The sequence below is a fragment of the Taurulus bubalis genome (assembly GCF_910589615.1).
Source record: "Taurulus bubalis genome assembly, chromosome: 13".
NCBI classification, from domain to species: Eukaryota; Metazoa; Chordata; class Actinopteri; order Perciformes; family Cottidae; genus Taurulus; species Taurulus bubalis.
In genome coordinates this window covers 9,641,378-9,713,466 of record NC_136601.1, presented here as the reverse complement: position 1 = coordinate 9,713,466, position 72,089 = coordinate 9,641,378, and the positions used below count along the sequence as shown (strand labels likewise).

The 72,089-nt window shown below is 42.9% G+C and overlaps 1 protein-coding gene across 1 annotated transcript; it reads left to right on the top strand.

Annotated features, from left to right (window-relative positions):
- Positions 1 to 14,184: 14,184 nt before the first annotated feature.
- Positions 14,185 to 66,183, top strand: pcdh19 (protocadherin 19; the record flags this gene model as incomplete). The annotated part of the gene is made up of 5 exons (XM_079229159.1): positions 14,185 to 16,331; positions 18,922 to 19,267; positions 42,880 to 42,938; positions 44,749 to 44,921; positions 65,624 to 66,183. The coding sequence occupies 5 exons, from the start codon at positions 14,185 to 14,187 to the stop codon at positions 66,181 to 66,183; spliced, it is 3,285 nt and encodes a 1,094-aa protein (XP_079085285.1).
- Positions 66,184 to 72,089: the final 5,906 nt, after the last annotated feature.

The window sequence follows — 72,089 nt, the reverse complement described above, 5'->3', positions numbered from 1 at the left end:
CTTAGCTAGCCCTGTAGTCACACCATGGGAAATAGCCTCAAGTTTGCGACAGTAATTTAATCACATAGTTCTAGTTGTTAATTAGCAAGTTAAACCAGATGTAAACGAACTGTGTCGGCTATCTCCTTTTAAATGAAGCTAAATCAATTGTATTTGTATTGATATTGGATTATATTTACATCGAACTGCCAACCACGTTGCTTGGCATCACTTTGTTGAAACACAAGAGTTATTTTGAGCAAGTGGGAGATATTGTAGCTGTCAGAAATGTATTTCCCATTTTTGGTAACAGCAACTGGGAGGCTGATGTGACTGTTTTCCCCTATCGGATGCTCAGTTTCACAGCCAGTGCAGCATGATGCGAGTGCAGCAGACAGTGTGTGCTAGAAAAGTCAATAAGTTGTAGCTGTAAGTGGTGGTCACTGATGGTGCAGGATGTTTTTAATGGTTTGTTAATGTTGTCCTGCTTCCCTCCCATTGCTTTGCCGTTTCATTTTTCCATTATTAGTTCTTTATTGTTGCTATTTATGGAATGGTGGTTATAATTTCATTCATTTGGCCACGTTCCTTTTCTGTTATATGTATTTACAAAAGTTTAAAAACAAACTACTGGATGCAAACCTCTGCCATCAAACAAAACAGTGTGACACACTGATATAATGCCAAACAATGCATCTTTACTTACACTCTCTGCCTGCAGTGCTCGTATACTCTGCCTGCAATGCAGTGCACTTTCATATCAGCATAGAGAAGGCACCAGTTAATCCACAGGGTTATGATAGTGGAAGTCCTTCTTTATCCACCTTAAGGTGATCCTGCTTTTGCATCCTGTGCAGCCCAGATATCAGTCAAGAGCAGGGAAGAGAAAAAGTACACAAGCATCCTGAGGTCTGCGAAGGACCATGATGGCTCGCCCACAAACAGTGTGAAGTTGTTCCACCTTTGTAATCAGTCAGGGACACAGCAGAGGAGGACCCAGGTTGCAGCACTGACAGCAGTATAAACGCATATTGATGGAGAAGTTTAACAGTGTAGCTGCAGCAGAGGGTAGAAGAAGCTGTTTCTTGCCTCTCTGTTGTGCGGCTATAAGGGGGGGCAATCGTGAGACAAATGCTCTGTGTGGTATAGTTGCAGAGTGCAGAATTTAAAGGCGCCCTGTGGAGTTTTTGACCATTAGTAGTGCTATGGCGCGTTGTTTTCACGAGTAGGTCCCTATTTTGTTTCCATCGGACACATGCAAATTGCAGCAGTCATCTGATATTCCTCTGATCAACATTTGTCTGCGGTAACACACAATGCATCAAAGCAATGCTTCATGGACAAGGAAGAGGTAAAGTGCAATTTATTAAATAAGGATGTAAACTCTGCATGGTTTTTAATATTGGAAAGAAATGTTTTATGAGTAAGGAGTATGAGGAAATGCAGTCATGTTTGTCAGGCATCAAGTATACACCATGGATTGTATAAAATATGGACATGGTCTCCTTGAAGTTACCCATAGAGTTTTTGAAGAGTTTTTGTGAAGCTCAAAGCGGGGGGCTCTGGCAGTCGCCATCTTGGCAGCAATGACACAGCCTCACTTTAAAAATGGGCGAGAAAGGGGGTCGCTGGTGGCGCTGAGGCGGGCACGGGTGACGCAGAGAGCACACAGCTAGCATCTAACGACATGAGACGACACCCACCTGTCGCTCAAAGCTGCCATGTCCTCAATGATGCCTTAAACCTTAATAATAATATGTTAAATAATGTATTCATGTTCTTAACAATTCACCTCATTTACAGTTGTCTACAGTTGTGATTAACAGGGATGTAAAGTGAATGCACAGACTTAAATGGTTGCGAAAAATCCGCCCGACGCTGAGTTGGGAAAGTCAATCAGCGTTGAGAAGCTCAAACTGCTGCTGGTCCGCCTGAAGTAGCGCTGGAAGCATCTTCATTCAGACACTCGTCCTGGAGGAGTCGAAGCTGTGTGCGACTACGGATAATGTTATGAACCCAGACACGGGGGCGTTTGATGTTCCGACATTTGTGGGACTTCCACAACAAGTATAAAGCAGAACTAGTGGTTATTTCAATGGTGGATGGCGGAAATGGTAACTGTTTCCACGGAGATAAGCCGCGCCCCCATTCCGCAGTGAAAAAGCAAATTAACCACATAAAGTCGAGCGAGTAAAGTCAGGCGAAAAAGCGTTGCGAAAATTCGCAAGCCTTTTGGTGTGAACGCAGCATAAGGTTGCTGCTTGGGATGCACGCAATGTTTTAGACGTGTAACACTGAATGTGCATAGACTCATCTGTTCAAACTGGCATACACACTATAACTGGTCCCTGTGCACCTCACTTGTTTTTATGTTGATGCTCTGTTTTACTGTTGTTTATATCTTTTATGCTTATCTTTTACCCTATGTTATTTCATTGTAATTGTAAGGTGACCTTAGGTGCCTTGAAAGGCGCCTCCAAATTTAATGTATTATTATTATTATTATTATTATCCCTTTTGATCTAGAATTCATTTTAATGTTTTTATAAAAATAAAAAAAAATCTATAATTTGTCCTTTGATTTAGTAAGTTATAGTTTGGTTTCAACACAAAACGCTTCGTTACCTTCGTTTTTAGCTGCATTTCCATTTGGGTGGAGAAGGATACTGTTACTTAATTTGTCCATTGGTCCATCTTTTGCATTGTTGTTTAGTTCTAAACAAACAAATGTAATAACAATCTTTCATTGATGCCGTTTTAAAGGGTGCTTATTATTTAGTTTTAACAACAAATATTTGTTGTCACAGTTTGCATTAACAAAATGAACACTGCTTGTTGTCACTTTGCAGGACATGCTTTTCTTATGTGTGATAAAACCATAGTCAGAAAATAAAAGAGAGAGTATCAAAGAAGAAGCACTGATGCTCTATACAATATGGAATATTACATTTCTGAAATTCAGATTTTCACAGTCTGTGCTCAGGTCTGACTGACTTTTACCTCCAGTGCTGCCATTCAGAGTTCACTTCCACAGTGCATTTATCCTGAACTACGTCTGGGAAAAGAGCCAGTGCCCAGGGAGCAAAAAGAAAACTGTTGAGTAGCGTTTCCAGAGATGTCCCCGCTCCTCTAAGAACTGCTGACATCATCTACATCTCTTGACTTATATGGCTCTCATAAATTCTAAAACATGGTTGGTTAAAACACATGAATGAGTAGGAACAACTCTGGAGGAATACAAATACCGAGGCTTTACAACCAAATCATGAAGCAGTTTTCAGGGAAGCAGAGCACTTGACTGTGGGCATCTCTCTTTCTATCTCTTCCTTTCTCTCTATCTCTGGCTGCAGCGTGAGGCTAGCTATGGGGAAATTACCCATGAATGAAACAACTGTTGACACAAAGGGAATTATATTTTTGCCCTTGCTCCAGTGTACGGGCAGTGGATTATGAAATCCTGTGATCCATCCTCAGACCTCAGGCCTCGGTAAACATTCGCTGACACATGGGGGAAAGGAATTCCCATAGCTTCAGGGCCAGATGCCTCTTGCCAAAAAAATCAGCACCACCCCACGACACAGTAAGAGAGGTAATGAAGCCAGGCGGTGCCAGAAAGAGCCTTTATCTTAGATCTTCAGGTATTAAAGACATTATCATGCCTTGTGGTTGTATGGAATAAAAGAAGAACTTAAGAAGCATGTGGCTTGAAATAGATATGTATTATTATTACCCTGGGACTTCACACCATTACCTAATTTTGGCCTAAAATGACTAATCAAGGATTGGTTGAACCCTAAAGATTGAAGAAGCTCAGTTTTAAACACGGGGTTTGTTTTAACACTCACACCAAAAAAGACAATGTGACCTGTTGTTTACTTGACAGGTATATGAATTATGATGCAAAGGTGGAAATAGTGTGATGAAGTAGTAGCTCCTCAAAATCTCTTTGGTTGGATATTAGCTGTTTGTGTCTCATTTCCTACCAACAGGCAACTTTCAGATTTTCACGAACCTTAATCATGTCTTGAACATATTAACTTAAAATTAAACCAGGTAGGTTTTGTGTAAACAACATGCAGGTTCGACTCTTCATTGCCTACATATTGGCTACAAATCCACAGTATGTATGTTATACCAGAAAATTATTTTTATCTTCAGTTCAAAAGCAAGCAACCTGTATTATACACCGCACGAGTGCACACATTATCTGAACATGAGCATGCTAAGCTACTAGAAGAAAATTGAAACAGTTTACAACTGAGCATTAATCCGCAAAATCATGAAATATAGCACCACAGCAGCATACTGTCCTAATATATAGGCATCATGCTGAGCCACGCTGCAGCTGAGGAGCCAAGTCGGTGTTTATCCTCAGGTCACACATTACAACACTGTATGTAGCACAGGGTTCAGTCCAGTTTGATCACATTTCAAAAGAGCATTGACATCAGTACATCACTGGCAACCTTAATTAACCTGCTGACCAACACTACTGCCAGTAGCTGGAATTGAGATGGATATAATGGTAATTTTGCGTTAAATGAATCAGTATGAGAAAATAATTGTATTATTTATTGTTTATAAATGTATCTAATGTCTGTCAGATGTTTAAAAATAATATATTGCTTCATTGTATTTATGATTATACTGCATTGGATTAGAATACACCTACTGTACCTTTAAGGACTTAAAGGTAGAGTAGAGCTTCAAAGTGTGTCAGTTCGTCACCGTCCAGAGGAAGTGAGGAGAAGCATCAGAAGGCAAAGCAGACTCATCTCTAAGGCCTGGGCTTGCTTCCATTGGGCTCGAGTGAAGATTACAAACTCTTATGTGTTTATTTTAAAATCTTAAGGACCTCCAACTCTTCATGGATCAAAAATCAGCATGTGGTGCTAAAATACAATCTGCTTATCCCAGACCACTCCATATCGCATGCGCAATTAGTGTATACTAAACAGCATGATATGCCTTTCATGTGTCATTTCCTTAATCCCACATTGCACAGAGGGATACGAGTCTCCCAAGGAAATCAATCCCCCTGTATCCCTGTGTTTTTCCCTACTTGGATATCTGCAAAGGGAACTGCCACCTTCCTGTAACACCGTACACCACCTTCAACGCCAAAGGCTTTGAAGACAGCTAATTTCCATACTAATTTCTTTCTTTTCTCCCTCCCCTCACCGTATTTTCCAGACCAGGCGCGAGGCGAGAAGACATGTGTCGCTTGATCTAATGGCAGAGGACTAATTGCATTCTGGGATACATGCCTGGAATTCAGAATGTTTGACAAAAAAAAACATGTTGTGCAAGCAGACCACATACAACATCGGGACAATTAATAACCCTCCTTCAGGGGAGAAAATTTGGACTGTCCAGCCTCCCAGAAGACTGCACTGCTGCCTTTATTGATATCTGTGGCCAGATAGAGACAGACCTGCCATCCCTAGGCAGCATGACTCCACTTGGGCTCCACTGTGACTGGACCGTTATGAAGCCAACTTAGCCAGCCTGCTCCAATCATAGGGAGCACAAACAAGCCCCCAACCATACTGAATGCTAAGCCAGATCAGTCTCGGGGGTGGTTTGTCAGGTTTTGCAGGGATAACATAGCATGAGATTATTTTCTCTCTCTCTCGCTCACTCTCGCTGTCTCTCTTCCTCTATTTCCGTCTCAGTGTCTGTTATTTTGTATTCACATCTCTCTGAGGAGGAGAATGCCTTTTACAACACATGCTGACACGCACGCACACTCACATCCATACATAGTGGCATACACACAAATACGCCTGTGTGCTTACACCCACTCACACTCTCACCTCCTATCTCCTCTCGACACAGGCAGCCAAAGCGTTCAAGGTCTCCATTTATATGGTTCAGATGTGGTTCAGCGCCGAAATTAAGATGAGGTGTTGACAAGCTAATGCTGAAATAACAAGACCTACTAATGTGTGGCGAGCCTTAATGGAGCCTATGCCATCAAATGTTGCTGGAGCCCAGTATTAAGGTGATGAAGTGTACCATTTTAAACTGGCACAATCATAGGGCAAAGTCCTCATTACCATGAGGACACTGGTGGCACATTATGAAAAGCAATAAACATGGGCCCCCCCTCATGCTACTGCATCTATCACGCAGGCAACATATGGGTGCCCGCAGGAGTGGCTGTGCTTAGCCACCTGGGGTTTGCTAACAACACTGTCATGGTCAGTGTAAAAGGAAATGTCATTTTCTTGACAAAACCTAATTTCTCACCAGCAGGAAGTCAATGTTTATTAGAGTAAGGCTATAACATATTTGGTAGTATCGCCAAGGTCTCTGTTTTAAGTGAAAATGTGCTAAATCTTTTTCGCTATGTGTGTTTGGGAGACGCAAAGCGGCGGTGTCGGGCCGAGTGGATGTATGTGTGTGTTGTGTGGAGGGAGGTTATCCTCTGTGAATATAACCTTGTTCTCTCATTTCCCCGCACACAGCCCGGTCAGGCTAGTCAGGATTTAGAGTATTACCACAGCTAAATCAGCCATAGCCGCTCATAAAAAAAAAGTATATTAGATTAGACAGACAGATTAGAGAGGGAATAAACCCCCCAACAATATGTTATCCTCCTCTTGGATCCCCAGGTTATGAATACAAAGCAAACAAACACATTTACTGACAACTGACATATGTCACCAACTTTAAAATGCTGCTTAGTATGGCCAAGCATTCCCCAATCCAAAAGCACAGCGAGAGGTAGTGACCAGGATGTTTCCGTTCACTGCTGCTCTCCGAGGGGGTGAAAGAGGCACACAGTCACACTAATTTGTCTTGACGAGAAAACAGCTGTAAACACCCCCAAGGGGGATGGAGGGGGGGAGCGAGATAAGCACCGTGTTGTGGAGATGATATCAGATGGCAACAATGTCCCACCCAGGCACCATACTACATTTTCAGGTGTTCTATACACCATGTTGTGCCTATTAATCAGAGCTGACATTGAATAAACACAGCAACACAACGCTAATTGACTGTACGCCAGGTGAACAGAAACTTCTGTGTTCAAAGATCCTGACTATTGTCTATTCAGAGCCTTAGATTCGTGTGTTTTTTTGTTGTTGTAACTTTTAATAGACCCGGGCCTCCAAACAAAGACAACTGATTCTGCACAGCAAGATGATTAGATCAAAATGACATTATGTTGTGTTCGTGATTACACCTATTGTGTTTCATGCTATGGAAATGGCGAATAAATGTGTTTCAAACAGTGTTTAGCTCCAAAATCTATAATCAATATCGCTGACTCGGTCCAAGACGCCCTGACTCAAAGAATATGTTTTACCAGCTCGTGTTGCCTAAAGCATTCATAGCTACTGTAAAATGTTTGATTTCCCAATTCAGGTATGTTTGAAAGAATGCTGTTCAGCGGGCAGTCCATTTCGGGAGGGAAATGAAATGTGTTACAGCACTTTGGAGCACTTTGTTTGATTTGGGAGAAATACAATTGTAAATGGCAAATATCAAGAATGATGCGAGGCTCCAACAATCTGTGAAGCCTGTCCTCTCTTTAAAATGGAGCCCCTGCCGGCAGCGAAAAGAAAATCAATGAGGGAACTAACATATTCTTGGTTTGCCCTGTTTTCCTGAACTCATGAGTGTCTCATTAATTATGATAATGGTTTTCTGGATGATATTCTGTAGTCTCTATAAATGGTTTTGCACAAGAATGCATGTTTACATTTATTTCAAAAGAAAATGAAGAAAGATGAGCAAATTGTCTATATATCTGGACTTTTCTAGACCAAATGCTATTGGACAGTAAATGTGAAAATGACATAAGTAGCATTTAAAATAACATACGATAAAAGTGATAATGTTCTCAAACTCCAATTTCAATTTGAAGGGAGTTCTTTAATAAATAGTAAATTAGAATTTAAATTGCTATCCATCATACGGACATTCAGAGAACCGGTGAGAGTACATTTGTCTCCAAACATGAAAGAACTGTATACAAAGTCTGTTAATTGCCATCTAACAGCATAAATAGCTAAACCAATTATGCACAAATACAACAAGCTCCTCTTCAACATGTTTCATTTCAGAAGCAAATGGGTCATTGGGTTAAGAATTATTAATTGTTTAAACAACAAACTGCATATTGAATCAATGCAGCTCTTGATGATCAGGGGCCCCATCACCAACCACGCAACTTCAAACAGCCACATTCAGCCTTGCTTTCATTCACTTGCATCTGTATGCATCACGGTCCACGTTCACTCTAATACAAGAACATTCGCATCCATTGCCTGCACGAGCCCGGTAAAAGAAAGGCGAGCACAGTAATTCTATGAAACCTGGGGGAGGCTATTCAGAAAAACCTTTGACATTTCTACTCAAACACACTGAAGCACATGGGTGAAAATCAAAAGCAGCTCTTGTGCTGGTAAAAGAGGACACATTTGTGCCCAAAAAGTGTGTCAGCAGCAGCCATGAGAAAAGTTTATTTTGTTTTATGGTAACACTCCAGTTGGGAAAGTGCCAGAATGGGTACAAACACAAAACTTCCACTTTTATTTCCACTTACTGATTCACAGAGAAGTGATGGGGAGGAAAATGAATGGTTTTGAGTGGTATTAATACTGATTGAAAGACACAAAGCCGAATTGTACCCACTCCAATCTTTCCTCTTCAACCACGATGGGGGTCGCAGGCCAGTGCTTTGGGGGGAAATTGGGATTAAAAACAGGATTAAATTAAAAGTAGTACCACAACAACCAACAGCGGAATAAAAAAGAAGTAATTGAAGAGCAGAGAAAAGGCCCGCTTTGCTGTTGACTTGTACGTACAGTCGTGCTGGTGAGCCCAGGGGACTCTCAGATGGATGGTGAGAGTTGATACTAATTGATGTATCATGGACAGGCACAGTGTGGAATGGAGTGGAGGGCGTATCGTCATTGACGAGAGGCCCATAGATTAAGCCTGTCAGTTCTCCTTCCTTTTTTATGCCTCTGGCAAGGGGGTGCTCAGCAGAAATCAATTTTTTTGTGAAGCTGTATGGATGAGGACCATAATAATAACGTCATCTTCAGCTGCAGCCAAAATAAGCGTGGCCATCTTGCTCTCTCAAAATCGATGCGCCGCTGTCTGTCTCTGCTGTCTTGCGCTAGCTCCTGTAAGTCCGTGTTTGTGCACGGGCCGAGTTCCAGTGCCGGGCAGGACATGGGGGTGATAATGCCAGCATCTGTCAGAGGAGCTTAGATATTCCTTTCCAAGCAAGCAGCGGGGACAGACTACAGACGTGTGCCGTTCCTTGGCAGCAGAGTAAAAAAAATGATATGAAATAAAATCAGTCATTCTCTGTGTACTTTGAACTGCACTGGTTCAAGCTTTCCACCACAAATCCTTCAAAAAATATGCTCAGAATCCAGTGCAAGGTTGTGAAATTCCTGTGGATTTAAATAGCCAAACTCTGCCTCCTGTCTTCAAGTTAAAGAAGAAACCACTCAGCCGCCTTAAAGCAAACACAGTACAGTGCTTCATTTATATTAGGAAATACGTTTAGATATCCACATATTCTCAATAAACAAATAACTATTATGGCTACATATCATAGCTGTACGATCATAAACCTGTTGATAGACATGAAGCAATCTCACACATCTAGTTTGGACTCATTTATTTATCTATTTGTTTGTCCACAACAAATATCCGATGCACAGTATGATATATAATGTAGTGATATTTCTTCAGTAAATACTCAGTATTCTGCCCCCATCTTCTTTAGTGGCAGCTACATTAATGTACTGTAGGAAGGTGACAAAGAGAAATCAAGCCAGAACATAGCGCGTGGTCAGAAAACAACTCCAGAACCTGAATAACATGACAGTTTAATGAATCAGGAGAAGAGTAAACACAATACCTTCTCACAATCACTTTCCCTCTTTCTTTCACCGATCAGAAACGATAGCAATATAACAAACACTGATGCCAAGCAGTCAATGCACCACAATAGAAGACGTAAGGATTTTTACATAGCAGTAAAATCAATAAAAGACACAAAAGAGAACGTCGACAGCAGGAGGGCCGTGGCGGTAGATTGTAACTCATAAATGAAATATGCCACCACTCTCCGAGAGAAAGAAATACATTGTGGCTAAATTACGGCGCTATAGTTTTTGATCAGCTCTGTAGCTCGAGGCAGTGCACACTGCACTCAACCGCAGTGGGAAGAAAATCTGCGACATTATTAACCCTCGTATCCGTCATCAGCCGCTGTAGCACTCCGAATTCGACAAAAAGGTGAAGGCCGAGGACTTTAAACCTTTACATTGTAGGGTTAATGACAGAAGTCTCAGCTCAACCGTTTAGACATGAACCAACTCACGATGAAGATAACATTAATCACATGATTGCACAAAAAAGTAAAATAACAAACACCCTATTGATTATATTATTGCTCATACAAGCAGTCTAGTCTCCCGATCATTCAAACACAAATCACAATGAAAAATAAACAATAAAAGCACATTTTTATTGTGTTTTTGCATTGTTTCCAGAGAGCACCTGTTTGGCTCAGAATCACGCCGCCAATGCAAGCCTCTGTAACACCATCAGACTGATAGAAATACAAAACGTTCTATGCACTAAGTTGTACATACAGCCATCAGAAAGCCCCGAGGAAAAGAAAGTCCCTTGCCAGCGCCTACGGTTGTTTAACTCTCTGACATTAAGAATTTATGATCTTAAAGATTCTTCTGGCGCTCTCCTTATGCGACTGCAACACGTCTTGAAAATTGTTATGGAAGAGCAAACAAGTTGCTTTGTTGATACTAGCTTGTTTGTCAAGATGGGATTGCGTTAGGCAAGAGAAGAGGAAAATATTTCCTCTAAATGGATATCCCATCTGAGGTGTTTAACAGTTAGGAGAATGCGTGGCCTTTATCTTTTTTTTATTTTTTATTTGACAACAGTAAACGGTGGTGAGTGTTTCTGGACTTTCCTTTACTTAACCTGTAAAAGATAGAAACAGAGATGGCCATACATTTAGAATTTTATAAAAGGGTTTTATGTCCGTCGAGAACCCTGCAATAGGCCCAGTGAAGCTGCTACTATTCCTCCTCCAGTGTTTAATTTACTGAGACTGTTTAAGTGTGTGTCATAAATAAAAACGTAAATAAAGAAGGCAAATGATGTGTCCATATTGCACAACAATGACCTTATTCCCCTTCCCATACACAGTTCAATCACTCTTTATTGATTAACAATGATTGGATATGGCTCAGAACTAATTCACCTCTTGGACAGCATATTAATTGTGGTCAAACTGCCGACTTCTAGTCCAATATAAAGAGGAAATTGATTTGCCCGCGTGCTTCATTGTTATTCTTGTGGCACACGGTTGTTTTGCATTGGGGTGAAACAGTCTGGGGGTAAAATTGGACAAACTGGAATAACGGAATCGAGCGGCGGCTGCGGACGCTAGGTGTCACCCTTGTGACTTTGAAATCGGCCTGAACCTCGACAGGATGTGATGGCGGCGGAGCGCGCTGCTGAGAGGCGGGCAGGCTGGCTGCATGGGAGGAGTGTGTGTGTGTGCGTGTGTGTGTGTGTGTGTGTGTGTGTGTGTGTGTGTGTGTGTGTGTGTGTGTGTGTGTGTGTGCGTGTGTGTGTGTTTGCGTGTGTGCGTGCGTGCGTGCGCGTGTGTGTGTGTGAGAGGAGGACCGGCTGTGACCGAGTGTCGCTTCCATCTGAATGAGACGATTTCAGGGAGTGTGATGAGAGAATATGTGCAGAGCAACAAGAGGAACTTTATATCCCCCCTCCCTTTATTTCTGGGCAGAGTATAGCTTTCCTTTTTATTATCTGTCGGTGGACGACGTTTTTCACGTCGTAAAGAGCTTCGATATGACTGCGACCCGAGTTACATGGAGATAATTGGGAAGAGACGCACTGTAGCTAATAATTGATTTCGTTTTTTCTTCTTCTGATGCTTAGCGCCAGGCCAGAGGTCATTATTAACCTTTCTACATGTGGACTTTGCAGATGACAAACACGAACGATTTAATTAGAGTGAAGACAATGTATTCATTTTCATAGGATGACACTATGTTCTCTATTCGTGAACTATCTCCATTATAGGCATGTGTCTACTGGTGTGCATCCATACATATGTGAAATGTAGCTGTGAAACTATTAAAGAATATGATATATGATATTTAACTATGTGTCCCGGTGGGGTTTGTGTAATTAATAAGGAGGCTCGAGGCTAATATTAAGTCAGAAAATCTTGTTTTATGACTAATGTTGCTGTGTAATGATCTCACCGATGGCAAGATTTCCACCGAGCACGCTTCTACATGGAATCCATATTCCCTAATTAATATTAATGATTGAGTCCACGCACAGTGTGGATTAAGTTCAGACGTATTGCACAAGGAAGCCAGGTTATGGTGTACATGATGTAACATAAAGCGCACCGTTGCGACTTAAAACTTAAAATATGCAGCAGAAGGAAGCAGGAAATGCTATTTGGTCCTTCGGTGATATCTGCTCTGGTATACGGAGTTTACTAGACTTTGACTTGTCACTGAGGGTCAAACAGAGATCCATTTAAGTCCACAATAACCTCCAGGGTCCCCATTGAGAAGATCTGTGTCGTAAAAGATGACTCCCTACAAATAATTGCCCATTGGCTACTGTAAGACAAAACAAGGACACGTCTGTGAAAAGTTATCCTTAGCATCTCTTCTGCCTCCACTGGGAGAAATTAGTCTGTGACTCTTTTTTTTCTTCCTTTTTTTCTGAAGAACCGATGACTCCTTCTCAAAGACCCCCACGGGTCCCCAGACCTCCCTTTTGGAACCCGCTGCTCGAGCGATCATCTAATACAGCGCTCCGTGTTTCAACTCGTACGCTGTAATTGCCCGTTGAGTCGTCCATCTGCAGGAGAACAGGTAGTTGGCCGTGTTTCATCGTTGTACTTTGCCCCACCCACCAGCAGCTCCCAGCCCTCCTGTGTAACCCCTGATTGGCTGAGGGGATTGCAGGTCCTGAGACTGAGCGCTCGGCACGGAGCTGCGCGTCCGCCAGTGTGCACCAGTGAAGCGAGAGGAGCGCTTGTTGGAGTCAACTAGACAGCCCTACTGGCACCGAGTGGCGATTTCTTTCTTTTTTTTCTGCCCCAACCAGGCTGGATATCGGCTACTGTGCTTTCTACTTTGCTGCAGCCCAACATGAAATCCGTGTTGTACATACAGTAGGCTCTTGCATCGTTTCCTCCCCACTGGCTTTTTTTTGGCTCAACGGAATTCTTTTTTTTCTTTCTTTTATGTTGCATGGACTAATTATCGGGATATGTGCAACCTTTTCCCAGTGAGATACGAGGACATTAAGGAAAAGCTTCCAAGACTTGCGGAAGGGATGGAAGACTAAATCTGCTGGAAATATACAACAAAAAAGGTAACCGGGACTTCAGGGATGAGATGAGACATCCCCTCAATCGCACCCATGTTCTTTAGACAAAGATATCCGGACTTGAGTTGTTGAATGCTTTTGTGACTGCTCATTCTTTTAGCTTTTTCTTCATCCGATGTACAATTTGAAAGCATATAGCCGAAGAGGACATTCTATCACTGCTTGTAATATCTCACACAGAGCAATATGTTTATCCGAAATGCGACTTAAGTATTTGCTCTTCAGCAAGGCGGAGGTTTCAACACGGACTTTTTGAACCCCAGTCATTCATCTGCACGGAAGATTTCACATGTTGTGGACTTGCTCACAGGAATTCTCATTTATGCAGTCCGATCGTTTCCCCTCCTTTCAGCCCACTTGGAAATGGACAGTTCATCATATGAGTCATGTGTAAGACCAGTTTGCCGCTTGATGAGAGCTGCACGGATTTACACGGCTAAATCACTGTTGTGAGAAGATTCAGCATGTTTCCACAGATCTGTCGTCCCCAATGTTTCGCCCGCTGCAGTAGACCGGAGGATGTGCTCTGCCTGAGAAGAGTCAAATAGGCTCAAGCACTTGTTACAATTATAGCTTTCACGCCATGATATAATTTGCATACAGAAGAGCTTTTTTTCGTCACTCGAACACTTTTCTGGACATTTGAATGAGATGATTCATTTGGAGCTTTTTTTTTTTCCTCCGGTTTTTCCTCTGACGCGCATTATCGTGCGTAATTAGCGAGCTCTTTATCAGGCTGAGAACAACTCAACAGGTACAATGCTAACCAAGGAGATGGAATTAATACAAATAATTGCCGTGTTCCTCCTTTATTGGGTCGTGGCTGAGGCTGTTATCAACGTAAAGTATGGAATAAACGAGGAGATGAAGCCCGGGTCAGTTATTGGAAACGTGACAAAGGACGCACTAAAGCAAGGATTTCAGATCGCTCTGCAGCCCCCGTACTTGAGGGTTATTTCAAATTCAGAACCACGGTGGGTGGAACTCAGTCCAGCTGGAATCCTTACAACCCAAATGAAAATAGACCGGGATGTAGTTTGTCGACAGAACCCAAAGTGCATTATTTCCCTAGAAGTGATGTCAAACTCTATGGAGATCTGTGTCATCAAGGTTGAAATTGAGGATCTGAACGATAACGCACCCAGATTCCCGACGAGCCACATTGACATTGAAATTTCTGAGAATGCCTCTCCTGGTACCAGGTTTCCCCTAGAGGGGGCAAGCGATCCGGACTCGGGGCTCTTTGGAGTGCAATCATATTCCATCACTCCAAATGAGCTTTTCGGACTAGAAATAAAGACCAGAGGGGATGGGTCGAAAATTGCTGAGCTTGTTGTGCAAAAATCGTTAGACAGGGAGACCCAGTCCCACTATACGTATGAAATTAGCGCAGAAGATGGAGGAGACCCCCCTAAAATAGGCGCGGTCCAGTTAAATATCAAGGTAATTGATTCTAATGACAATAACCCTGTGTTTGACGAGCCAGTGTACACTGTTTATGTGATGGAGAATTCCCCCATCAATACATTAGTCATTGACTTGAATGCAACGGATCCCGACGAGGGCCCTAATGGAGAGGTCGTGTACACGTTCAACAGTTACGTGGCCGAGAGAACGAGGGATGCGTTCAAAATTGACTCCGCAACCGGGATCATCACCGTCAACGGTGTTTTGGATTATGAAACAGCGAAAATATACGAAATCGACGTCCAGGCCAAAGATTTAGGTCCCAACTCAATCCCAGCTCACTGCAAAGTCACAGTGAATGTGATGGACACGAACGATAACCCACCTGTCATCAGTTTGCTCTCACTGAACACAGAGATGGTGGAAGTTAGTGAGAACGCGCAGCGGGGATATGTCATTGCGCTGGTGAGGGTGTCGGATAAGGATTCAGGGGCAAACGGTAAAGTGCAGTGCAGGCTGCAGGGCAATGTTCCGTTTAGACTTCAAGAATATGAGAGCTTCTCCACGATACTTGTTGATGGCAGGCTGGACAGAGAGCAAAAGGACACATATAACCTGACTATCCAAGCGGAGGACAGTGGCACGCCTCCTTTACGCGCCACAAAGTCTTTGGTAGTCAAAGTCTCAGATGAAAATGACAATCCTCCCCACTTCCTCAAACCACACTATCAAGAGATGGTGATGGAAAACAACCTCCCTGGTTCATGTCTGCTAGCGGTGTCAGCAGAAGACCCGGACCTGGGAATGAATGGCACAGTTTCCTACTCCATAGTCCCCGGTGAGATCAAGCACATGGATGTAAACACATATGTCAGCATCAACCCATCAGGCCGCATTTACTCCATGAGATCATTCGACCATGAATACACCAGGACTTTTGATTTTAAAGTGTTAGCCAGAGACAATGGCAATCCCTCTTTATCAAGTAACGCCACGGTGCGTATTGTTGTCCTGGATGTCAACGACAACACACCTGTGATGACAAACCCTCCGCTCGTTAACGGCACGGCGGAGGTGTCCATCCCCAGGAACGCCGGGGTGGGTTACATGGTGACCCAAGTTAAAGCAGATGACTACGATGAGGGGGAGAACGGGCGGCTGACCTACACCCTCTCGGAGGGGGACAGGGCTTTCTTTGAGATCGACCAGGTAAACGGAGAGGTGCGCTCCACCCGGATGTTTGGGGAAAACGCGAAATCCAACTACGAGATCACGGTGGTGGCGAGGGACCACGGCAAGCCCTCCCTCTCCGCCTCGGCCTACATCGTGGTGTACCTCTCACCGGACCTGAACGCACAGGAGCCTATCGGGCCGGTCAACCTGTCCCTCATCTTCATCATCGCTCTGGGCTCCATCGCAGCCATCCTGTTTGTCACCATGATTTTTGTGGCGGTCAAGTGCAAGAGGGATAACAAGGAGATCCGAACGTACAACTGCAGGTACTGACTACATCTCGTGTGTGTGTGTGTACGTGCGTGCGTGCGTGTGCGTGTGTGTGTAACCTGTGTGTAATGTATGTGTGTGTGTGTGTGTGTGTGTGTGTGTGCATGCATATGAGTGAGAGGGAAGCGAGCGCGTGCCCGTGCCTGTGCGTGTGTCCGCGATCGTGCCTGAAACTGCGAGTTGTGAGTGCATTGCTTTTGTCATGCAGCATGTAGGCCCGAATGTGAGGACTGCAGATTTTTTTTTTTCTTCCTCCTCACAGCTGAAACCGAGTTAGACGAATCAGCCGACTGCTTTAAATCAGACACATTCTGCTGAGGCCCAGTGTTCCGCGTTACGGAGACGTGATTGATTGATTTAATCCTCCCATTGTAACCAATTGACTCATAAATACGACGGTTCAACTGTCATGTTCAATTTGCGGGTGTGTTGCCGGACAATTAACGTCCCACTGGTTCAATAGCAGTCCCAGACATTTATTATTTAACGTCCACCGTGGCTGATTGGCTGTTATCAGCTTTAATCCAGTGTGATTATGGACCGTCCTCTAAGATCATTCAGATTTTCCTCTTTCTTTCTTCTGCACCATGGAATAGCTGGTGCAATAAAATAAGGTTTTAAAAAAAAACTAATTTAAAAATATAGATCATAAAAAGTCTCATAAATCACATCATCGTTAACTATTTACCCAGTTTCCCTGTAAAGGAGCAGATTATTATTTTCCGGACCTTGCATATTGAACATTCCTGTTTTGTTCATCAATCTGAACATCAGCTCTGGCTTTGATTTCCCTGTGCCACATTACCACTATAAATTTACATATAGATTGGATTTGTGCGTTTAACCTGAAGCTATAATCATATTTTGCTCCAAACATAATTTCCTTAATTCAAAGTTAACTTTGGGCATTTTTCAAGCATGTAGTCATGACAAAATATTCTGCCCCAGTGTTGCTCTTTTTGTTTGTTCTCAATATAGATTGTGAATTGTGTATTTTTATTCTCATGTACTGTTTGGTTGAAATTGTTACCAGCTTTAAGTGCTTTTCGACATTTTGTGAATTGCAGAGCTTCAATTTTAAAATCAATTATTGTTCTTTATAGTAGCTCTTATAACAAGTAAGGCTCCACTTACATTATATTGTTAAAAGGAAGAATCCACATCTCTTCTCATCACAGGAATACCAACAAAAAAACAACAACTTTATTTGAACCTGATACAGAAGGATAACTGTGTTGTTATCTCGATCACAACAGATACTTTATGCAATATAACATTTTCAGTTATATGTTTGGGTTAGAGAAGAAACAATGACTAGAAAACTACGAATTCCAAATTCAGAAGTGCTTTCAGCACTTCACTCTCCTAGTAGAGCCACTCTCCCTGCTGGGAGCTTTAATCAACACTGATGTGTTCTGCTTCTCAGTCGCCACCTCGAATATGAGGAGCAGTTATCTCCAATTTATTGCTTGTCCTCTGTTAGTCTGTCTGACTCTGAAGATTTCCCCTCCCAGATTTCAATTTGGGCACGGAGTAGAGAGACAACATGTTAGAATGATAAATGAAAAAGAGATGGAGTATTTTCTACTCTTGCAGCTGCTTTTTTCTTTCCTCTGAATCAAAGGGTAGCAAAATGGGGAAGGGAGCTGTTTTGAAGATGCAATCTAAAAGAAAAATGAAAAAGACAAACTACAGTGGTGTGTCTTGGCCAGTGTTATTTAAGAAGCGACAGAGGATTAGAGATGCATTTTAGTGAGGAGCAAAGGCCAGCGGGGCAAGAGACGTTCAAGAAGCAGGAACAGAGACGTTCCAGATATTGCGATTTCATGTGTAACTATAGTTTCGTTTTAGGCTTTAACAGAAAATAAACCATATGCTGCACGCCGAAAGGTTAAAAATGGCTTCCTTCAGAGTTTGAAATGATGCAGATGGTAAAAAACATCACAAATTATATGGAATGTGTTTAGTGAGGTTTGCAGTCATCACTATAGAGAACTTAGCATCTGTTCTCTTGTAGAAAATGTGCGAAGAATGGATAATTCCCCCAAACTGAGGATGCTTTGATAAAACATGTTCGTGTTGCTCATTTGCTCTTATTAAAGTCAAAATACTCAGTTCAAGTTTGCACCAGCCACTGAGAGCAGCTAAATGAATTTGAATCTGCAGTTCTCGTGCACTCCTCGCTGCTCGTGGGCTCGCCTGATTATGAAAGAAAAAATGGAATTAGTGTGGGTTGTGTGCTTTGAATATGATTGCATATACCGGTTGTGCTGCTTCCTACCAGTGTGTCCTTGTGCTTGGCTTCTGTGGTTTTGGCATGTTTGCGTATTGTCTGCCTGTTTGTGACATGTTGATTGTTGAGCATGCAAATGAAAAAAATGAAAAAAAAACAAGGGATAACAGCTCTATTGCAAGACGGGAGTGGGGAGTCCTTTGAAGTGTGCTGTTCCACCTCTGGATGCGGGCAACGAGCGCTTGTCCGGCACCCATGGTCGAGCAGCGCCCGAGCTGGCATGGCGGGCGTGCTTCTTGACCGTGTGGACAGAGGAGGGGAAGGCAGAACACTGCTTTATTGAGTCTGTTCAGTTTCTTCTACTTGCGCAGGGTGGCGGAGTACTCATATGGCAACCAGAAGAAGTCCAGCAAGAAGAAGAAGCTGAACAAGAACGACATCCGCCTGGTGCCACGTGACGTCGAGGAGACAGACAAGATGAATGTGGTGAGTTGCTCGTCTCTCACCTCCTCGCTCAACTACTTCGACTACCACCAGCAGAGCTTGCCGCTGGGCTGCAGGCGCTCCGAGAGCACCTTCCTCAACGTGGAGAACCAGAACTCACGCAATGCAGCTCCCAACCATGGCTATCAGCACCCGTTCACTGGGCAGGCCCACCAGCAGCCAGACCTCATCATCAACGGCATGCCACTGCCAGAGGTGAGATACAATCCGCTGTGCTCTGTCCTAAATCCTTGGCTGGGCTGCTTTGGGTGTGAGGGGTAGAGGAAAATGGGAGGTGTGGTTGTGAAATTGATTGTCATGACTAAACGTTTCATTCATTATTATGAATAGGACTGCTGGATTGTGCAGAATCTTAAGACTGAGCTGTAAACAAACGATGCACCACCTTTCACACATTTCGCATTCCATCGTGCCATAGATTATAATGTCAGGGAAACGTCTCCCTGTTATTGATGGAAAGCTGAGCTCTCTGAAATGGCACGAGTGACGCTCTGTCAGTCGATCTGAGTGGAATCCTTCAAGGCATTTTAAGGGGCCGAGACATTGAGGCTGACCTACGACTGAGAGCGCTTTGCCAAGCAGAATTTGGAGGCCTGACAAAGTACATTGTTTAGCCTCTCCTACTCCACTTGTTTTCTTTTCTTTTTTGTCAGTGCTGAGAACCTGCCAGATGTATTGATGTATTTACCGCTACACATCATTTCAGGTGCTAGCAGAAAGAAAAACCATCGCTTAAATGCTTTATCTGTGTGTTGTCCATTTGGCTGCAGTGTTACCCCATGGCCGCTCTGCACAGGCAGCCATTGAATAACCCTGACATTCAATGCATGGATCCAGCAGAGCAGTCGAGGTCTCACTCGAAAGACTATTCAGGCTGACAGAGTGTATGCAGACTGGCTAATCTTTAGTTTATAGATTTTTGTATGTATAAACTGGTCTATTGGATTCTTTCGGAAAGCTTTTTCTTCATGACCCACTCGTCCTTGATCCCACGGGAGAAAGGGGCTTTTATGTTTGTGTGTGTGTGTGTGTGTGTGTGTGTTTGTATAAGAATGTGTATCACACTTACTCCTATACAGACAGCAGAAAATAAGCTCCAGCTCCATGTGCACACTTGTAATTGATGACTCCAATTTCTGTTTGACATTCAGTGAGAAGAAGGTGTGGGGGTTGGGAGCGTGTGTCTTAAAACCAAAAACACAAGATGGATATGGATGTATTGACTGGATGATCTAGAGAGAGCCAGGCACCGGTGGATCCTGAGGGGTCAATGAGACCTACTTACAGGCATGCTGATTTACTGGGCCTGTCTGAGCTGCTCCTGACTGAGTTTGTGTGTGAGTAACACAGGTGGAAGGAATGAGAAATGTTGTAGGGGGTTGTCCTGTGGTGTTATCTGGTCAGTGGAGGCAGAGGTGGGGGATTCAGCAGGCACACGCAGTGACCCGTATGCTGTGATTGTATTCGCTGGTAGGTAGTGCTATGCAGGTCACCACCGGCCTTTTCTCAGCCAAGAAAATGTGGGTCTGACTGCACGGAGGAATCAGCCATCGTTGTTAAAAGCTCCAACAGGCTTCCTGTCTCTGTGGCTTAAACATCCAATAAAAGCACATTCGCCGCAGGATTAGGGGAGCCTTTATTTGTTTCAGCTAATGAAAAAGTGGAGAGGGAGACAAATAGGGTTGAAGATTGATTTAGATGATTCCATATGCAAAGCTTGGGCAAGTCTTGATAGAGATGTGTGAGGGCAGATAGAGAGATAACAAGGGAAGAAGTGAGCGAGGGTGATTGAGTCTTAGAGCCAGGTGTCTGAGCCCGACCATGTTTTCTCATTTGCTTAGTCTCATTCGATTGGCTTGATAGAGGCCGGGCCTGTTTAGCATGCAGCTTCCATTGCTCTCCGCCTTGCACATGATGTTGACAAACATCTCTTTGACCCGGCCTTTGCATATTTTCCCTGGACTGAGAAAACTGTGTGTGTGTGTGTGTGTGTGTGTGTGTGTGTGTGTGTGTGTGTGTGTGTGTGTGTGTGTAATTGAGTGCGTTAGACACAGCAGTAGAGAGAGAGCATGCCATATAACCTCCAACAGAGTAATCCCAGCGCAACAACAGTTGTCATTGTTTTCTTTCCGCCCCATTGCGACATTTGCAAGCGACAGAAGCTCTACAGTATGTTCAAATATTGCTCTTAAATAAAAAACGTTTTCAGTACAATTGCAATGCCAGTTATAGCACAAACAAACAGCAGTGAAATGACTGATAATTGCTTTGTTAAAATGAGCAAGCTCGGGCTTGAAACCACTTGACTCCACAAGTCCTCAACCCATATCCCATTGACTAGGACACACGAGTGGCTGCACTGTTGTGATTACTAAGGCTGCTTTGTCCCCCCCAAAAATTGTTTTCATCCTGAGGGGCAATCTCATAATTATCCATGATTCATTTATTCTGAGTCGCAGAGATTTTTGTTTTTCACCAAGGGACGTTGATCACTCTGTGTTTGTTTATTTTCCAAACGTAGATTAAAACTAGCACAGCCATCAGAGTGTGGATACCAGGTCAGATTAGGTTTTCTAGTAAAGCGGATATGTGCTGGTTTCTATTTGTAAACCGTGTTTTTGATCAATGTAAAGTTCTTAGTTTATGTGGGCCAGTAAGCATCCTGCTTATGTCAGAGCAGCTGAAGTCAAGCTTTTCCTGCTTTTTGTGCTTCAGACAAAGCACACTGGCACACACACGCATGCACACAAACACAGCAGACTAGGCCAAGATAACAGTGACAGGTCTCCCCGAAGGCCTCATACCTGCGATTGCATTGTGTGTATTGTATTCTCCCTTGTGAGAATGTGTACCAGTATATACCTCCCTGAACATCGTTGCTGTCCGCTGTTTTGAAAAGCATCAGCTGTGAGATGTTTGTTAGACCTGCCTGTGGTAGCACTAATATGAACGCTCACAGGAGAATAGAGCTGTCTTCCATGGCTTAATTATAGTGAATCACTTGGTAGGGGAGACAATTATACAGTAAAGGAATGGCCTTTGGCGAGAATATTTTTTTAATTTGGTATGTTTATAATGAGCATAGCAGAAAAACAAGATATCTTACTTCATTGATTAGCCTAATTTGAGATTTTTTTTCTTTTACACAGGTGATAAATAAATCAGAAAAAGATGTTAAATTCATTAGAAAAAAAGGCAACTGGATTTTGTACTGTAAATCATGTTGAACGGTTTTATTTACATCCAATAAATGCTCCAAATCATCATGACTTTTCTTATAGAGCAGGTCTAGACCGTACTCTTTATTGTACAGAGACCCAACTTTCCCCATGGTAAAGAAAAACTCCCCTTGAATGGTAAGACATCTCAAACACAAGCAGGCTCCTCGAACCGGTTGGGGAGAGAGGGAGAGAGGAAGTGAGAGAGAGAGAGATGCACAGCAACTATGACAAGAACAAGAACTGTTCAAATAATACAAATATGACTAATACTAATACAGTAATAGTAGCAGTGCAAGTTGAAGTCCCCTGGCAGTCTAACCCTATAGTAGCATAACTCAGGGATGGTTCAACCCAAGCCTGAGCCAGCCCTAACTCAAAGAGGAAAGTCTTAAAGGAACAGTGTGGGATGTATTGGCAGAAATGGATTAATAATCGAGGTCCCGTTTTCTTGAAGATACTGTATAAGTCTCTGTAATACTGTATTGTGGTGTCAGTGTCAGATTCTGACAAAAGAGATGTGGACAGCCATTTTGTGTTTGTTTGTTCAGTTCTCAGTACACCAAAGAAACCTAAATGAGAAAATACAAATTGATGAAAATAAACCGATGACAGGTATCTCAAGTGTACTACTAGTCTTGCTGTTTTTCCCTGTTAGTAATGAAGACGTTTTCATAATTTGATGTAGGTGAGACAATAGGGAGTGGTTCCAGCGCGGCTGCACATCCCTCGCTATCATTTCACATCAGGACAATATGCATGGGAGCATTCAAACGTGTCATATTGAGCATGCAAAGTAGATGTCATGCTGTCAGCGCAGACTACATCTGTTGAAACTGCCAATCTCCCCCAACATGCGTTCTCATGAATACACACGCGCACACACAACATTTCTTATGGGGTGTCACATTTATGTGAAATATGGGCTGTGAGGTTATCATTTACATCATTACGAGTGACTCACAAATCTCAGACGAAGAAACGAGAGGCATAATATAACATGTTTCGGTAATCAAACATTGTTGTGATTCTGCATTTAAAGTACTCTTTTAATGTTGATTTGATTTTGGCCTGGTGTTGAAGATGGGCTTAACTTTGAATGTTGTATATTAGAGTCCTTTCATAGTTTCGGTCATTGACGTGTTAGATTTCTTCGGGCAGCTATCGTGTTAATAAAAATATATATATTTACTGCAGTTGCTAACTGATTTTCCTCAGTGCAGACATTTTTACAGTCGACAAAATAATTAATATGTATCAGCTTTTTGATGGCATTTTTTGTTAAGCGAATGGTGCAGATTTATAGTGAAAATTCAGTCTCTAAAATGTATCTCGACGGGCTGGATCTGGAATAATAATTTCGCTTTTGTTGACATCAACACGCTGTGATTGACAGAAAGAAGAGAACGTCAACAATTGGTTGAAAGTGTAATTGGGAAATGGCAACATGGAAAGCAGAGGAGCACAAAGTGGAAGTAAAACCCGTCTCAGCTTTCACATGCTGGATGCGTGCATGACTGCAACAGGAGATGGTGGCTGGAGCTTCTTTTCAAAATGTAAAAGTTAATTGCCTGATTTTATTTTAGCAGTCTCTGACTGTCTGCTTTGTATTCACAGTTTTCAATGCCATTTGGAAGTGAATAAAAGTGAATGAGTGAGCCTGACATTTTCAGCAAAAACTAATTGAAAAATGTCCTCAGTTATAGTCCACGCATTTAAAACAGGATGAATTGTAGACTTGCATAGATGAAAGAACCCTCCTCTCCTTTACTCCTACGTGTACCATAGTAGTACAAATTCATTCTTATCTTCTCGGGAACGAGATCACAATCTTTGGTTTAAAAACCATTTTGTATAATTTTTTTTTGTAATTTTAATGATTGAGTGATCCCTTTAATCAGTCTAAATCAGTTTAAACAGATTCTCCAGGGACCAAAAAACTCCCAAACTCTGAACAGTTTGTCAACGAGATATAAAGACTAATCATAGTGGAATGTATTGTTCATGCATTTGAAGAGTGGGAGGCGTATGTTGCATTCTTTAAAGTCTCCTCCTTTCAAAGGATTTGAGAATGAATCGTTTCATCTCCAAAAGCTTCAGATGCGCACTGATTGAGTGGCAGATGAACCTCTTAATTATTTAGAGAGGTTATTTGTAAGGCAGAGACTTCAGACTTGCTCGGCTTTTCAAGTGTCTGTGTTTATAAGGTGAAATGAAGCCTTGTCTGTCAGAAATAAATTAACAGTGTGACAGTGATGTACTCTGTGCCCTCTTTATTGCTTCCTCAGCTGGCTCCTCCCACTATGTTTAACACACAAAGCTGGTGAAGCTGTAGGGTGATTTTGTGACATTACTCAACAAGATGGTTTTCACTTCATGCACAACCAGTGCTAGTTTTACACTTGGTTGAGTTTTCATAGCCTTGACCCCAACCCGCCACACCCCATCACTGCACGTCATTCTTGATGTTGCAGAGGTATAAAGAAATGACATAACAACCCCGGGCAGCCAGTCGGAAGCAGCCAGGGCCGCCGGGTTGCCACCCTCTCGTCGGGATCAGAGCATCCAGCCAAAGAGCTTAAGAGTCAAAACACATGAGTGACGGCGTCTGATGTACACATGTCACTGTATGTGTCCTTAACCGCATGTGACTGGCGCGGAGCATGCAGAGGGAGTAATAGCTATACTGTGGAGAAACGGCAGGGTCTAGAAAAACGAGCAGAGACGGAAAGAAAGAAGGGGAGAGAGGTCTATTTATAGAATGCCAATGATTTTCGTCAACCTGTATTGCTGCTGCCTGAAACATGGCATTTATTTCTGTAAAATGTGGTGTTGGGATGAGGCGATTTCTATTGCACAAACCACTCTACAGAAAGCAATAATGTCACATTTCTGTTATTGGTACACAATGTTTTTCACCCTGAAAAAAAAACTAATATTATTATTATTATTTGACTGTACCTGCAAATGTAGAAGGTGGTAATAACAGAGGATAGTGCTTTCAGCATACATTTCCCCCCAACTATTTCTTTAAAGTCTTGATTACAGGATAACATCATCAAAAGATGGAACATCTTGATAACATCAGCAGCCTATGTGTGCTACAATAGAAGTTTTCCGGCCGTGTTATACACCACTCAAGCACATGGGTACATACAAATAAAGTAAAATCATATGGCACTAATCAACTAAATTATTCATCCATCTTTTGAGATGACTTTTCCTGCTTCAAGACGACAGCACTGAAAAATAAACATATATTTTAAATGATTTTAAAAGCTCTGTCATGTGGAAATAATTAACTTTCTTGTAAACCTATTAAACATCAAAGGAAGGGGATTTTTTTGTTTTTGTGGAACCAAAGACAGGCACATAATGGCATTTGTTTTACAACAATTTATGTTAAAAGAGTTTTACTGGAGAGGTACCTAAATGCAAAAAGGGGGATAATGGAATTGGGCTTATAGGTTGATGGAACTACACGTAAATGAAAGATGGCAAAATGGAGTGAAGGAAATGGACATAGTGATGATGTTTATCGCTGGGGAAGGGGACATCATTACGCACCTTGTTAAGCCCTGTGAGCAATGCTGCGTGGACGTAATTACCCATTTAAATGAGTTTCCCGTAGTGTTGTTTTTTTTACTTCTCAAATTAAACTCAAAAATATGCGACATTCTGCTCTCAACACACAGACCAGAGGTTAACAAGTAGAGGTTGACCATCAAGAAAATGAATATATTAAGACATTTCGAAGCGATCATAATCAGCCTTTCGTTTTTTTGTGCAAAGTTTGAAATCAGTTTTTAATGTAAAGGAAAACAAAGGTGGCCAAATCGAGTAAAGCCAAACACGTCTCGGGAAAAGGAAAGGAAAGGCTCCAGGAGGATAATGCAAAAAATAACCCCATCTCTCATTAATGTAGATTTTTCTGCCTGTGGTTGACAATGCCTGCAGTTACATTATTATTGGATAGAAAAGGTCAAGTTTAAAAACACAAATCCTAAGATTTGTTATGGCCATGAGTGGAATCTATTTGCAGTGGAAGCTCACAATAGTATTTAACTGTCGTATCCAGTCTACATCAAGACGAGTGTCGTCGGCTCCATCGCTTTGGCTCACAAATATCAAAATGGATTCATTTGTATTGGCATGCCGTGTAAGAAAACATCAACTCTTCAATGTATTTGTCCTTCCTCACAGATACAAATAACAAGACACGCACAATCAGCCTCCTATGTGGGGTTTTCTTTTTTCTTTTCTGATCCATGGTGGAGCAACACAACCGATAAACCAAGCAAGGAAAAAGTAATAACAATTCTCTCATAATGACCATTAGGATTTGAGTGGGCCAAAAATGTATTTCATCCAAAAAGTTCAGAGAGGAGAAAAGGTAATAATTAAAAGTCATGGGTATCCGGCTGTTTTTTTTTCATTGTATTGTCTTAGCTAACCTGTACCTGACCAGACTGGTTGCCACATTGTTAACCGAGTTCCGGCTTTCTCCTGAGTGCTGATGCAATGCTGTTGGAGTGACAGGATAATGTGGGCGTTTGAGTTCTCTGGAACATAACAATACTCTCTGTGAGAGGAAACTTTTCCAAGCAGCCAGCTCTGACACCAGGGAAAATTGACCTTTCCAAGTGTCCTGTTTTTTTTCTCTCTCCCTAAAACAAAGAGGGAGCAGGAGGATGTTAGTTAGCATTTCCCCCATCACATTAAATGTCAACTTCTGCATGCATAATTGCAGAATGGAAAGGAGGAAGACTTCTAGTGGACCAATTTACTGGTAGATGGATGAATCCCCAGCTTAGTTATTCACTGCATTGCAGATATTGTCCTCATACTCGCAGTGTCGCCTGCTCCCACTGTACGGTCTTCATTTTTGGGATCTGTATGTTAGCACATGGCTTGACAGTCTTTGCAACATCGAGTGAAACTTAATTCAGCAGGACACAAAAGACTTTGTCCCTTTGTCAGATGTCTACCTTTTTAAAGAATTTCAAGACGGCAGAGCAGACAAAAGGGAGCAAACGTCATTGTATTACACACACAAATGCTGCATTAAACCTTTGTTGTGTTTGCTCCAGTGGTTGAGCCGTCTTTCCTGTTTCTCCCCTCCTTTCATTTTAGTAAATTCATACATATAGCGCTCGGGTTTCTAGACATAAACCTGGATGCGCATTAGGGAGCACATGTATGGGATGTTTGATGAGCGCAGAGGCTGTTGGCAGGCGAGTCACTATAGCGGCAATATCGGCCGCCTCAGAGCCATGCAGCAGCATGGCTAGAGGAGCAGCAGGGTAGCGTAATTGTGCATTGTTCATCCACAAAACAGAGGCAGAGCATGTAATGAGCTGTAGCATTTTCACCCAGCCAGCCTAATGGGCTATGACCGAGTATAGGCCTCTCAGAGCCCTCATGTTCCCTTTGCCCTGTGTGGCCAGTGTCTTGGGCCTCTTCTTTTCTTTTCTCCCATTCTCCTCCTTTTCTCTGACCGATCAACGTCAACCATTCCTTCACCCCTGTTATCCCCCTCCTTTATCTCCGCTCTCCTACCTATTGTCCCCCTGTCTGCGGAGATGGTGGGACCCCTAATGTGTTCTATGTGTGGCTCCTATTCTCATTCATGATGTCTGTAAAGCTCTAAGCAGTCAGTCTGAATCGGGCTGACATAAATCAGAATAGCTCGTTGATGGAGCGCCGTGTGCAGTGTGATTACATTAAAAACCCAAACGCAGAATACAAATAAAAGTTCAGGGGGAGAATTTGCTGATGTTATAGGTGTAGAGGATTTGTTGATCGAAATCTGCTTATTTTTCTATCAAAGGCTGTTTTGCATTTTGATTATCTAGTTTTCCTGAAAGCAATTCAGGTGGGCCTGTTTTGCTTGGGTTTGTTTTCCTGGGATTAGGGCTTTTCATAAAATGGCTCTGGCCTATTATTTACGCCCATATCTAGTTTCTAGGGAGGCGGGAAACCATGTCTTTGCTCGACTGATACCAGGTCAAGTTGGAAAGACAAGAACGTGTGCCAGGGAATAGATTAGAAATCCACTCCGGGCTGAGCTCGGAGGATGAAAACACTACTAATGATAATAGTTATGATTGCCTTGCAAGGGAATTGATAACGACTTCACCCGCCCCTTTGTGCTCTCTTATAGCATCAGAAAACAATATTCGGGTTCAGTCAGTGTCTGGCTGCTGAGCACAATGGGACGTCATGTTTGACTTTCCCCTCACGTCCACCATTTGACATACCACAGCAGAGACAGCCAAGTTAATGAATGAAAAGCTCTTGGCCTGCAGTGTCTGACTGCTCCGAGCGCAGCTCTTGCCCCAGTGACCGCCGATTTTCAAGATTACTCTCCTGTACCTCTTCCTGGGTCGGTCTTATGGCAAGCCAGCGAGCAGGGAGGGCAGCATATGTATAATTGTTAAAGGGAAGATTGCTTATAATCTTTGTACTTTAAAAAGAGAGGTTGACGGCTCTGTCGGGGAGCACGGCAGGAGGGTCACTGGAGCTGAGTTTTAGCGCCCTTATCTAGTTCAGGATTGTTACATCAAAGCAGACTGTAAGGACTGTTAAAGTGTCGACAAATATACTCCCACACGGGATCGTGAACTCACTAACGATACTCCTCTGTCAACCATTTAGGGAAAATTAATATGTATCAAAAGCTACAATTAGAAAATTAGACATTCTGGAAATTAATTTAATGACATTTAGATTAGAAGATTGCTCCGTGATGTGTTTATCCTAGTTTAGCACAAAGCGGGAACCAGTTAGCTTCCATAAATGGTGAAATATTCCCTTAAAAGAAACAGAAGGAATATTTCAATATTTCTGAAAAGCCTCTTATGTATTTTTTTGTACGAATTAAATACAAAATACGTCATATGCTAATTACAGTAGTGAGCTTTAGCGATACTGGTATGCTGATTTATCTCTTTTTGACAGAACAAGGCTAGCTGTTTCCCCTTGTTTTCAGTGTTTATGCTAAGCTAAGCTAACTGTCTCTTGGCTCCAGCTTCATATTTAACTTGCAGTGGTATCAATCTTCAGATATGACTCCCAGCAAGAAAGTGAATGTATTCCATCAACGTTGTTGCGTAAATGCATGTTTTCCTTGATTATATTTTGTATTGTTGAAAAAATTAGGATATTAGGCTTTGTTTTTTTCTGAGTTTTCAGTATCAGGCCAAAATGTTGTCGACTGCAAATGTTAATGCGTGGCTGTTTCATTTTTGTTTGTGTGCAATAAGACAGCAGACAAAATACCAAGGGTGGTGGGGGAGGACTGACATGGGAGTTGATGTTCTGACTTTTCATTTGTTTGCTACCCAGTAATGATTATTTTAGCCTCTAAGCCCCAGATTTGGCCTTGTTTTGCTATGGGAAGCAGCATCAATGGGGACAGAGCAGCCTTGCCCTAGCTGAGAAGCTTGTCTGCGGCTAAGCTGGTTGGCAACGAGAGTCAGGTACACGGCACGGAAGACATTTTGAGTGCAGTCACAGGAGGTCAGCTGGGAAGTGAAAAGGGGAATATTCGGTTTAGGTGAGGACTGGTTGACATTTGCTTCTGAATTACATACGTGTGTTCGCCTGGTGGCTGAATGAGAGCATTTTCTAATTATAGACCTCCATCGTTCGCCTTGTTAGTAATGCTGGTAACAAGCCAGTCGGCAGCTTGCATGAGCAACTCCAGAAAGCTGACTTTTGGTTTAATTTGGAGGACTAGCTATAATCCAGACTAAATCCCTTAAAGCTGAAGCCCCCTCCCTCCCTCACTGTTGGATTACGGGAGTGTCTTTAAAAGGATAAGGACCTGCTTATCACTGCTTCCCTCAACACTTGTTTGGGACTTCAGATGTGGGGGAGGACGGTTCATCGTCATCCAGCGTGGCCAGTGCGGAAATGAGTCAGAGATTAGGTATTGTATGAATGAGATCAATGATAATCACAATTTATGGTTTTTAAACCCCCATAGTCACAAAGGCATACGGATCTGAGCACATGGCTCCGCTCCCACCCCAGTGATTTTCATCAGTAAATTGAGTCTAACTGAATGAAGCGGCTAAATCAGATGTCCTGCAGCACTTTGTGCCTGTTGCCTTTAATCATTTTCACACAGACATTTATGAACTGTTTGACACAAAATGGCTCCAGCCTTTGTTGCAGAGAAAATATGGATCTGAGACCACATGAATACCATAAATCCCCTGCCGAAGTTTAGCTGATCAAAGCTACGACAGAAAATGTCAATTTGCATAATTTTAACATGTTGATCTTTAACAATTTTCACAAATTTAAAATAGTAGACAACAAATTGACTATCTCAGTTTTTGTGTCAGTGGTGGTGCTAGTAATCACCAGAATAACATTACTGTTAAAGCATGTTTTTTCCCACAAAGTATTAGTTTGACCTTTTGTTGTTGTTGCCAGGCACTCAGGAGAGACACCAGTTCACCACTGCTGCCGGTCGAGAAATAGTCTGACACATAACCCTCAGTAAAACCACAACTTTTACCTCCTCAGGTTTTGAGGTATTAAACAAAGATATAACATGTTGTGCCTCATTGCCACTGCACGGCTTGACTCGTCTCGGCTCGACTGGCTTATGATAACACGTCCTTTTCTCCGTTTTTGGCTTTCATTGTGTATAGTTCTCTGTCAGCTGATTGTGAGCTGATCGATTAAAAAATGTGGAGTTTGAGCAGGATGTCCCGTGAAGTGCTAGTGACGATTCTCTCTGGCCAATCAGTGAGCGGAAGTGTTTTAATTCCACCTTCTAGCACCTGCTCGGCTCGCTACCAAAGAAAGTACCAAGTGCTATCCACAACTTTAGTTATAGAAAACAATCATCGAGTAGAAATGCGGCTTTATTTTATTAATGAGCTTTAGAGAGACTGGGAGTTGAATTGTATCCCCTTGGACAGATGCTAGCTGTTTCAGGTCTTCATGCAAAGCTTACTGTCTCCTGACTTAGATATGAATGATACCAATCTTCTAAGAAGGTGAATTAGCCAATTTCCCCAAACTGCCAAACTATCTCTTTAAATGCTGCACTGAAATGAATGCCAACCATGAGCTGGCTAGAGGCCAGGAAAAAACACATGCAAACATCTAAAACAAAAACAGTAATGTTTTGACTGCAATGTAAATTACATTGGTAATAAATGAGCTAAAACATACAAATCCCTGATTTGTTAAGCAGCTGTGGCACGGTTCAGGTGCTATTGACAATGACAGGAGCTATGTATAGAAATGGTTTATACTAACAGTTTAAACTGTGTGTACCACTCACTGCTAATAAAGTGTTGTTGGGTGTGTGTGTGTGTGTGGGTGGGTGGGGGTGTGGCAACAAGGGAATAGAGACCAATCTAGCACACAGAGGCATATGTGTTGTTTGAGATGCTATATTTGAGTGTCAGCCTCATCAGGGTGTGATGGTGGTGAGGTGAGGGAGCAGAGTGAATTCCTGGTGGATCCAGGCTATGAACCCTGAGCTCTCCTCTCGGGAGTTACAGAGAGCGCCAAGCCACATGGGGGGAGAGGGGGCAGAAATAGAAGCACCTTAGTGTGAGTACTTGTTTACCTCAGTGTCACCATTTTTGACTCAGCTCATTAACTTGTGCACCTGGAAGAAGCAGCACACCTCTCACTCTCTGTCGCTCAACGGATAACAATAACTGAGGGGTGAGCATGAACACATTAAACCGGAGCTAATGAACAGATGCAACAACAGGGTGACGGGGCAGCTATCACACCTCAAAGGCAGACAATCGATTTCATCTGATACCAGTTCACAGATACACCCTGTAGCACTCTCCTCAAATCTAATCATGGATCCATTTAAACTACGTTAGCTGGGAGTCTACTTGCCATTAAAACGGCTTTTCAATTTCTATTATTTCGAGAGCATTGGTTAAAAAATGAACCGAGTGCAGAGGTAAAGTAAGAACCATATGTCTTCTGTCTCTGGAAGATCATCACATCGCGTTCATCCAAGCTCCCTCTCCTCTCCTCTTGTTGCTCCTCCTCTCTTCCTATTACCCATGCAGCCAGCATCCTCTCTAAATTGTTTTGCATGACCTTTGCTACAGTAGCTCTAATTATTACCATCACACTGGCCCTGTAAGGCACACAGCTAATTATACTGGATTTATCTGAAGGGACATTGGTGCCATTCTTCAAAGGCATGTCTTGGCTACCGTCAGTGCAGGTGATCTAAATCCAGAATAAGGTTAATTTGGGTAATACAGTAATAGTAATTAGAGTCACAATAATTGCAAGCATAGTTGTAATAACAATGAAGATGAGGTTATTAGTAATAGGGGTCCAAATTAACTGGCTACACATATGCAATACCTTATGTAATTGTGAAGAACTGCATTGCCAAAAAACAAAGAGGTTGAGAAGTGCAGAGCAATATGCATAATGACATTATTACAGAGCCAGATTGTTGCCGTTTCCTCTGAATCGATGTTTGACAGTGGTAGTTGAAAGATGTGTTTTCAAAGGCATTGTGGGATTACCCGTTAGTGTAGGTACCAGGACCTCTAGTCATTGCATCTCATAAAGAGTTGTTACTAGAGGAAGCGATATTTTTCAAAGCTCCAACATGAATGAAGAGGGGCAGTTGGAGCCGTCTTTTGGCTGGCGGGCAACTCGTGTAATGAGCCTAAGAGGGTTCCAATTATTCCACTTGCGATCAAAAAGGAGAAGGAGATTACTTCTCTTGCTTTTTTTCTTTGACATTTTACACAGTAGCATCTTTTGATAGGGGCTGAGGGAGAGGGAGAGACAAAAAAAAGGAGAAAGATTGCTATAGTGAGCGCCTGATAGTCTTGAACAGGCTCCAGCAGGACAGTCCTTCCTGTCTAGCAGAGAGAGAGACAAAGCTGTGCTTTTGCAGCTCACACATTTTTTTCCTTTATTTGTTGGATGTTTTTGTAATAAAACTACTTTTCCCAGTGCATGGTACATTAGCTTTCTCCCAGACCATGTCACCTGCACAAGACAGAAAGGGAGCTTTCATATAACCGCAGGCTTTGGCTACAGCAGACTTGATGGCTGAACGCTGCACTATTTCTCCACAGGGCTATTGTAAATTGTGAGGAGGCATGTTGGGTACTCACTCACTCACTGCAGTTATTTCCTTCTGCTTAACAGTGTAAGTCATGTTCCACACAATACAATGGGGACTTAAATTATTCGATTGTGTGCAGATTTTGTCCTCTCCCTTTCATTTATTAAATTCCCAGATTACAAGTAAAAGCCCATTAGATGCCTGGCGGTAACTAAAAGGATTTCTCTGCTATAGGATATCAAACTGTATCAGTGTATAGAGAAATAAACAAAGGACAAATAATATTATGTACCACTGCACTGAGACAAAGAGAACTCCAATCTGCATCAGCACAGATAAACATCCACCCCTAAGATATGTTCTTAGTAGATAACAGCTTAGTGTGTGTGTGTGTGTGTGTGTGTGTGTGTGTGTGTGTGTGTGTGTGTGTGTGTGTGTGTGTGTGTGTGTGTGTTTGCAACACTCACAAACAAGAGGCGCACAAGCGCACAAAACAGAGCTCTGATGAGCACGAAAATTACTACATGTTGTTTATGGTGGCAGAACAAAAGGATTTAAGGTCTTCATTTCAAGAAATCAAGCTGTGGAAAGGTGGATGCAGGGTTGAAGATGCATTTCAATTGGATAGATTTGACTTCATAATAAAGATATAATTAGGAGAGAATCAAGTTGCGCATGTGCCTGTGCCTGTGCGTGTGTTTGTGTGTGCAATCGCGTGTGTGTGTGTGTGTGTGTGCCTGAGGTCTGGGAATACAGTGCCTTGCCTTCCCCTGTGAATCCACTGCAGGGGCAGGAGGCAAAGACTCACCGTCTGTTGCTGTTTTCCACGACCCTCTATATCCCCCCCGCAGTGAAAAACGATGTTTGCCCCCAAAGACAGCCCTAATGCAAATTAAATTAAATGAAGTCAGTGCGGCTAATCCCTGTGTGTTTCGGCAGCTGAAACACGCCCCTCCCTCACGAATGAGTGGGTCAAGCCCGCTGCATCTGGCCCCCTCTCCACTGGCCCTGCTCTCAAGCTGCTCGGCTCCCGGTCCCTGACGGAGGCGACAGCAGGCCCCGCTCCGACTTTCTGCCCCACTGCCACTGTACTGCATGTGTGTGTGTGTGTGTGTGTGTGTGTGTGTGTGTCTGTGTATGAACACGTGCGTTTTGCTGTAAATTTGTGTTGCGTTATTCCGTTTGTGACAGTGTTTATTCTTTTTTGCTTGTTTTGCCTTTGCGCCAGTGGGTCTGCATATAAGCATTTCTTCTCGAAAGATTTATTTTTGTTTATGTCTGGCTTACACAGTTCACATATATTTCTTGTTTTTTTGCCGGGGTTTAGTTTTTTTTTTCTTTTTCGAATATTTACTGTTAAATGTAAAATAAAGAAGATTCACACGTCCACATGCCTCAGACAAAGTACTAAACAGCAGTGTAGTGGAAAACAAACGGTAGCGTTAGACCACTTAGTGTTGGATGCTGCTTTGTTCTTCCTGTGTCCTGATGGCAGCCTGTCACAGTCCTGTTAACAAGCCGGATTTAAGTGATGATGTGCAAGCACCTAATACTCTGCTGTCAATCTGGTCGGTGCTGACAGCTGCCTAGAAAGACCATCCCAAATATTAGCACCAGATGTGATGCACATTGAAGCCCCAGCAAACAGGATCAAAAAGCTAACTAGGCTTCCATAACTGGATCACTGATAGGACTAGCCTTGTATGACGCGAGCGAAAAGATCTCGTATGCCCATCTGTTCAATAAAAAGCCCCTTTCTGTGATACGTACTTTTGGCATGGAGCCCAATCGTCCACCCCTGATTTGTGCACCAGCTCTGATTTGCGAGACAAAGTGCACCAACTGAGTTTTAGCAGCTGGTGTAAACCGATATTGTGTTTAGGGGGTTGTGGGTTAGGAGGGCGGGTTGCTTTTTGATGAGCTGCAGTACATGTTTGTATGTGTGTGTGTGTGTGTGTGTGTGTGTGTGTGTGTGTGTGGGGCGACAGTTCTCACATGTATGTGTGTGCGCTGCGGATCTGAGCACCTGCACACATGCCCTTTGAAAAGCTCCATCACCCCTCCATCCAGCCAGCACGCAGTGTAAACACGGTTTGTTTGAGCGAGTGGCCTGGGGTAGTTGGATTAATGAGCGCTGATGAAGTTCCTCTTGTGTCCTGGGTGCTGCCTCCCTATTTGCTGGAGTGGCTGTGATGTGGTAGTGTGTCTGGAGGCGGTGACTCATTCCCTTTACCCAGTGTCAGATTAAGGCATGTCAATAAACAGACCCACTCAATCCATCTCCGAGTGACTGCATCCGCTCACGGAGCCTCCCAGTCTGTAATGAGCTGCTGCAAATCTCCATCCAACTAAAATGTCTGGAAAGATGCCTTGTCACAGTGAGTGAGAGAAAAGGAGAGAGGGAGGGAGACGGAGAGACTACAGCAGCACCGATGTGAAGCGACTGGCGGCCACCTTTTAAGCTGCTAAGAGAAAATGCACCGAGCGCCGTGCTCCACCATGTTGTAGAGCGTAAGCTTATCAGCTCTGCTCGCAGAACCCTCTCTTCTGTCGTCCTCATGTGTTTTGAGTTAATCAAAATGTAATTCTAAGTCTACTGATTTCAAAAGTGACTCAAAGTTATGTAGTTTATTCAGTCACTGCTCTCATGTAAGCATTTAGGGAAGTGTTTACATAATCTGCAGTGTCTCTGAATGTTTATTTTTAAGGCCCGGCCCAGGGGAGATGGGAGAAACCTTTGGGGAATCCGTGTGCACTAATTTAGCATCCCCCTCCCCCCCCCCCCCCCCCCCCCCCCCTCCCCCACTTGCTAATATAGAGCACAACTGGGAAACAGAAGATGCTATCTAGTAATTCTCTTCTAGTTAAAAACACATGTTCGTAGTGCTTATTCACAGTGGTTCCTGGAAACAATTAATCTACCTGGATTATATGTTCCACTCAACATTTTCCAGAGTCTGTTGAAAAAAGAATTACTACCTACCTCTCTCATGTGGCACCATACACACATGAATGGATTTTGGGAAGAGAGTAAGTGTGAAAACTTTTCCGTCTGACATCCAAATTAAAGAAAATCCCTCAAGACTTGCCTAAAGGGGAAGTGCCTGCTATTTGAGTTTGATTTGGCTCTACAGGCTTTACGGAAAGTAAGCCGATTTCTTTTAAGAAACAGCCGAGATAGTAAAGTCTTTTTTCCTTCCTCCTCCCTTTTTACTATGCAAAACCGTGAGTCGTAATCTCATAGACATACTCTGGTTTTCTTTCTGACGAGGAGATAGAATAAGTCTGAAAAAACATGCAGACCTGAAGGCTGAACAGGTGTTAAATGAAGCTCTATCCAGCCTTATGTGCCGGGTGCAGCAGGAGACGCCTATTCATTGTGCGTGGAGTGGACAGCATACCTTCCATCAAAAAAGCTTAAAAGCACCACCCTGGTCTCTTCAGACAAAGACAAAACAAAAACACAGTCCCAGGAACTCACACAGCCACCAACAGTTTGAAACATGTTGGTCCTGAGCGGTGATTCTCTGGTAAGACAACAGCTCTGACTTAAGCCTCTTTAGCGTCAGCCGACTCCGCTGGAATGCAGACGTCTGCAGAGGGGGCCTATTATTTAAAATCTTTTCATCATACTGAAAGGGAGGGAAATAGCTTTGACGTTGAGAAGCTCATGAATAATGAATGTTGTTTCTATCAATGTATGTATAATTAATCACATCTCTACTAACTGGACTTCTGTGGAGCCTGTAGGCCTGAGTGACATGGAGACTGGTCTGGACTGTTGTCTCTGTTTCAGAATAAAAGACAGCCGCATTGTCTTCCGCAGCTTCCTCTGTGGGGGTGATGCACAGGTGGAACAAGCAATAGCTTTAGTGCTTTGGCCCTTTTCCACACTTTATGAGAACAGGGAGTGATTGTTCTGGTCAGATGAGCAAATATTTGTTCAATTTCACACGGAAAGGCCAGCAAAATGAGGAGGAAGTGTAAGCAGGAAGGGGTGTTGTGTTTGCGAATCTGTTTCATTGTGTTTTAGAGGAGCTGTTATTTAGTTTGCTCAAACAATACTCGACACTTAACACATTGTGGTCAAGGACACAATTGACCTCATAATAGCACCTCAATTCACCCTGTTTTTTTTTTTGACCAGTCACAAAGACTGCGGAAATGTACAAGCTGGAGCGGCGCAAGGGAGCTTTTAAAAACCTTTTCACCATAGAATCACTCACTCTCATAACATGATTGATTCCCAAATGGGCTTCTGGGTTTGGGGTGAATTGACGGGTGATGAAGTGAAATGATGCAGAGAATGTGACACATTATTTGTCACACATGTGCCTTTCTGTCACAATTGATTGTGTATAATGAGTTTGCAGGGGAAACCAGTTGATATTAAATGGTAACAACTCTCTGTATTCATCACGGCAGGCCCCCTTTAGCAGGCAGAAATAGAAAATGTAATCTCATCCACAACCATGGCTGTGCCTCAGGCACTCTTTCACCCTTTTTACCGCTGATCCTCCCTTAGGGGCCCTGCCCTCTAAAAAGGAAGAGGGAAATCTATAATCTAGCAGATGGCAGAGGATCTATGGGAAATTCTATAATCGGGAAGAAGGTGGTGATGATGGTCTTCGGGGCAGAGGGGTGGTGGGTTACGGCCAGCTCACAGGCCAAAGAGCGCCTCTCCCATCTCACATAAATAAATAAAATATAAACCCACTCCGAGCAGGTGCCTTGGTGGTCTGTGTCTTCGTCGTGGGTGTCATACAGACCGAACGTGAGCTGCTCAGAGGTGCTGCTGGGTGCAGACCCAGAGGCGATGTGTTTGGGCGCCAGCTCAGCCCCACGAGTCAGGGATTGTTGGAGCAGTGCTTTTGTAGGGAAGCAGAAAGAGAGAGTCTGTGTGTGCAAGAATGTGAATGTGCAAGAGGCTCAAAGTGAAGCATTTCTTTTCATAGTCGCGGTGTATAGGACGAGAAAGTCACCCGCCGAGAGACACACACACACACACACACACACACACACACACACACACACACACACACACACACACACACACACACACAAATTCCTTTGCATCCTCACTGCAAAATTACATGAGGTGAATACATACATTGTAAACAGGCAGTTTCAGACACTAGGCATCCTTCATCCGGAGCTTTTTTATTTTTTTGTTAGAATTTCCTCCTCTTTCTCACTGGTCTTTTACTTTATCACAACCAAACTTAGGTAATGTAGCCTTTTCATTTTCTAATTGCAGCTGGCCTGCAAACCCCCTGATTCTCTCTCTTTCTCCCGATCTCTTCCTTTAGCAATGGGATATCGATAACAAGGCACATTATGTGCAACGTTTCCTTCCGCGACCGAGGGGAGCCCGCGAGCGAGCTGCAGCAACACTAAACGACTGAGGCACAACCTCAGACTTCTCAAACACAGCGGCGAAAACACAGCGGCGAAATTCGATCTGACAGTTTTAATTGATTCTGTCTCATCTTGTTCTGTATGTTTAAACTGTGCATTTTAGTGCGGCAGAAAGAGCATTTTGTTTCCACAACAAACGCGGCTTGATGTTTTTCGTCAGCTAAATGGGTGACATTAAAGAGTTGCATCCATGACAGACATGAAACGCTCACTCCCGCAATCAATTTGTCTTCTTTTAGATGCTCAGTTATTTTAGACGCAGTCTTGTTCAACCTGCCCCGCCCTGCTTAAATACCTTCTGTTTTTAATCAGTTTAAGTCTCATTCCTTCCACATACCGTTTATCTCAAATGTTTACTTTGCTTAAAATATTGACTGCTTCTTAAACAAGGTTTAATCTTGTAATTTAGTAAACGGCAAGTATTCCAGACAAAGATACAGCCTGGCAAAGACTGCTTATCTTTTTCAAAACAGTATGTTATCAGTGCATGACGCTGCATCTGTCCATATTTTTCTAGCTTGCTTCCTTGTTTAAATGTTATTCTGTGCTGTATCAGCCTCAGTAATACATACAGTAGGGCAGCTGTGTGACATTTTTTTTCTTTCTCTCTCCTATCTGTGTGACATCTGCTGAACTTGTCGGGTGTTTACTGGTGTAACAACTGGTGTCTTCACTCCCCACCCCTCCTCTTCTCTCTGGTGCTCCCCGTTCCCCCACACAATGAATACACTTGCATCCAGACTACAGAACCAATTGTCACGCTGGAAGGAAGGCAAATCAAATCTTACGGCAGCAACTAGGCGAGGAGATTGCTTTTCCTCTCAGTGGCAGAGAGGCGAGCCCGTTGTCCCTGTGACTCAGGTTTTACTGGAGAGAGAGGAGCAAAGGGTGAAAGGGGGAAATCTACTGGTCTGCAGCAGCTGGACCGCGAGTCTCCCGCAGGTCAAGTCTCACCCATTTCCTCCCCTTCACCCTCTCTCGCTCTCTCCACTCTCTTTCCACTTCCCTTCCCACTCATCCTTACACTACCTATCAGTCACCCAGCGACAGCGGGGACTACAATCCTCCCTTTAGTCCTCCAGATGAAACGGAACAATAATTATGGGGATAGAGTGGCTCTAGCCGCCAAACTGGGGCCACTTAGATCACAACAACACATTGTCCAACCTGATTAAATAGCCATTTGTGGCGTCCTCGCTGTAGTTAAGCAGTCCTCATCCTCTTGTCTGAAACTTGACCTCCCAGCAAGACATATTGACATGTCCTCCAATTTGAGGTCGGTCAGAAATGTGGGGGAAGACATTACATTTCTTTACAGGAAGCCTGGGCTAATGCATCCGATTCTTCCTCAGAATAGGCACTCAAGTGACTCTCCAATGCCCAAGGTTATGAGTGCCTGTTTATTCCACAGACAATTTGATAAAGGAATTGTGGATATCTCCACCTTTGATTAAGAAGTAGCTGCTGTGTTGAACATGAGCTCTGGAGGAAGAAATAGTGAAGCAAAAAAAAAAAGTAATACTATGAAGAGTCTCTTTTGGTTTTACCTACTCCACACTTAAGAGAGCTCCATGTAAAAACCCTGTGAGGGAATTGCATTATGGAGAGTACAGTTCCATTTCTGGACTGCAACAGCTTGAGAGCTGGCCGGGGCATACTAACCTTCCTCTCCAGGCCGTGCTTACACAGAACCTGCCATCCAAACCAATTACAGGCTGCAGCCAGAGTGACATTCACAAGAAATGTTCTATCTTGTCTTTTAAATGAAGTTGTCCCCCTTGTTACTCATGCCTTGCATTTTCATTTGTCTCTCACTGGATGTGCAGCCACTGTAGGAGATGAGGCCGTTTAATTTGCGTTCACTGGGACCAAAGTGGAGCACAGGAGGGCACAAAACATTATTGATCTATGATAAACGCGTTTTATATCTAGAAATCTTTTAAGAGATGGATATTATTCTTGGCTAAAACATGTGCGTGTCACGATTTATACATTCATGAAGTAGTGTGTGTTAATCATTCATTAATAACCAATCCGAGTTGCAGTGTGTTGCCGCTGCCGTTACCTTTGATATTTAATGGAGTCAAGCTGAACGGGAACAAAAGGAGTCAGGGGTAATACAAGAGAACAAACATGGTGTGCTCCAAATTAAGAGCTAATAATAAAATGTTAATTAAATTCCTTTTTATGAATTATCCTCTCTGTATTAATGAGTTAAAGTTTAATTAGGGGTAAATGGTAAAGGGAGACAGAATGATGCTAACCTTCAGCGCAAACACATTGCATCATAATTTAGCGAGCCCCAATCAGAGGTCTGCCCTCGCATTGTTGCCTATCATTATACAGACTCCCTGCAAAAAATAATTAGGAGCGAAGAAGGTGAGATGGCAAACAACAGCTTATCTCCTAATGATTGAAGGTAGACCTATGCACCTTTGAGAATACTGAGAGATAACTACATCTCTGACATACATACAAATTCCTTAAAGTTTGCAGCAACTAAAGAGAGAAGAACAGCATCAGCATCAGTCAGATAATAATGCCGCACAGCATATATGTGGTCTTTGAAGCTCTGAGTAAATGGCATCAATAGCACTGAATCTAAACAAACAAGGACATGCATTTGGTTGCATTAACAAGCTCTTCCATTTTTCATAGACTGCAAACAGGTCAGAGGAGCTATTTGCCAGAGGTAAACACCGCACATTGGCTGCTGTGATCTGCCAGCTTCACTTTTATTTATCTATTTATGCATTTTTTTCAAAAGAGATCCAAGAAGACGGGGACTAATGTTTGACATTTTCGCTGCTTCCCCCGTCCTCGCTGCTCAGACTCCCCGGCATTGTGGATTCACTTCCCTGCCGACGCCGAAAAAGTTCAGAATGTTCAACCCCATTAACATCTAATAAGGAGCGTCTGCGCACAGTCGCATATTGAGTTTAAATCCAAATCTGTTTGGTCACCATGTATGACAGCTGCGCCGGGCCGCTGCTACCTCAACAGCAGGCCTGTGTCAAATGTGTAGCTGGCTTGATAATCAGCAACTGTGCTCCAGTGCCTGCATTAACCTTCCTTATCATAGGGGTGACTTTTTTTTCAACAGGGCTTTGATTTCGGTTCTGTAGACTTCCCTCGGAAGTCTGCCATTTGACTCTCAGCTTTTTTATCAGGATACAGTATCTGCGCCGTGGAATTTTAAGTGAAGGCTCTGCTTTCTTTCTGCAGAAAACACCTGCATCTTATCAAAGTTTGTCGAAAGGGTCGTATCCTGGCTTTTCGCAGGACTGGGGAAGTCCTTTGAGAGGCTTTGATACCCTTTGCCCCCCTGACATCTTACCAAGTGTGAGTAGAAGCTTGGCAGACGCAGGAGAGGCTACCTGCTCAGTGTACACTAACTCCTCTGTCCATGTGCTCTTACTCGACATTCTCCTTGCTAAATACATGTTGGAGAAAAAAAAATGAATGTAGGGTGCCTTTGAACTGTGTTCTCTAATGTGGGTCAGAGATCTATCGCATGCATATTCTAAAAGTCTTTTCATCTGCAATTGCGGAGTTAAGATTCCCCTGGTACACTCTTAATTTCATCTACTTCTCTTGCAGTTATTTATTTAATATTCCCACATTAACATCTTCTCAGACATGGTAAAAAGTGAAGAGTTCAGAGAAGAAAAAGAAAGGCAAACTTTTCTTCTCCCTCTGTCTGCATGATCGCCTGTCCGTCCTAATGACTCCATTTTAAAGACGGTGGGCTGACCAGCAGCGGAGGGATGGAGAGCGGGGAGGGCGATGAGGAGACGAGAGGCTGCGCTCGCTGCGGCACTCTCCTCAGCTCTCAACTCCCAGCCAGCCTCTCTGTGTGTGTGCTTTGAAAGAGAATAGGATGCAGCCCTTTGAAAGTCGAGGCTGCTCACCGGGGCCTTTGTGGAAAATAACATTTTAACTGAAAGCCAATTACTGCTAACATTAATTTGGTTGCTTCCATTATTAAAAGTACCTCTCTCTGTTGCCCCCCATCATCCCTCAACCACAACCCCCCACCCCACCCACTCACCCCCACCCCCTGTATCGTTCTTTTACAGACGGAGAACTATTCCATTGACTCCAGTTACGTGAACAGCAGAGCTCACCTCATTAAAAGGTATGTGTTGATTAGGAATTGTTACCAGCACCTCGTTACCGTTGTTATCTGTAATTGTTTTATCTAATGAGTGCACAGCTACTATTGCAGCAGTTTGCATGTGCTCCTGCATGTTTTTTCTTTCAGTTTAATTGCAGTGAGAGGATAAGATTTTGGGATTAATAGCATTACTCCGTAGTGCGTTTAGTAGACATTTGTTGAAACGAGCCACACACTTATTAGATTACACACAGCAGCAGAATAAGCAAGTAATAATTTTCAAATTTACAGATAACCTTATTACTTTTCTCGTAATTCGCTTCATTTGCGAAACATCTGGCTTGAACTGCATCCGTTTCAGGCTTATAACAACCACTCAATGATTAAATGACATTCAGGAGATTTCTCAAGTGCATTTCTTAACCTCTGCTTTTCAAAACATGAATAGCTTCGCAAATAGACAATAATGATGTAGTTTTCTTCTTGGGTGAAGAAGTAAGAATACATGTTTTCACTGTGCTTTGTATTTCCTGACACCAGGATATTGGATATTGGAATGCAAGGTTGGAGGTTGGGATTGGGGGGGTCATATAATAATTCCCTCCAGTCAGGGTTTTGTAACCGGGCTCATTTAGAAAACTACAATTATTCCTTTCTACCTCCAGCTATGTAACATTCCAGTCTTTCATTTTGTTTGAGGCCATCCCGGGCTTTTGAAAACCTATTATGGCAATTTCCTTCCCCCTCAAAAAAAAGAAAGAAAAGATTCCCGGCATTAATGTAAACAAAGAGCATTCAAGTGTGGGCCTCTGCAGCACACTACAAAGAAATCCCTCAGGAGCCAGTGAGCCTCTGGTCTGGGACAGGTGCAATTACAGTGATAACATCAGAGAGCAGGCATTACCTGCAGTCCTCTCTCCCAGGCTGGAGAATGTGAGACTTGGGTCTGGGAATGCAGCTACCTTGTACTGTCCTTCACTTCCTCTACCTTTCTTCTTGTTTGCACACATTTACTTAGTGTCATTTTCTCCTCCGTTGACTCCTTTCTCTCCTTCCTAACCTCCTTTTTCCCCTCTCCATGACTCACCCATATACGTTTTCTCCCCTAAAAGAACACATGTTCATATATTCACCCCTATTTAGTGTTGTTTGTAAAGCAGAATTTGTTCCAGTGGGATGGAAATCAAATGAAGGGAAATCATGCTGTTACTGTGCAGCTGTTGATTGTGCCCCCCCCACCCCACCGTCTTTATTGACTGTGAGCCCCAAACAAGACAGATGCTCAGTTTGTATGCTTCCAGCGTTTCCTCCATCCGTCTTCCTTCCAGGAATTCCTGATTACTGCAGTATTTGTTTGATTGTAGTGAGCGAGTGCCTCCTGTTTGTTCAATGCTATGTCCTTGAAGTCAGAGCATCTATCCAAAATGTCCTTGTGCTAGACGCCCCATAGCTGCCACGCTATCTGTGAAGTTAAGAACAAAAATGTGCACCTAATCCAAAAAAGCTTTCAACAGATTTAAACTTCCTTCTTGTTTTATGGTCAGAGCAAGCGTAGGAGCTGGAGCGAGGCTTTGTTCTTAGCAAAAAGCATACTATTTAACGAAGACAACAACAACAACACAAATCACTATTGCTCTGTTATGAATTCATGGAAACAGACCCCGTAAAAGGGCAAATAGAAAGGACAAAAAAAAAAAAAAAGGACAGAGAGAGAAAGACGGACAGCTCGTCACAAACCATCAGAGACACGTGGACCAAGCAGAGCATGTGAAAGCAGGTGATGTGACAGTTAATCAACATATCCCTCTTCTCCCTTTTGGCCCCCATGTAGCACATCGACATTCAAAGACCTGGAGGGGAACAGTCTGAAGGACAGCGGCCACGAGGAGAGCGACCAGACCGACAGTGAACATGACGTCCAGAGAGGACACTATGTTGACACGGCTGTCAACGACGTGCTGAACATGACTGTCCCCCCCAATGTTTGCCAGCTGCCAGACCAAGGTAAGAAAATATTTTTCTCGAACGTGAGTGTGTGTGTGTGTGTGTGTGTGTGTGTGCTCTGTATGCGAGGAGGAGTGCGACATCCTTTGGAGTGTGTTCAGTTTCAAGATAAGACCGATGTGTATTCGCGTGTGCACCGCAGTGTGTTTTTATGCCACGAGAGCATCTTTTAAGGTGCATTATGCCCATTGCAAGCTTCAGATGTGCAAGTATGAATAACATCACAGTTTTATTTTTGGTCTTTGATGTCCTGCTCGAGCAGCTAATGTAAGGGATCTCTGACAGCTAAGGCTACCCTTTGATACAGGCTTAGGCAACATTATTGACTGATAGTAGCCATGTCTGCCAACTTCAGACGTGCTTGAATGGCAGCAATTAGGCTCATAAAGGTAGAAGGTGGAAATCTACATATCTCCATGTGCCCTCATCCATTATTCAGTGTGATCATTTAGCAGGGAATTCATGTTGATGTTTCATTTTTGACTCACCGTTTAAAAAGACATCCACTTGGTTGGCAGAAGTCAGTGTCAGGGTCATGTTCGTTCTTAACTACTGCCAGTCAGACTGAGGAAGAGAGTGGGTCAGTAAGAGGGAGGAGAGAGGAAGCTGTCTGGAGCACACCAGGATGTAACTATATGCACCTCAGGGTATTTACTGAGCTCAAAGGTAACACCACATGCACAGGTGTAACAGCTCAGCACAGCGCTTGAGTCGGTCTGTGTGTGTGTGAAAGATTGCAGACATTTTAGAAAGACTCACATTAGCAATTTTATTCTGAGGGGGGTGGAAATACTGGACGTTTTATTCCAAAAGTACACTCTGAGGACAGAAATCACTCGCAGTATTTGAACTGTACATTTGCACTGTGCTACAATTTTGGAGCTTGTGCCAAATTCAGTTTTCCTTCCCTTAACATCGACATCTTTTTGGTTTCATTTTTACTAACACTGCCCCAGAAAGGCTTTCCAGTCTCTCACTATTCTAGTCAGCTCATATAGGAAAGATCTTTAGATGAGTAAGAGATGACGAAAGGGGATCCTAGTTTGTGAAAATGCATGAAGGAATGAAGATTATGGGATTTGTTTTGTGTTTATTTATCTATTTTTATCGGCAGACTGTGAAGTGTGTGGGTGTGGTTGGAGAAGCATTAAAAAGACTGGAAGGCTCTTCCTTCTCTGGTCCCTGGCATGTTTAACTAAACAGATGCTTCACTTGGAACAATTTGGCTATTGCTGCTGTTTGACTGGGGAATAATAAGATTAGGCAACCTACACTTCATTTCACCGAGAGTACAGTCCCACGAATGGACCGGCCTTCACCGCCAGCTGTCTACATATTGTAATGCGCTGAGACATACAGATAGACGTATATATATCGGGTCAGGACAGGTGCTGACCATTAGAATTAACTTGTACCGGGCATCACCTCTGCGGCGTCAGACGCTAATGAACAATGAAAAGTGAACTTGCTGACTATTAGTTGCCAGCTGTAATTACTTCACAACACCCCTCCCAAAAATCCTGTGCCTTAAAAAGAAAATGCATGCTGACAGGTCTTCTAGTGGTGGGATCTCATTTTTGGAGACAATTACAAATGATGTACATGAGGAATAATACAAGTGAGGAGAGCTCTCTGAAGCCGTTCTTTTTTCATTAACACCACCAATGACTATCTGTTTCAGCCAAATGGAAGAATGCCTCCTGAATGTATAATGCATCGCCACATTGCTGGTAAACAGAAGTAGTGGCTATTTCACAGTGCGGTCCATTCTTTTGACCAGAACAAACTGATGATAGCAAAGTATCCGTTTGGACTTATAATTAGGTGGGTTGTTATTGGCTTTTTAAAAATGTATTTATTCTAAGCTAAAGACTTACTTTTAACACACTTACTTTTCCTCAGTGAGGACTCCACAAAATGGCTTCACTGGAAGCTTCCCATTCATTTGTTTAGAACGTCAGTCAGCAGCAGTGGTCGCACCGGAGAGTAATGAGCGGCTGTTCATAATTATTAAACGACTTGACCAAAGATCCTTACACGTGCAGAAATGTAATGACGATGCAAATGAAATCGTCCCTATTACCATCTCGACGGTCCAATTACACAGTTAAAGGGTATGGTGGGCCGACAGAGATGGGCAGATTCAGCACGATGCACAGTTGAATCTGTCTCTCCTGTTGTATGAGGATTTTACATCATCAGATTTTTCTTTTTGCGGCGCTCCTCAGGAGAACACTCGCTCTTTTCCCTCCTTCATTTCCTTCTGTGCATACTCACTTGAGGACGAAGGCAGAAATAGAACAGTTGAGGGTTTTTTTCATGATATGAGAGCCGCAGTGGTTACAGTCATGTGAGGATGTGGTTTCACTTTGAGCTCATCGGTCTTAATTGACGAAAACGGACACTATCTGCTGGTTATTGGGTGTATGCGGGGAATTGTCAGAAAACAAATAGGCATGTTCACTAAACACCCCGCTGCTTAGATGTCTTTTGGGACCAACTCTGTTGTGTAGTCCGCCTCTTCTGCCAGCTAAAGCAGAAAACAAGTTGAGAGACTGCAATTGCCAAAGGACAACAACACACGCCAGCCGAGGATAGAAGGGCCTTGTGTTTTGTGTGTTTTTATTGTTCTGTTTTCTTGTGTTAAGTGCTGAGAACAAAAGGAAGCTTGAAGCGGGATGGAGGAAGGGTTAAACTCTTGGGCTTTTACAGTGCAAATGTTTACCATTCCCAGTGCCATGTAGAGGTGTTGTTTGCCCAGGAGACAAGCCGTTACCTTTACACAAAGACCCTGCATCCCATCATGTTGTGTGCTTTCATGTGGGAATGCAATTGTATGACGAGATTCAGCTGTTCTCAATCACAATGGGCATTTTATCCCCCTCCCTGTCTCAATTTAGGAGTCTGATATTTGGCTTTTGTCCATCAGAGTTATGCTTTTTTTTCTTCCTTTCCTTGATGATATTTCAACAACGGCTATTCATTATTCCTGCACCAGCCACCACCAAGGTAACTTTCAGCGAAGTGCTTGTGGAGAAATTTTAGACTTAAATCTGAGCGAATGCCTCTTTCTTGAATCCCTGCCAAGAGTCCAAAGAGGCGTGTGTGCTCTTTCTGAAAAACCTGACCTGAAATATCCTCACCCAGTGGATTAGATTAGGAAGTATCTGAAGCACAAATTACATTAAATCTCTTTGAATCTATAAAGGAGGGGCTATCTTTAACATGTAATGGCTCCATCATATCTGCCAATAGAATAATGATGGATGATATCGCTGTAACTATAAACTGAGGAGAAGAGCTATATAAAATTAATTTCTCTTTATCTTTATAGGCATGTCTGTGAAGTTAGAGGGATTTGGTTGAAATGTGCGACATGCTAGCTTTGGCTCTGTAGAACCATTAGTGTCAAGGGAGAAGCGAGGGAACAGACTCCGAGGGGGCTGGTGACAAAGAGAGCTGAATCTATTTTTTTTTCAACTTCTTTGATTGTCATAGCTCACACTTTAATTCCTCCCAGATATGGCTGAGCCATGGTTTTTAAGGATTAAGATTCATGTATTGTTAAATCGCTTGAGTTATCTCCGCGGGGCAGAAAAGGAGCGCATGATGTCGCTTCACACTGTCCGATTTAGCAGTTGAGAGGGCTGTGGTCTTGGTTTTAGAATTATTTCCAGGTCAATGTGTAAATTAACAAAAAAGTGAGAGCCTCTTATTAGACTCAAACAGGATCCAAGACTGCTCAATTAGAGAACAGGCCTCTTTTATTTCTGACATATTCCTCGGCCTCCACCTCTGGAGGATATCTCTCATCTATCTGTTCGCTCCCTTTGGGTGTGTGCCTAGAGCGCAGGAATGGAAGCCCCCTACGTGGGCCGCAGACTTCTCCATATTCCCTTCTTCCATCAGCAGATCCACAGGGTTTCACTGTTCCTAATTGATTTCAGCCCCTCCCCCTCTCCCTCTCTCTCTCTTCCTTCACCCTCCACATGTCTTTCTGTCTTCCTCGTCTGTTTCCATCTACTGACTGCAAACATCTCCAACCCACGTCTCCCAACTTTGTGCCAGTCAGGCAGTTCCCTTCCCCTGTTGAATTAAAGAAAGAGTAAAGGCACCTCACATGTTTCTGCTGCAAACTTGCCCTAAATTCAACACGGGAACATTTCCAGTTTGCAGTTCTCTGATCTACTAACGAAAATGCTGACAGGTGTCAGAATCAGGAAGGCAACAGGAACAGGGCTGTGCTGACAACACGAGAGGGGGAGAGAGAGTCGGTGTGTGAGGGAGACAGAGATGGAGAGATGAGCTGAGAGTCTAGTAAGCAGTCTTAGCGAGGGGAAATATAAAGAGGCTAGGAGGAACCAATCTCTCTGACAAGTAGGAGAGATTTTCTTTTCCTCCATTCTCTCGCTCCTAGATAACTTTGTGGCTGTGCCAGAGGATTTGACTGATTCTCAAACAGCATTTGATTGAATTAAGCACCAAAAGTCGTCTTGTGATTCGGGTTGACAACAACAAGTGTTGCGTTATGAAATTTTACAATGAGATTAACACACAAACTCTATACTAGGACCATCCATTTTGATTTTGATTTGCCTAATCTAATGTGTAACCCTTGGTGGAGGTAAAATGGCTGACAGTGACAAAGAGCTCAGTGCAATGCAAGCATTAAGGAAGATAGAGTGCACACACGCTGCACGCTCAAACACACTAGAGACGGCTTGCTAGCAGGTGTAGTGAGGTCTGTAATGAACAACCAAGATGCAGATTCTGCCTCAGAGATGCAGAGACAGGAGGATGTACTGTTTAAAGAAATAAAATGTAATATCAAGCTGTGTCCATTTGCGCTCATCTTTTTTATCACGCTTCACTTTCACTGAATGAAATGGTGCGACTCAGTGAGCTCTCTGGCTCTGTTTTAGTCAAATTATACCTAATATAATAATACAAAATACAAAAAAGAGCAGACCAATATTGAATTTTCCCCATGGTAAAATAAAACTCCATCATTCAGAGGGGAGATGTGGATTTCCTTTATCTTTGTTTCTAATGATTAGCCGCGCTATAGGTGAATGTTAGGGGCTTAAGAGGAAACAAAACAGTCTCAAAATATATTACTTTTACGATTTTTTGGTAATACTATTGTTATACTATTTAAAAAAAAAAAACACAACATAACTACGTAGCCTTTAATATAGGCCATAGTTCCTGGGTTTGTGGGGCCCAGCAAAGAGAAAGAGACAAGGAGGATGAACGGAGAAAAGACAGGTAATGTGATAGTTATCTATCTATTGCTTAGTAGTTTCCGTTGAAGCAGAGGGTTATTGGCTTGCTTTGGACAACAGTAGCGTCAGTTAATTTACTAAATAGCTAGAGTAAATGTCAGTTACTCCCACCAGGTATTTGGGGAATAACCTACAACATGTTTTTGAGGCATACAGTTCAATCTCAAAGACATAAAGATATGCAGTTTATTTGTGATTCTGAACACAATGATTTGTGGAGAAATTGGTTTAAAAGCCAGGGGCACCTGCTAAAATCTTAGCAAGGGCACCAAATTGGACAGGGCCGGCAGCTACACCAAGTTTATGTCTGCTCTAAATTAAAATAATTGGCTGGTAGTATTTGTTTGCAGTACTCAAATAAGTAAACCAACATTTTTTTTTTATCTCAATTGAGCCCATCCCTTTAGTTAAATTCGCAAGGGAATACGTAAAGAGATGTGAGGGAGTGCTTAAACAAACTTGACATGTTTTGATTCTCTTAAGTTTTTACAAGCATTGCCTCTAGCTCGCTCTTCCTCAATTAAACACACCAACGCAGCAAAGAGCAAAAAGGCATGCAGAGGGTCTTCTCCTCCAGCCCAGACTGAACACATACAGTAATGTTCTAATCCTATGATGGCGTCCCCTGAACCCTCATTCTGCCAGAGCTCTCCTGAATATACCCAGTGTATTTAATCAGCTCAAGAGGGGACTGCTTATCTCTCTGCACTTGTCACGGATAGCGTATTGAACATATCAGAGAGAGAAATGGGAATAGTTCATTATTTTCTCGGGCTCACAATGAGCCTGATGTATCTCATTGCAGGCCCTCCACTGACAGCTCATTTTCGAGACAATCCTGGCATTCAGTTCACAACGCGGCAGGGCAAGTGAGAGCGAGACAGAGAGGGAGGGAGGGAGAGAGGAAACGCAGAGACAGAGAGAAAATAGGGCTCCGGATCTCCATTGCTTATTCATGATGCCGTGGCATGCTAGGTGTGTTAATAATCTCCGCAGAAACTAAGTGAATCACAGTTGTTTGTTGAGCACCTCGCCAAGTTGGGCCCCAATCGACAGCAGATGGGAAAACAGGGGGATCAGGATGATCCTAGACAGAGGGAGGGGGATTAAGAACAGGTAATGTGCTGAAGTTGATGGAGGCAGAGTGTGTATTAAAGTGAGAGGAGAAAGTACCTGCATTTTAAATCTTGTCTGAGAGGGTGTGTACACAGTATATGAAGTGTGTGTGTGTGTGTGTGTGTGTGTGTGTGTGTGTGTGTGTGTGTGTGTGTGTGTGTGTGTGTGTCTTTAAAGGTTAATCAGAAGGAAAAGGGGGGAGAGAGAGAGAGTCGGGGAGGAAGATAAAGAGATGGCACAAGAGAGAAATACGTTGGAGAGCTGTAGCATTGTCTCCAATCTATTCCTCTTTTGTGGCTCCGATTGATTCTAGTTTGTGTCTGAGGGAGCGAGGCGGAGGCCATTTTTCCCGAACCGCACTGTTGTGTTTTAATTCTTTAAGGTCACTGGAGGCACAACCCTTTGTCCGCTGCAACGCAAGGCAAGTAATAAGACTGCAGCCCCATTTCTACCTAAACCTGGATCCTGCACCTCCATCTTTGATGTGGGTTTCCATGGATTATAATCTGAACACAATTTGCATTTAGAGTCTTATCTCCTCTGCGATGCATTTTCAACATAATGAGAGGTTAACAAAGCCTCCTCCCCCATGCTGTTCTTTATTTTGCGTCCTTCCCACCCACAAACAGTGCAAGTGCAGAGGCTGTCTCATGCACCCAAATCGCTGCAATATTCTGAAAATGTCTTACTTGTGAATTACATTACTCTCTTACTGAGAATGGTAATTTGATGCCACTAACATGGTATCTTTTACCAGCACTGGTCTGGACAACCTAATAGATTAGGGTTTCAGTAGAAATGAGGGCTCCAGTGGCTGCTGGTCAGCTGAGAGAGAGATTTATGAGACACTGCCGGGGGGAATGTGTCCCCAACTGATAAGTCATTGTTGTGTGTCTTGTCTGGAATGTAATTTGCGTGCGTACAAGTTGGTCACCAGAACCACTCTGCCCCGAGCACAGAAAATAGCGGATTTCATAACTCCTGACTTGATCCTGTGGTGACAACTCGAGTTCCTCTCATGAGTCTCTAATACACATTTACAAAAAGCGTGCCTTACCACAGCCGTGTAGCTGAAATGGTATGACCATAGACTGATACCATGTGGAGTAAACAACCCGATGCGGACATACTATACACATAGACTAACTCAAAGGAGCCTCAGTGTGTGGCTGGAAGTGGGCAGGATAGTCTCAGAGTGACTGCCAAAGCAAGGCTTGTATTACAGGGATCCCAGGATATCAGACACCAGGCGGCCTGTGCTCCCTCTAGGCAGGGCAGAGTCTGGCAGCTGGCCCGCAGCCCAGATAGCAATAATCAGCTCCATTACCTGTAGTACTGACTCCCATTTATGAGCCCTCATAGTGGAACCATGGCTATACTGTGGAGATTAAGGATGCTGTGAAATTTAGCAAAAGTATAAATAGCAAGCGGTAGCATCGCTGCACCTGCTGCAGACACATATGTTGCACACACAGGAGCACAGCGGTATCTACGCGCCACACACACGTGTAGAAAATGGGGGGGAGGTTTTTTCTGGGCATTATGTGTCTTGGCACAAGTTATTTGTTTTATCTTCTCCCTCTGTGAAGGGAAAGATTAGGAATATACTCTGCTCTGTTTAAGGGGAAAATCAGCTGTCTTCTGACAAGTACATTGTAGCCCGCAGTTTTCTGTCCAGACTACAAAGAGACATTTATCACTGCAGCTGGGTTAACGGAGGAAGAGAGAGAGAGAGAGAGAGAGAGAGAGAGAGAGAGAGAGAGAGAGAGAGAGGGGGGTTCTCCTGTGCTGCAGCAATGTGCTTTTTTTTTGTAACCCCTATTACTTCCTTTCTGTGGGAAAAAACGCTATACCTCCATCCTCTTTAATCCATTTGAGAATTCCTCCTTTCTGTTTTTCTTTTATTTCATTGTCTCCCCCGGTGCCTTTATCATCTCCCTCCTGTTTTTTTTATCTTAGCTCTCATCACCTTGTTCCTCCTGACAACATTATAACTCAGATGGAATATGTAGCAGGAATATGTAAAGTTATGTCGTCCTCCTCAGTTGTGGCAACAAAAGGTTACTACCTCAGGCATACTTCTGTAATATTTCCATACTTTTTCCTCCTCATGTATATTCAGTGAGAATGATTTATTCTGTTACACTTTATAGCCGTTGAAATGCAGAATTTCTCTCTCAGAGACCCTGCATATACGCTGTTACACATAGCATGGCACAGTCTGCTCTTTGGATTTGTACTCAGCAGAAGTTAAACAGAGGTTAAAGGGAAGTCGTCCAAACCACGTCTGTCATTACTATCTTTCATTCACCAATTAGTGTCAGTGATCCCTCGCTGTCCCCTAGATGACCTAGCAGGGATGAGCTCACTTTGTTGTAATTCAACATTTTGAGTAGGTCTCAACAGTGAGAGGCACGTTTTTGGCTGCCGATGACCCAGATTATAAACTATTGATGAGAGAGTGAATGCACAGTAACAGAGAGGAGGGACCTGCCGAGAAGTGTGTCTGGACCCAGGGAGCCTCCCCCAGCTTTTTAAGGGCCACCAGCCTCCGCAAGACTGGATTTTGTCTTTCAACATGTCTTCATATCCAAGAATCTCAGAGTCTTTTAGACCCCTGGGCTCTGTTTATTCCTTATTTCGTGGATTGATATGCACACTAGTATTTCAGATGAAGGAAACCCACATGGTTATGGGTCATAACAGAGTTTTTCTAGTTGAATACAGATCAAAACTGTAATGTGCATAAACTGAACACCACATTGAGTTAACCAGTCAATCTGAATTACTGTGTTATGCACACACTGCAGTAAGAGCTCTGCCTGTTGTAACTGTGTTCATGTGTGAGAAAGGTCAAGAGCTGAACAGGATACAGAGTGGTGTTTCCACATTGTGGCGTAGCTGGCGGTGGTGGATAATCATATTAAAGTAAATTCATCAACATTTACATTATTCACAAAGGCCCTCAGATTTTGTATTGTTCTGCTAAGATATTTCCTTCAGGCTACAACTCATCGTTCTGGGCATTAAGCTAATTATCATACCATTAGTATATGGAAAATCAGGTACAAACTACTATAACTGTTAAATTATCTGCTTATTTACAGCATATGTTTATATTATTATTTTTCACAGAACAAAATACTTGTGGTATATTGCAGGAAGTTGTATGCACATTTGACTAAGGGACAGAATTCACTCAGTGGATGCATCTTGCCAGACAAATGTGACTTAAAACCCTGTTGTCCCCCTTCTCCTTAAAGGGGAGGATAAAAGGTAATGGGAGAGGTCGGCTGTTAAGTTTAATGGCAGACAGGAAAGTCTCTGAATGGCTCTCTTTTAATGATGTGCCGGCTCTCATACAGTCCTCGTTAAAGATGAGGCCAGAATGCATGCGGAGGACAGGGAGGGAATTGAGGCCAGACACTGCACTACCCCCCCAAACTGTAGGAGCTGTAGTGGGGCTCCTTTGTGTGTTCTCCGGCACAACGTAGGAACCCTGCACTCTTTCTATATTCAGCTCACATTAGCATCAGAAAATAAATAAAGCAAGCAATCAGGCCATGACCTCTTATATCCATGGTGCTTCCAGCCCTCCACTTGCCCTCCTCCTCTCCGCCTCCTTCTCCTCCGCTGCACTCTACATAGGTTTAACTAGCTTGGATTTGCAACTAAATGTCAAGCCTGGTGTTTGGCTTTACCACAGGGCAGGTTGTTCCTCAGCTATCTCTAGAGAAAAGGAACTTGAGGATGGAGAGGAGCGAGGGAATTGGATCTTTGACACCTGTCACTTCCACTCTGCTGCACCTTTCTCCCTTGCCACACATAAGGACTTTTCATGCCACAGCTCAACATGTTATCATGAGTGGGCACGAGGCCTGAGAAATCCAATTACTACCACTGTGTCAGACCCCTGCCATCATCCGAATGTATGCTAAAGTCATGTTCCTCAAATCAGAAAAGATGTGCCTATTAGTTCCTTCTCTTTTCTCCAGATCAGTCTTCACCTCCATTTCAATATGTGTGTCTTAGATACGAGCTGCAGCTCTTCTCGTGGACTGCCTCGACGTTGACAATCCTCTGTACAGTGGAGCACGGGCTGGTGGGTGGCTAATGCTACGGACATTGGTTCTGACTGACTGATATTAAGTGGTATAATGGTGCAGGCCTCACTGTAGTGAATAATGGAGATGCTGGGAGAGAGTCAGCATGCCACTCCTCCTCCCCCCCCCCCCCCCAGATGGCAAACTGAATAGCCTTTGTGACAGGGATATAGAAAGTGTTGGAAAGGCCTCCCTGTTGATATGTTCCTCAGCACAGTAGGTGTAGATCTAATGTATCACCTTGCAGCAAGAGTCTCGCTTTTTTTTTTCCTTTTTCTTTTATATGTCTCTCCTTCCTGAGTGACACTCTATGGTCCATATGGGGACTGTCTTTTTAAACCATGATCGGTGTCCCAATGTGCTCCTACCCCCTCTTACTGTATGTGTTTCTGCATGCTGGGCTCAACCTGCCCATCACAAGACATACCATCACACTCGCCATGTTACGATGGCCTACTTCTGGAGGTTGTTAAAATTGTCGGGAAAAAGGAAGATGGGGTGGAAAAAGGACAGAAAATTGGATAAAATGAGAAAGAGTCGGAACCATGCTGGTTCTTCTGTGACAAGATAAAATGGAATATAAAACACATAGTCCTGGCTGACACAAAGTGAACATGACTGAATGAGAAGCCACATTATATTAATTATGTAAGGCCACTCTTTTGAGGCAAAGCTGAAGCTCACAGAGAAAGAGTGAGAAAGAGAGAGAGAGGAAAGCCTAAGATATTGGTATGCTGCCCGGTTGTCTGGAGCTGGACACATCGATAGGCGCTGAAGTATTGTCTTTATTTCAGATGGCTAACGAAAATGGCCCTTCAGAAAGGAACAAATAATCAAAAAATGAAAACTTTGAGAAATGGCAAATGTGAAAATATAATGATTTCTCACTCTGGGATGTTTATGGGTTATAGATTGTCCAAAACCATTAAGTCTCCACACTTGATAAATTACGATTTTTAACTGTCGGGATTAAAAGTTTCACAAATATAAATCTTGGTGTTTGTCTTTAAATCGCCATGGACCTCTTGTTTATAAAGGGAAAGCTCCATGCCACACAAACCACTATTTTCCCCTCATCATTATCATTTCCCTGACATATGTGGTTTGTATTTTCTCTCCTGCACATTGCAATTGCTGAAAACTCACACCTATTATAATATAATAGGGATGTATTCCTGCTGATAGCGCACCTATAGATTCAATGAAAGAATGTTTAAATTCTAAGTGACCTCAGTGACATTTTGTTCCTCGCAGTTTTGGCATCAATGATCTCAGTCCTGAGCACCGCTCTATCCCGAAGCCAACGTCTGCTCTCCATCCCCGTATATAGCTTTCCTCTACTCCCCCCAACCCCATTCACACATGTAATTTAAGAGTCTGTTTCTGTCCCCCTTGCTTCTCCCAGACTCAAGGGTTTAGGAGCAAATTAGCTTGCTAGCTCGGTCAAGCTTAAACACAGAAACGCTGCATTTGTGCCGGTGTATTTAAAGATGTCCTCTGCCGATGCAATGTTGAGGAAAGGAAACAAGCCAGGCAGCCAAAGACAGGCAGGCAGGCGGTCGGTCGGCCTGGCTGGCATGGCGGAGTGGGCAGGTCTGCAACTGGGACGCCAGCGGCCTGCTGTGCTGAGTTCTGGGAGTGCATTGTATTGTTGCTGCGGGCCTGGGGCGCCAGAACACAGGTTAATTTGAAGCCTATCATTAGAAGGGCAATTTGGCCGCTGAGAATTGACAAGGGGGGCATTTGCTGTGTCATTATCGTGAAGTACATCTCATCACAGTACAACACAATGCTTCCTCTACCTTCAACAAAAACCAATGCAAAGCTGTAAAGTAAGTAATAGTATCTGTGACAGTGTGTGTGTCTTGCTGCTTCCCTCCATGAAAGCAGTAAAATACCTATGAAATATGAGTCAATATAAATATTTCACGTATTATATTAATGGAACAACTCCTTTCAATGTTTTATTGGAGACGATCTCTTTATTATCCATCAGTTACTGAAGGCTTGAATGGAAAGTGTCAAGGAAGGTGCCATGAAGAGCTCAATGGCTTGCTAAGGAACCAATAAACAAAAAAGCCCCTTAGACTAAAAAGGTTCTCTCATGTTTGCCTTTCGGACGCTTTTAAAATTCCTCCCTGCATGAGGTTGCCTCACAATATCCTCTTAAGTGGAAATGTATCAAGTTATGTGAATAAGATGAGCCCAAGAAACAGTTTAACATTTTATAATTCTGTTTCATCCTTATCGTTCATATATTTATTATAGTTGTAGAGGAAAACACAGACATATTCAAAGTCATTTTAGAGTGTGTAGATATCAGCTGTATTTAAATAAACCCAAACATTTAACCAAAATACACTATCTGTTGCACACCATTTTTGTACATTTGTACAGTGTACAGTGTAACTAGAACAATTCGATTTATTTGAGGATTTAAAAGAAACACGTGTGACTACAGCCATGACATGCATAGTTTTTTCCATTGTGGTCCTAGTGTAAAACTTAACACGCTGCGCTAAAGAGAGACAATTATGTTTTATCCGAAGTGCTATATTTTTTATCATATTCGGCAAACACATCCAACTGTACAGCCGCATCGCCAACACTGTAAACTAACTTTTAAAAATGTCACTCTAACTCGTTCTGGCAGAGTGGTACAGAAAGATTTGTAGACGTAGGAGTAGTTTTCTCTGAGGACGGTGATTTGACACATACAGTAAAACCTGACCGGAATATGTTTAGTCTGTGGCTCCTTTTACCTCATTCTGATCAGGAAGAACAACCTTTTCTCTATCAAACATGCTGCTGGATTGGCAGCGTGGTTGAACAGGCAGGCTCTGCTGAGGCAGACATGATACCGGCCTTCCCACAGGCTTTTGGATATTTAATGTTTCGTCAAGTTCAGCCTCATGCAGCCAGGCTTAGGTCTCTGTGCCTTTGTGCCTGGGTTAAATCCTGTCCAGAGTGACTGTTGAGAGGGTTAAACAGTCAGTGACTCATCTAGTGTAGGAAACCAGGGCATGAATTATGGTCTCAAAACCTGTAGATCACACGAGGTCTGACAACTGTAAATCCTGCCGCTCCAAGCGTTGCATAGGTCATGATTGAAGCCAAAGGTAATGCTTCTGCAGCCTCACTGAGACACTCCGACCTCTCGCAGCCAGCGATGGTAAGAGCGAGCACAATAAGGTGAGAGAATCCCCTCAGCAAGCATTGTAACATATAGTATTTGTTGCCGGGGCACTGAATCCAGCCCACCCATGCATGTCATCATGACAAGCAGCGCGCTTCATTTCCACTCCATCAAGCAGTCCATTGGCTAGTGGTCCTGCTTTTGTACAAAACAGTGCTCTGCGATGACATAGTGATTTATAAAACACCGTAGCGATTGCTTTTTTTCCTCTTCTTACTGCTGCTGTTACACAGCTGTTAAACAGATGCTGTTTGTAGCAATTTAGAAGCTAGTGCATTGTTTGTCAACACCAGTTTGGAAATTCATTCTTTATACCAGGACCTGCTGTAGAATGCACAGGCTGGGCTGGATGGGCCAGCAGCGAAGGGAGGGGATACACACAGAGGAAGTAAACATTTGCAGGATTTGGCTTGAGCTGTTGCTCGCTTCTAAAACATTTACTGGCAACTGCTTGTAAAGAATTGCGACTTTAAGGCTCAGAATTAAGTTAACTTGCCATTTTGTATCGGCTTTTGGGAGGACGCGGGCTGGCCTGGTGGAAGTGACAAACTGTCAGACACTCTCTGCGGTGCTGGATGGATTAGACAGTGAATTCGTTCTTGATAAATTGAGTGGTACTAATGTTCAGAAATAGAACCAGTGCCACATGAACCCCTGGCTCCACCAGCCGTACGACAGGGCTAACAAGGCCGCCGAGTGAGTGTAATTTCCTTGACAATTAATATGTGAATGGAAGAGAAGAAGGAATTCTGGTCAGATAGGCAGGAATGAGAGATTTATTTAATTACAGCGATGTACGTGAGACAGCGTTACTGGTGAGATGAAAGAGGAGGATAGAAGGAGGAGAGGTACAAAGGATTGGCTTGTGCAGGGGAGCTGCGAGGGATGAATCTGGGGGTGTCAAGGGGGGGGATAGCTTGATGTGACTGAACCAGATGCTGTGGGGAGAAGGAGAGGACTCGGTGCTGTGTGGAGAATGATGGCTTGCGTGGCGCAGTAAGGGTGCCCCTCTACTGTTTGTAAAAACAAGACCATCACACTCCATCTTGCCGCTCCCGCAGGAGCCAAGCCCCCAGGCTGATTTATGGCCCACAGACTGAATTGGCTGGCCGGGATGACAGCAGTGCTTGGACTCTCCCTGGTGAGTAGTGTGGGAGGCTGCTCGGCCAAGTCTCAGCCTCAGCTGGCCGTAGAACTGCCCTTTGCGGTAGTTAGGGCAGACTGGATGTTAAGCTCCATCCCCAGTGTTAGGATCAGGCTTTGGTGTCTGAGCGCCAGCCATTCACGGACCGTCGTCCTCTCGGTTCTGCTGGTGCAATATTTTCTGAAATTTCTCCTCCCCTGTGATACTTCCATCAGCTCCTGCATCACAGGCTCCGTCAAGACTCTGTAGTAACAATTTAGATTTAATCAGTCTTTGCCATGTGACTGCCAGGATGGAAAATTAATATGGAGAGCAATTAGAAAACAGCCATCTTACTGTCGAAGATACACGAAGATGAGAGCAGAAGAGTGGATAGCATTATAGCAGCAAATGAAATCCTTCTATACACCACTCATGCCAGGCTGTCCTTAGAAAGGGTCTCCAGGACTGAGGTCTCATGCATTTAACTTTCTGTAGATTGAATTATTTCTTATTTTTGTACCAGTCCTCTTCCACATAAATAAAAAAAGACTAAAAGCATATTGTCGGAGCTCTTTCAATCACCAGAGCTCAATAATGGTCGTCTCAGACTATAGACAAGCAATATTTGATAGCTTACTACTCTCTCTCTCTCTATTATATGAATAATTTATGTAATATGCATTTAATGTGTTATGTTGTTCATTCTGTACACATGACATATATAGCATGTCTGTCCATCCAGGGAGAGGGATCCTCTGCTGTTGCTCTCCCTAAGGTTTTTTATTGGTGGGAGTTTTTCCTGAACCGATGTGAGGGTCCCGGGACAGAGGATGTTGTATGTGTACAGATTGTAAAGCCCTCTGAGGGAAATTTGTGATTTTGGGCTATGCAAATTGAATTGATAGCTTTTTGACAGGGTTTAATATCAGCGACAGTGAGGAAAGAACAATAAAAGAAGGGAAATCAAAGAAATCAGTAAAGCAGGGCTCTCAAGTGTCACGCATTGAGCGTGACTGTCACGCATTTCGGTCTTAAGTCACGCCCTCCCGCCACACATCGTATTTCTCACGCTGAAAAAAAACTCTAGGCTATTTAATGTGCCGCAGCGCGCAAACATGACCTGGTCGCGCTGCCCTCACCATGGAGGAATCAAGCACGTCTCCCCCGAATCCCCTGCCAATCAAAAAAAAGAAATGGGCTACACAAACAGCCAATCAGAAAAACGTATCTGTTGCATCTGGGTGAAATGTAATCCAGCAACCAATAAAAATAAAGCTAAAAATAATATGGGGGACAGGGGGGCTGGTCTGTGGTCATACGGCATGGGTGCGCGGGGAGTCTTACCTGTCTTAAAAACTTGAGAGCCCTGGTAAAGTCTATGCAGGACACAAGAAAAGCATATCAAGGTTTAAATAGTTTTAAACAATTTGCTTTCATAACTACATCTTACTGTCAGGTTGTCTCTTCCGGGGTGTCTTTTATAATATGATAAACAGAATCAGGACATCCATTGTTACAGCTACAACAAAAATGTCAGCATACAGAAGAAATACAAAAAAGTAGTTTAAGCCAAAAGTGGCAGACACTTTTTGTAAAATGATTTATCATGCCACGCTGCTGTTCCAAATTCTTTTTTAGGGTTCATCATGCTGTAAAACCAAGCTGACTGAATTGTGTCGCACAGCAAGCCCCCATCGCCTTGTGGCTCGTGTTAGACTAAGAATGAGAAAATTAAGATTTTGTCACCTGAATCTGGTTTCACATCAACTCAACCCCATCGTCTCTTACCCTCAAATCAGGCTTTCTGTTTTATTGTGGCTGCTTACACTCATTTTATAGGATTACATCATTGTTTTCAACCTTGAGGCTGTGTGAGCTAATTTTGGAGGGAAAAGCGCCTGTGTTTTCCAAGCCGGGCTCCATGTGTTAGCCAAGCAGGACACAAAATAGCTGGCGAAAGCTCAGGGAGTTTTTCGGGGGAATTGCCTCTTTCACTGAACACATCCCTTCCCCTTTGTGTCAGGGGATTTTACTCTTTTGCTGATTCCTCTTTTTTTTGCTACATTAGCAACAAACAAATAGCACCTCCAGCTGTATGACATGAAGGGATCATTATATGCGGTGCGCAGGGGTAAATTGAGCAATGAGCTTGTCAGGTTGTGGGATCCCGTGCTGAAGCTGAAGATCTGTCTGCTGTAACTTGACGTTAAGAAGCCTTCATCTGATTGAGGGAAGGAGACGGGATTGAATCAGCTGCATGTGGGCTGCAGACGGCAGTTGATATGGCAAGGAACGTGTGGGTTTTCTCCCCCTGCCGATGCAAAGTGATGCGATTCGAGGTAACTACAAAAAGAAAAACATGACCAGCATTATCAGGAGAATTTGGCTTTTGCATTTGAAGTGGCAATATTTATTATTCTCCAAAACCATGCGCATCACTACATCCATATTTAAAGTGCTCCCCAGTGCCTTTGCCAGTCTTTGGACCTTTATTCAGTAATAAATCGCAGCATGTCTGATTTGATAGCAGCGCTGTGCTACTTGGGACATAGATTTCTTCTTTTTTTGCCTCCACTTCCAATAGATCTTGTTTGTATCTTAAATGTGCCGCACTAAAAAACAGAGGCAGCCTCCACCTCCCGATGGAGCTGCCTCAGTAATTAATAGGTATTAAATCGTAGATAGGAAATGTTCCCAATGACATCCTGCTCTGTTCTTTAAGTCTTCTCCTGAAACGGATTGGCAAGCTTATTTTCATGAATGCTTTGAATACACACTCAAAGCAGGAGGAGGCGTCACTGTCTTCTGTTTTGTTCGTTTTGACTTCCAAACATAAGCGCCACCATAAACGGCATTAATTCATCTCTTTCCATTGCAGTTTGCACATTTTTTGAAATAGGAAGAGATTGTGTTTTGTTAGAGGTCAATGGCCTTTAACTTTTTTTGTTTAAATTTTGTCTCTTCCATTTTTTGTGGCTCTTTTAAAGCAACATCTGCGTTTTATGAAGCTCTGAGATGAGGCAGGATGTGTGACTGTTAATGGCATTTGGCTTTCATAACAATGTAATTTGCAACCCAGTTGCTCTCTCTGCTAAGTAGAGAGCATACAACTTGTTTATATGTCTTTGTGCCTCGAGGCTTTTCATGCTTTAAAAAGCGCTTCAGGCTGTAGAAAAAAAGCCAAAAGTATTTAGAGGAAATTGCATTCATAAGCAAGATGCTTGTAAATCTTTAATCAGCACAGAAAAAAGAATCTGCTTCTTCAAACACGTCAAAAAATGATTTGGGTAGCCATTTTTAGATTACTAAATGTAGTAAAGTGAAATGTTCCAGCAAGTACTACGATATCATATTTCCAAATATACTTTACATTTTTTCTATGACTGAAATACAGGCATCTTTATTGATAACACTTGGTCAAAGAAAAGGTATCAAAAAGGGGTAAATTCAAAATATAATTAATGATAAAGCAGCTACATAGATTTTAGAAAACAACACAGGATTTAAAAGGTCTTTAAAAAAACCGTCACAGTGGACAATTTAATCTACTGTTTGGCTTTTTTTTAAATATATATATATATATATATATATATATATATATATATATATATATTATTCATCGCGATCCATTATATTCCTGGTACCTGGTAAAGACTTTCGTAAAGACTTTTGATTACATTATTACATTCTGATTGGATCCCTTTCTCTTTAAACAAAACCTCCAGCTTCCTGCCTTTTGTCAACTTGATTGCTGCCGGTGCAGTCCCTTGGACCAATCAGCATTCATGCAAATTTACATACATACAAGAGTGGAAAATATATTCAATTTGCTCATTCTTTCCTTTTGGCCTCATATGATGCTTTTAACTGTATAGAGATGTTATACAACTGCCTATTTATGCTGTAGTCTGGATAATGGGGATGATAATGTGTAATGGTATATTTAATAAAGCTTGAATTTTTTTACACAGAAAGAACTCCTGTAATATGCTAACTTGCATTGTAATTGTAGACTACATTTGAGAGGCTTATTAAAATACCGTCCCTTGTAAGGAAGAGGATGTCTCAGTCTGCATTTTGAGGAGAATGCCATGTCTGTGTGTATGCGTATGCATCTAGACACAAAGATGATCAAAGGAAGCTAATTCTGTGCCGCCTCTGTTCCTCTATGAAGCGCTCATGTGGACATTGGTCACTCGTGCGTTTCTGTTTTTTTGTAGGCTGGTGTTCATTTTCAGCCTTCGAGCTCGATGATTCCTCCAGAACTCCATCTCCCATATTTGGGTTCAAACGGCCCACGATACCTTTTCCTCATGCATCAAGTCGTTTAGTCACCATGTTATCTGCCGGTCTCATCAGATTATACTTTATGAGGGACAGCTCTGGTATATCTGTCCCTGAAAAGCCCGTCTTCAATCTTTAAATATCGATCCCCAGGGTCTAAGCAGAGGTGCCTCTCATGAGTGCAGGAAAGAAGGGAGAAAAACAGATCATTAGTGATTTTAATTAGGTGATCTGTCAAGCTGCGATTGCCAGATGTAAGCGTATGCATTTAGGTCGATGGCAATCCCTCTCACAATCCTCTCTTGTCACCTTGGGCCTCTGAAAAGGAGGATGTCTCTTGCTCGGAGTGTAACAAGCGGTAGGGGAACGCAGAAATGTGTCATTGCGCATCTCTATTGCAGGTTGTTTCTCAAGATTGGAGCAGGTGGAAAACACAGCACAGTGGCATTGAGAGAGTTTGGAATTGTTATGTTTTCTAGTGCTGAATCATTTTGGAAGTGTGCATCTCTCTTCACAGATTCCTAGAGTCAAGCTTTTTCAGCATTTGTCATGTACGTATAAGTAAAATCAAACCAACAAGAAACACATAATTACAGCGTCTCAGTATGAGTAAGAGAGCGCAAGACTTTTTTTGTTGTCACAACGAGGCAAAAACTGTCTTGAAAGTCCTTCCCCTCCAACACAACAAAGTACAAAAGAGTGCAGTTATACCGACTCAGGCATTTTTTTTTTCACTCCAGCGTTAAACATCATTACATATTTATAACGCGGCGCCAGATGACAGAGACAGAGAGGAAGAGAGAGATGAACCAGGCAACAACAACGCAACTCGTCTGGTGTCTCTCTCCGCGAGATATCTGATTGCACTGTTTAAACCTCCCTTTCATCTAGGTTCGCTACAGAAAACCCAATTATACAAGAGTTGCAAATGGACTTTTGATTTAACAATACATAATTTAATTGGCATATTAGAAGTGGCCAAAACATCCAGCGCTAGTTTTCAGTGAGCACTGTGTTGACGGGACTGCAGTCTTGAGCAGATGCAGGAATGCATTGAAGTGAAAGCAAATCATTCAGAGATGTTTGTGGTCGTGGCTATCTGGATCATGGACCATGCATACTACTCATTATATGAATCATTTCTGTCACATTCATTGAATGGGCTGTAACTCCGTTACATTGTTCATTCTGGCCACATGACATCCATTGCTTCTGTCCATCCGGGGAGAGGGATCCTCCTCTGTTGCTCTCCCTCAGGTTTCTTCCCCTTTTTTCCCTGTGAAAGGGTTTTTACTATCTTTTTGGGGGAGTTTTTCCTGATCCGATGTGAGGTCCCGGGACAGGGATGTCATGTGTACAGATTGTAAAGCCCTCCGAGGCAAACTTGTATTTGTGATGTTGGGCTAAACAAAATAAACTGAATTGAATTGAATTGTTTAACTTGGGCTGTTTTGATTGAAATAAAAAAATATAGCATTGATTTTCATTTATTTATTTCATGACCGATTTGACTGTTTGAGATCTGTGTGCAAATGAATATAAAAGTTGAACATGTAACAATCGTGTTTTCTCTTTCTTTTGTGTCACCACAGATCACAGCGAAGGATTTCACTGCCAGGACGAGTGTCGCATCCTTGGCCACTCTGACCGCTGTTGGATGCCTCGTGTCTCCATCCCGGCGCGTGCCAAGTCACCCGAGCACGGCCGTAATGTCATCGCTTTGTCTATCGAGGCCACCACAGTGGACGTGCCCCACTACGAGGATGGCACCATCAAGAGGACTTTTGCAACCTTCGGCAAGGATGGGCCGGAGGACGTGGAGCGGGGAGAGTTAAAGGGAAAGCGGACTCAGGAGTCTCAGGTGTGTAGCCCCAAGGCCAATGGAGGGGCTGTCCGAGAAGCTGGCAACGGGCGCGAGGCAGCAAGCCCCATCACTTCCCCCGTGCACCTGAAGAGCCCGATGTCCAAGCCGTCATCTGCCTACAACACGCTGAAATGCCGCGACGCAGAGCGAATCGCCAACCACAGCCTGCTGCGGCAGCCTGAGGGGAAGGACAGTGAGCCAGCTGTCAGGGAGATCAACACGCTTCTCCACGACGGCCGAGACAAGGAATCCCCCAGCAGCAAGCGCCTGAAGGACATTGTGCTCTAGCGAGCTTCTCTATGATACAAACCAACATTCATGCACACACGCCGTGTAAACTCACATATATGTACCCCGCAACAGCTGTGTGTACACAGAAGAAAGTCAAGCTCTGGAAGTAGAGAGACACACCCATTTACAGTATACAATATTCAAGGACCAGCTCGTGCTGAGGATGATGAACTGTAATATGCTGCGGCTAGTCGTGTGCTCAAGCCGAGGTAGTGGATGTGGCTTTGTTGTAGTCACAGTACTTTTTCCTTGTTTGCTTTTTGTTCAGTTTCTTTCTATCAGTCTGCAATGAGTGGACAGGCAGGTTACTGTTGACTGCATGGACATGCCCAATGGACCTCGACAGCGCTTGCCCCAAAGCAGAACACTGCGTGTTTGGACACCTGAGAGGCCAATTCATACGTACAGTTATGCCTTTTGAACTACTTTTGTATCACAAACTGATATTTGCCTTCTTTGGTTTTGCAGTTTGTTCTAGCTGCCAAAATCGCTCTTTCGTTCCTTTGTATAGTGAGCTCCATCAATGTAATAAACGACATACACAGGATTCATCTCAAAATATTCCCAATTTACTCCTTCAACAGTTTGCAGTGCGTTCAGGGGAAGGTCTCATTTGCCTCTCTCCCTGACTAATAAGATACACTTTCTCTGCGTATCCCTGAGGACATTCCAGTGTCATCAGACTGTGAGGTCTTTACAGTATTTATATTTTATCAAGGATGGAGCTAAACGAACTCTCGCTATCTGCCCAGCCGCTCTGAACACTGGAAGTGGGACAGACTGATCCTTGTGTTCAAATTGAGTTGTATGAAAAAAAAGACTTTTTGAAATCTCCTGTGCCCAACCTTGATTGTAGCCAGTGGAGCACAAATTAGAACATTGTGCTCTGGTCTTGTACTTTTTTTGACTTTTGACTATGGGGATAGGATAGAAGGGATCGTCACTCATGTCTTGCTATGTGAAACTCTCTATAGGGTTTACTATTATCATTTTTAATAACCTGTTGTTATGTGACAATCCCTTTAATGTTTTGTTTCAAGAGAAAAAAACAAATAAACATTGGTGTTCAACTGAAGCTACAGTAGCGTTTGTTACACAAACACAAAAATAATAAAAAAAACATATATGCCAAAATATATTTTATAAATAATTTAAAAATGTATAATGAGAATATTTAATGCTGTGTAGTTATTTTATGAGTAAGTTATACTTGAAATTAACTTGCTTTTGTTCATTTGTCTTTTGCTTTTATATTGAATCTGATTTGTTTTTTTATTTTCAAAATGAACTTGGATTATTTTTTGTTTACTGTGTGACCCCTGGCAACTGTTGCAGTCTACCTTGTTGTAAAGAGTTTCTTATTGGTCAGTTCTTGTGCCATCAAGTTTCTGTGTGGGCTACTAGAAAATGTAAAAAGACAAAAAAAACTACAACAAAAAAAGCGATATCAGCACCAACATTAGTGTGTCAGTTCAACGAGCTTAGAGTGAGATAGCAAAAGAAACCAAAAAAGATGCAAACAAAACCTTAAAAATTGCAGGATGTTGCTTAATCTTAGTATCTAAGGAGGAGAAATAACGGCTCCCAGTGTTCTTCATGCTGGTCACAGGGTTCCACCGATTTTATCAGTCTAATCGAGTCGCCTTTCCTATTGGGCCAAATCCAGTTTAAACAAGACTTTTTCAGCCTCAATTGAGGGCATTCGTACGCAAAGACTAGCTTTGCTCAGCACTGCTGTCACCCTGTGCCATCTGTGTTCATCTGATCTCAAAGATAAGGTTCAGACCAGAGTGGTATAAACAGGGCTTTCCCCTCCTACGAGCACCACACACACCAGACTGGATGGAATCATGTTTGAACAAACTAAGGTCTTGGAAGAACCGTGTTGCACATCAGCAATGTGGTTTTATGTTGCTTTGCAGTAAACTATGTACAATGTGGAAAAATATGAATGAAAATTGACAAATTGCATACAACAAACTAGATCTTGTAGCTGAATGTTTTGCTGGTCTCACCCATGGCTTCTGGCAACATGAAAATCGGAATAATCACTGAATGTATACAGCAGCTTATAATTAAACTATTAAATGTCCTCTGCTCTGTTTCATTGTCTTTACTCAATACAATTTTAAAGTGCAGCTATTTTTCAAAAGAGGTTTAAACCTTTGTTGGGCTTATTTGTGGAAACACTTTCCAGGCGTCCTTCCTCTAGATGGGCTTTTTCTTTCAAGTTTTCCCCCCTCTCATCGTGTTGGTTACGCACCATCAGCAACAGTCAACATTTGGTAGGAACTATTGTTCTTTTCTATTTGTTTCTTTTCTCTGTTGGTTTCTATTTCACTTGAAAATAGGAAGTAAGCAAGTCAAGCTAACTAGCTTCCACTGGAAAATTGGAAGCTAGTTAGCCTAGTTGCTAACATTGGCACTGATGAAAATAAGTAATTTGACTGAACTATTTTTAGTGCCTGTCCACAATTGCACCAATGAAATTACCAGTACTAACATTAAAATAGGGTGCACTGTCGCAGCAGAGAGCATAATCATACTTTCATTTAAACTTTTTGATGACCAATACAAGGATATTTATAACACACATTTTAAATTCACTAATCGACTGAACATCTGTATTTAATGCGCACTGATATTACCTTTGGTTAACTTGAATAATCTGTGAACCAGAAATGTGTTTGTGTGTGTGTTATACCAGTATGCATCATCTTCCATTTTGAACTAGATTTAGGTCTGCCATAATTCATTTACAATCTGTAATATGATGTGAGAGCCTAAGAACAGTTATTGAAGACAGCATGATAACACGTGGAGTGATGTCTATTCTATTTGTCATGATAAAATGCAAATTAACAGTTTGAGTGGAGGCTGGCTGCAACTCTGCATTAATATTCCATGCATTCACTGTTGCTCCTTCCCATTATTTCCAGAGCAGACCTTTGGGAATGGTCCAACAAGTGAGGTGAGTGTGCGCTAGTGTCTGTTTCTGATGGTAGTGCTCTTTTCATTTGCAGGAGTGGGTCACACATGCCATTTTTGAGACATTTGACATCTCCAAATGTCTCTCAAAACATTACAACACAGACGCTGATCAGGACCATGTAGCCTGTCATTGAGACTCACATTCAGCTGGTTGTTAATGCGCTTTCACAGCCAACAGAGTGATATGATTACAACACCAGATCCCACTTGAAATATTGATCTATTAGTCAACTTTGAGTGGAAGTATCTAAAAGCTATGAAATAAGTTGAGAGGCAAGACTGAGCTTGATTCTTCCTCTGCTCGTCTGCAACAATTTCTATGACATTTCCACTCAATAAAGGCTCCACTTTTCACCTCCCCCATGAACAGATCTTTCTCCTGAATAAGTTTGTATGGATTGATGAGGAGAAGCAGAGAGTAGATGTCGAACAGGACACATTCCAGCACTGTAGACAGAGAAAAAGGGAAATGGGTGAGGGGGAGACACACAGCTGCCCTCTATGATAAGAAAAGGAGGTTGGCTTCATTTCTATAATTAATTTGCCATTCCCTCTATATCCTCTGGTGGAGCCAACATGAAAGCTGGTCTGAAAGCACATTCGCTAACACATCCATTAGTCTATATGGAGGATCTTGTTTCTTCCAGCTAAGTTCTCTTCTCATGGGCAATACCACTATTTTGCCCCACTCATATGAGTTACACATGCCCTTTCAGTAGAGTTTAGGCCCCTGGGTCTCCATAACAAACTTGTCTGAGCTAAGGGTACTGCCTCCAACCGAAGGGCAAAAAGCTGCATTTTAAAGAAGCCTTTCTCATTAACTAAAAACTAACTTGCAAGATGCACAATATTGCAGTAATTCTTTCAAATCTATTATTAAAAAAACGTTGTCTTCCATATCAACAGTATCCCCCAGGGTCAAACCGTATTTGCAATGCAGAAACCATATTTGTAAATTCCTAAAATAGTGCTTATCCACACATATTTAATTACTCCTGATTCATGGTGGTCATGGAGAATATTATCCTTTACAGGCCAGATTTATGTCAAAGGTTACCAGGACACACATCCTATTAACATCCTATTAATGTTTCAATTATAATTGTGCAGAATGGTGAGAAGGGGAATCAGAGAACAATTAAAATGATTTATTTGTGACATAGACATGCATTGAGAAAGAGCAGGAGGAGAGCCTGCAGCCTTGCATTCCTTCAATACAAAATAGTTTGTCGCCAGTTCTTTTGAGTGAGACGTCCCTGCGACCAACCCCCAATCAGAATCCCTGATCTCTGTCGCTCTAGTGACCTCATTCTATCAAAAGGCTTGCAGCTGCTCCTGCCTCATTATGACTAACTCCTTTTCACTAACTTCTGGTAGGGGGTTCATCATAGGATTAGATGGCCGGCAACAACACGTTTGATACAGTGAAGAAACATAAACGTCCTGCTCTTTTGCTGGTTTGTTGCAATCTTTAGGAGGATAAAATATTGCAATCTGTAGCTACATAAAATGGGCTGATTCAGTTGTGTCTGATGTATCTTGAATGCTCCATAAGAGATGTTTAATTCAATCACTGCATCCTCAATTACTATATCTAAAAATAATGATTATCTCTCCCTGGTCCACTGCAGTGTGCCACATTCTTCTTTATTTCAAGCATGCAAATGAGACACTGAGCACTTTAGGCTTACATCTCTTATATAATCTTCCTCCACAGGAAAAGCAGGTAAAGTGTTCCAGACTTCAGAGTCACAAGGCGGCAAAGCTCGATAAAAAAAGTGTTTACTCTCACAGCAATTCGTTGTAACTCGCAAATCTAAAACTACCAAGTGTCTTCAAAGAAAAATGCTTTATAGGCTTTGTGTAATTTCCCCAATCATGTACTTTTCCATTCTCCCTGGATGAGTTACTAAACAGATAATGGTTTGTTCTACAGATCCACACCTTTAAGCAAGACGATTAGCATCACTGCTGGAGATAAATGAAATCGGCACAGAGCCCGGTATGTGTCCTCACACCAAATCTGCACTGCTCCAGTTTGGGTCCAGACGGAGATTTCAGGCCCTTGGTGGACGCTGGCTTGCACTGCCCTGTGATTCACGCTTTGCTACTGTTACGGCAGTCACAGTCATCTGAAGGTGGCAAGTTAAGAATAAGGTATCAGCTCAGAGACTATTGTGTGAAGTCAGAAAAAGTTTGTAGAAATTACAAAGCCTCTCAGGAACGTATTTTTCCTGGCCAAAAGGAAGGAGGACTTTTTTTAGTTATAGCTTTCTATTGTATTGAAGAGGTTTGTCTTTGTCTCAATGAGTTGGCTGGTCATTGCTATCAGTACAAAGACTGATTAGCCTACATTCTACATTCCCCGACCACAACTAAATATCTAATAGGCCTGGCCAGTGGCCATCTCCTTTTGTGACAGTGGAAGTTTGATCGCCACTGAAATGAGTGGCTCAAACAATAGTCTACATTCACTGAACACCACTGTGCCCTCAGTGAGATGGGAGCATCCACACTCCCTGGCCAGCTTTAATTGGAAGTGATGCTAGACAGATCATATCATAACCATTAGTGATGCCCTGATAAGACTGACCTGGGAGCTGCTCTGTAAAGCCTCTTTGTCTGAGAAGGGTCCGATGAGCCCCAAGACCCCTCAGCCTGCCATCTCCAGCAGGAATCCCAGCCTGACCTCAGCCACCTCTCTCAGCCCTTAATGCCCAGGATGCAGGCTCTGAGGCTGTGGGACAGGGGCAGTTGACCTCCCTCTCTCTAGAGGATAAAACGCTGATAGCAGGGACACGAAATTAGAGACTGTGGCCTTTGAAAGCCTCCATTATTATCAGCCGTAGTAGCACAGCAATGAATCTCACCAGCCCTCTCCATGGACATGCCTTATCAGAGAGGTGATTATT